Consider the following 72,089-nt stretch of genomic DNA (forward strand, 5'->3'; position numbering starts at 1 on the left):
AACATCATTACCATACCATTTTTAAACTAAAAAAAAATCCTAATAACTGTTGCTGTTTCTTGATGGTCATCTACTCAAATTATGACCTCACTGAATTATTGACCTACAATTACAGGGGATTGAATTTCTATTTATTATCTTATCTACTCACTGCTTTTATATCAGAAATAATAGTTTGTTTGCTTGTTTTTTTTTTTTTTTTTTTAAATGTTATAGAATGTAGATTTAATTTGAACTCAAAGTATATCCCCCTAAATTTTAATCACTCACTAATGTACAATTTAGCATTATATGAACAGTACAATAACATTATGAATATGCATAGATAAAACCTTACTTTGAAGGGGCAAAAGAACATAGACATCCAATCAATTTTAATCTGATCTAATTAAGTTAAACCCTAATTAATTTCCTAAATTAGGCAGATAAGGATATAGTATCAGATCATCATAGTCCATGGAGAAAATAATATAAGATTTTTATTCCCACGTATACATATAGATATAGATATATATATATATAGCACATAATTTATGTATATGTGAAATATATATACATATTTATATATATTTTTTTTTCTTAACTATGTTAATTTACACTTTTGTTTGTTGGGTTTTTGGTGTGGTGGTCATGTACACACGATAGAAGTAGAAGCTCTTAAGACACACACACACACACGCAAAGTACTCCTTAATGACATTTTGCTAAAATTAAACCAAAATTAATTAAAACAGACCTTCACTTTGAGCTTCTTCTAATGAAACACTAATTAAGTCATGATCATCATTATCATGAACACTAGCCAAAGCTGCATCATCAAACAACCACTTCTCTAGAAAAGTAAGAGGAACAGCTTCTTCTTGATTTGCTGATGAATTTGAAGAATAATTATTATTGAAGAAGCCATCCAAATTATTGCTGTTGGGGTGTTGATGATCTGGTGAGTTATTGTTGTAATTATTGGTTGCACTAATTTGTGATCCTTCACTTATACAAACTTGTGTTGTTGTTGTTGTTGTAATTTCTGATGATTTTGTTGGTGATTTCTTCATCCAACTCTCAAGCAATCTTGCAATATTTTCAGCACTTGATGCATAAGTAGTAGTAGTAGTTGGTGGTGGTGGTGGTGGTTGTGGTGGAGCTGGTTGTGCTTGGAAGATCATGAGATTATTGTTATAATCTTCAAGATTAGGCTTTTTATCAAGGGAAAGGGCTTCACAAAGAGCTCTTTTAGCTGTGTGAATATCTGTTTGAAGCCTTCGTTCCCACTGGCCTTTTGAAAGTGTATTACTTTGTGATTGCCCAACACCACTCTCACATCCTCCAGAAGATTGCATCTTTCTCAACTTCTTTTTCAAGTGAGTGTTCCAATAGTTCTTTATATCGTTATCCGTTCTCTGCGGAAGGTACGATGCTATAGCTGCCCATCTGTTTCCAACATTTTCCACATAATAACCATGAATTAGGTACGAATCGGAGCAAAGAAGGGAAATAAATTAGGGTATGAAAATCGATGAATAAAAGCGAATTGTATAGATAATTAATTAGAAAACCGTAAACAATAGAGAATAGAGAGAGAGAGGAATTTTGGAAAATACCTATTGCCTAGGAGAGCTTGGAGGTGGATTATCATTTTCTCTTCATGATCAGTGAAATTGCCACGCTTGATACCTGGACGGAGGTAATTAGTCCATCTCAATCTACAACTCTTGCTACATCTTAGCAAACCTGATTGAACAAAAACAAAAAGAAAGAACAAAAGTAACAAATTTTATATATTTAGAAGAAGAAAAAGTAAAAAAAGGGATTGAAGAGGGGTTGAGAAATTAAAAAGGGTAGGTACAAAAATTAAATGCAAAAACCAAAGAAATTTAGAGGAAGAAACTAAGTAATAAATTTTTTTACCAGTGTTAGTTGGAACGGATCTCCAATTGCCAGGGCCATGTTCTTGAATGTAAGAAACTAAGATGATATCTTCTTCGGGAGTCCAGGGCCCTTTCTTTACACCAATTTTGTCACAACAAGGTGGCCTTCCCATCATTTCACAACTGCTGCCTAATTTCTTCTTCTTCTTCTTCTTGATATATCTTCTACTTTTGTGTGTGTGTGTGTGTGTGTGTCAGAAAGAAATGAAATGGGAAAAAGGAAAAAAGGGAAATGGGAATTAGAGGATTTGAAATAAAGAGACAAATTGAGGGTTGTGTATATGTAGAGAGATTTTATATATACTTGGCTGACCTGACTGAATGAGATCATTACATGGGCTGTATCACTAAAAAGAGTCAAACATATACCCATCAGCATTTACTCTTTCATACCAAAAAGTCAACTCTTTTTTTAAAAAAAATATATATTATATATTTTGTTTGTTTGCTTATCTTCACCTTTGCACTCATGAGGTCTAATTGCATTCAATGTGGGTATTGTAGAGGCACATAAGAAACCAAAAAAAGGGGGAAAAAACCCTAATTCAAGTCAGAATTGACTAGGTTTATTTAGTGAGTTTGTTTTTTCCCTTTCGGACTTTACAATGTTGGGAAGTGACTTCCAAGAAGAAAAGATTAAACCTCGTTTGAACTTTGAAGAGAGGGTGGTGCGGTTTATTTGTTTCCAAAGTTTAGGCCTTTCAACTTCTCTCCTCGTATAAACCACAAATTCATGACCCCATTTTCCCTAGTTTCTATGTAATCATCATAATCTACTAATGAAAACTAGGGAATAAACACTTTTTCTTAATTTCTTCTTCTTCATTCTTCTCTTAAAAAATAAAAAGAGTTTCTATTAATTTAATTTAGGTTTAAATACTCTTTTCATCATTGTATTTTCAATTTTTTTTCATTTCGTCTCTATACTTTCAAAATATTAATTTTAATCCTTCTACTTTCAAAAGGTGACCATTTTGGTCCTTTCATTTCTATGTTTACTTCATCTTTAAAGAATCAAAAATATTGTTTTTTGAAAGTTCAATGACTAAAATAAACCGAAATTGAAAGTACAATTATCAAAATGAACATTTTGAAAGTACAAATGTCAAAGTAAATTAAAGTTAAAAATATAAGGACCAAAATGAACATTTTAAAAGTACAATGACCAAAACAAACAAAAGTAAAAAGTAGAGGGACAAAAATAGTAGTTAAACATTTAATTTAATTTAATTAATCCTACTACTACTCTAACTTAGCTAAGCTAAATCATTTCATCTAAAGGCAGTTGCAAATATAATAATCAAACCCAAAGTATTTGCAACTATAGCAAAATTTAGATCTAACTTCAAAGTCTCATATCGCTAATAAGAATTTATCATTTAATTATTAACTTTAAATGTGCTACCCATTGCTATTACTCTTTCATGTATATGATTAGATTTTATGGGAAAATTATATGGTTAGATCACCATTATACAATTGCTTCACTAAATTTAAATTTGAGATGTGAGATGTATATGTCTATATATTTAATAATGAAAAACTGTCAACTACATTATTACAGTCTTATTAAATAATTTATCATGGATTATATAAATTTGAGGTACTTACCTCTCAAACATCAAATTGTGAGCCGCATTGTGGTACCTTTATCAAATAATTTCTCCTTTTTTTCGTCCAAAATAGGTTTTGCTTTATTAAATAATTAACATTAGCATCTTAATTAGGGTCATCAAGAATTTGTATGATTTAGGGTTAAAACACACCTTTCACCTTGTATTTTAGGTTTCTCACCCGGTAGAAGTCAATTGTTTACTAAGTTTAAATTATATATAGATTAAGTTTAACATACTAAGAAAGAAATTAAAGACAAAAGGAATTGAGTGAAGAATAGAGTGTATCCATGGAGGATGGTCTTTAAACCACACAATTGAATATCGACATCTGTGGATATAAGAAACTAAATCGTGAGCAACAGAATTACATCGACAATGAACCCAATGGAACCCGAGAATAGATCCATTCGGATCAAAATTTCGAATAGCATCAACAAAAATTTGACTCTCATTTGCATATCTAGCATTCCTAACCAAGAGGTTTCAAAGAAATTTGGAATCAATTTCAACCTGAAAGCAGGGAAATGGTAGTCCTAAACACCCTGGAAATGACTCTTCATTGCAAGCAAATTTATAACTTACTAAAGTTATGTAGAGACTTTGATTCTATTAAATGAATGAGTATTAAGCGTATTTTATGTTAGAAAAAAAAATATCATATTACCAATAAATAAGAAAAAAAATATAGAATCAAAAAGAAAATAATGAAATTGGTAACACAAGAATTACCATAAAAAAGTCCCAATCAAATAAAAAATCACTGACAAAAAGATCTATTATGTGAAAATTTATTATAAGCACACATAAATCTCTCATCAACCCCAATTACAAAAACATTATTTACACAACTGAACTAGTATATCAAATTACGATGATTTAAAACCAAAAGCATAAATTACTTTAATTGTGAAGTCGTGATTTTAATTTTTTTTTTTAACCTTTCAAACGTAGGACAATTTTTTTTTTTTTTTTAAATATTGGGCCAAAATCCAATATCTTTCCGTCCAAGTTAAATGATCATTTATAGAAAATTAAAAAGATAATTATTGATACAAAATGCGAATGAAATTGACCATTAAATGAAGGGAGATGAAAATTGAAGCGGAAAATAAAAATGATGGATGTAGAAAGCTTGTTTGGTTCCAAGTTATCTTTTGATTTTTATGACACGTGGGGACGTGCGAGTAATGGTGATTTGGACTTCATTAGTTACGTGGTAAAATCTCCACCGTCCATAAGATTTGATCATCGAGAAATTTTGTGTGAACCGAAGGGAGACGTGGGGTTGCATTAGACCACTCTTCTCATATAATAATAATAAAACCCAAATCAGCGGAAATTAGGAAATTTATTTGTATATATACTTTCTTTTTCCTATTGTAAAAATCAAAAATAAAAAATCACAAGATTCGAGATTTAAATGCAACTTTATATTAATTGAATTGGTCATATTCCAATTTTTTTTCTTCATCTAACCTCTTTGTAGAATTTTGAGCGGTGAATTAGACCAAACAATTTATCATACGCCATATTGAAGATATATAAATATACTATTTCCTTCCAAGGGTGAATTTTCTCCTTTTTCCCCTCTCCATCAAAATTTACTAAAAGAATGAAATTATTTTTTATATAAATTATTAATTTATCAACTAACAATATCTTAAATATATTTAATTAGTAAATTAAGATTAATTAAATTTAGTTCATATAAAAAAAATTTCAATAATAATAATTTATTACTTTATTATTTTTTAATAATCAAGTAATTATTTATTGAGATTAAATTTAATTTGATCATTCATTATGAACATATAATTATTATTGGTTATTTATAATAAATTAATTATTTATTGTGATATTAAAATATATTTTATTTTAATCCATTCATTATTAGTGTATCATATTTACAAAATATTTTTTAATATTTTTTATTAATATATTATATTTTTACACTTTTTTAACTTTTATATAATATATTATTTATTAAATTATATTTTCTTATATTATTTAATTAAAATTAAAATTAATAATATTAAACTTGATTAATTATAACAATGATTAAGTATTAGATTATAATTAGTATAAAAGTTAGTTAAATGCATTAATTAGTTAATTTTAATTAAAATTATTCAATCTTCAAATATTTACAATTAAAATTATTATTGATTCATAATTAATTAATTGATTAATTACCGATATATTGAATGTTGTTTATTCTTTAATTTATTAATCTATTATAATTATAATAAGATTTTTATATTTAGTTTCATGAATTAAATGTAAATACAATTTTTGTTGCATTCTCATCATTTTTTATTTCCAAACCCTCTTAGACATTATTTATCCTCATATATTCTATAAAACTTTAAACTAAACGAGTCCTAATATATATTGTATACAAAATTTAAATAAATGATTATCATGATTTGATAGAATGAACTATCGTAAATTATTTGACATACATAATTAAGTTGGATTAAAATTAAAATGAATATTCGAGCGAGACAATTAAGATGAATTTTCAATTCAATAAATGTGTAGAGGTGATAGATCGAACACTTTCAAACCCGAGAACTAAGTAGAAACTGTTTGAAAATAGGATTAAAATGTAATGATGATTGATATGAGCCCTTTTATCAAATTTTGTAATATGTTTTATTGATTATTTAAATTTAACACCATCTCTCATTTTAATGTAATATGTTTCTGTTTTGTAAATTTTGCTCTTCGCTTGATCGTCGTGTTTTGACAGTTTACAATTTATCGTTTTGAGGGCCTACCGTTTCCAACATAATACTATTTAGCTATTTTTTTATAAAAAAGAATGAGGAATGGTTTATGAACTTTTCAAACTACAATGATATTATTTTGTAAGTATCCCCAAATGATCATTTTCATTTGCTGGTTAATTAATCAAAATAAAATGTTAGATCGACCACATGACATCTGAGGGGAATGTCAAACAATAGGTTAAATAAATTTTTAAAAAATCAAACCAAATTTAATTGTTTGTCTTTTAGAAGAGAAGTTGTTTATAATTATTAGGACTAATTTTGGACCAAAGGAAAAATTGAGATTGGAAGTGGTTAGAGACAACTGCATCAGAAAACAAATGAAACCCGAGCTCGAGTTTATTTCCAAGTATCTAATGGGTCTGAAAAAGAGGAAGATTTGGGTCTTCGCAAAAATAGGTAACAAACAAAGCTAGAAAGCTTTGAATAGAAATGAGCTTGAACTCAGGTAACCAAAGTTGAACAAGAATTTGGGTTATGTTCAGTCAAATCTTGAGTTTAAACGGATCAAACTACATTCCCATTTGTCCAAAGGTAAAGGGAAAAGTCGAAAACCTTAGGTCAAATTCATATAATACATCGTTACGACTTCATGGGAAATAAGTTCATTCTTATCCACAAACTCTTAAACTTGTTTTACTTTTTTTATTCCCTAACTTAAATATCTAAGTATGTGTGGCAAACATCAGAATAGTGCATAGACCTTACACTTTCGTAAGTCACATTTCTCTCCCCTCAAATAAATTTACTGTTATTGTCACGAAAGCCTTTCGTATTTAAATTTTGGCATAATAATAATCCTTTGTCATTTGTGTGCAGTTGACCATTCAAATAGAAATAGGTATGTGAAAGAAAATTTCCATATTTGCCCTGATAATTCACTGGAATTTCCAAATTTTCATGTAGAGTGATTTTGTGGGGCTAGGGGAGGATTTGATTTTTGAAAATCAGACAGTTTTATTAATGATGGTAATTAAGTAGCTGTTATAATTTGACATGAGCATTAGTTAATTAGGTAATTTTGAAATAGTTCTAAATATGAAAAAGTGGGACTTGTTTGAATTTTTCCCAATTTAGAAAATTTACCTTCAATAAAAATTATGTCCATAAACTATCCCCATCCAACATAATTAGACCACCATTTTCTTTTTATTACCCACATTTTCTAAAGTGTATAATCAAACCCAAATTTGATAGTTTTATACACCCATTTGATAAAGTATTTCGCTTTTAATCATATATTTTTTAAATTTTTGTTGTTTCCCCTCAATTTTTAAATAATAATTTTTATCTAGGTTAAAAGAAACATTTAAATTCCTAATCAAATTCTTAAAAAAATATATATAGTATTTAAAAATTGTTTTCCTTTTTCTTCCGAAATTGACTTGATCTTTTAAAAATATTAGAAGAAAGTGACTAACAATTAGGTAATTGTTTTAAATAACAACATTATTGAAGACATTTATAAATATAGCAAAATGTCACCGTCTATCATGATAGATAATGATAGATCCTGATATTTATTTTGCTATATTTATAATTAAGTTGACTAATTTTCTTAAAAACAATCCTAACAAATTATGGAGAGATGTAATGTTATTTCAACTAAACTTATCCAAAATATTGCTTTAGAATTAAAAATAACTTTCTGTGTGGTGTTTTTAAATGTCTATTAAGTCTACTTTACATTAATATGTAAAATAACAAAACATTCCACAATGTTTACGTATTAGCCAAAATGAATATATATAGTTCGACTGCTATAAAATATGTATTATCAACTTCATTGTTGGAGGTTAGAAATTTCACTATATATTATTAAAAAAATGAAAACTAATTTTGAATTTCTCCGAAGTAACCTTTTAAGACAGTGTTGCTCTTCATTCTTCTCTTAATGTAATTTTTGCATCATCATAATTCTTTTCATTTTATTTTCTCTAAATAAAACGTAAATACAATTATTTACATATTCTCATATACCATCATAACATTTTATCTCATATTAAACTACATCTAAATTCTATCTATCCATTCCTCTAAACACGATGGAAGCTATTTATTTTCTATGAAACAGAAAACAAAATAATTTCTCCTTTTCTTTTTTTAAAAAACGAATATTTTATAAGAACTTAGTAGTAGATAGAAAGAAATTTATTTGATGATATGATATTAAATTTGTCTTTACTCATCAGTTTAAATTTTCGAGTCAACTAATGATTTAAGATAATTTTAGAGTAGCTACATTCTTAGATCAATCGATAATTTAAGAAAAATATGATTGGAATGTAATAATATTCAGTATTGTAAGAATGAATAATGTGATGTTAGAAGAATATACATAGTAGAAAGACCTAGGTTGAGTGGCTACGTGGGCTTTGGGTTGAACAATTTGAACAAAAAGACTTTATTTATTATTATTATTATTATTTATTGGACGGAGAAAGTCGATGAGGACATGTTGAAAAATAAAAGCCACGTGGCATGTGACAATGTAATGTAATAATGTACATCCCACTCTAGGACAAAAAAACACGTACCAAAAAGCTTCGAAAATTGACTTAGCTTTCTACTTATTTTACATTAATATTTGTTGTCATTTCTAGAGAGAGAGAGATATGTACAATATAGACTGTTTCTACTAAACTATTACTCCCCCTTTCTCTAATAAATTCTTTGTCACATTCACATTACTTACTACAACGACTCAACATGATGTATGTATACAAACTTTGTATCAAACCTCTTACTAACCCTGGCCAATTCAAAATTTTTCATTTTTATAAACTTTACTTAAAATCCAATAAAAATAATTATAAGTAATCAACTGTCGTATCTAATCAAATTTGTTAATAAGTTCTTGCTTGATTAGATGTCTTACATATATATATAAAAGTTTCAATTTGGTCAAACATCTATTAAAAAAGTTCACGATTTGGTCATCTCTTGTTAGTAAATTAGGTTTCTTTTTTCCTATTATTAAAAAAAAATTCAAATTTTTCCTTTATATTTTGATATATTTTTTAATTATACTACTTTTTCTTGGTAAATTTTGTTAACATGTAATAATTTATAGTGTGTTAACAGATAAATTTATATGAAGAAAATTAGGTGGTCTTAGATGAGGAAGTTTCAAGTTCATCATCTAATTAAATTTTTAAAAAGCTAGCATAATAATAATAATACATATATTCTAGTTGAATAAATAAGATATTAATAAATATCATCTCAAATCTTTGAACCTTTTAATCTCTCATCTTTGTAATAGTTGAACAAAAAAAAAAAAAAAAGGTCTCAAATTAACTTTAAACGAAAAAATATACATAATATATAAAATTATACCAAAATTATATGTATTTTCCATCATGTTTGATTGTAAACTTCTTGAGAGAGAAAAAGTGTAAAATAGTCCAAAACATAGTCTGAAAATAAATTATTAAAAATGCAATGATATTGAAGTTTCTCAAATTAATTAAATCGGTTTCTCATATCAAAATCACTCCTCCCCCCATCATATTGCAATAAAATGAGGAAGCACACATTAGGGTTCTTATAATATGAATGTGGTTACATTTAAGTCAACAAAATTTGTGATTCTAACTACTTAGATGTGACCACTTGATCCTCCCCCATTTTGATTATGGCCACATCCTTTCTTTGACTATTTGCACCACCCTTCTTTTTCAATCCAAACTACTCCATTTCAACTCATAGCTTTATGATCATATCAATTTATCTATTACTTAGTTAAATGAAATTAAATATTTAATGTCTCTCATGGTTTATATTATATATATCAGTATTAAAATCAATCTAATCTCATTAAATTTTCTTTTTTTTTTTTTCCTTGAAGCGTGACATTTTTAAGATATCAATGAAACAACATGATGTTTAAATTTATGTTTAATATTTCTTAAACTTCTATATAATTAGTTTCATTTTGGTTTTTAAACTTTAAAAAAAATCTATTTTGTCTTCGACTTTTAAAATATCTATTTTAAAATCTATGAACTTTAAAAAAATTTATTTTTTTTTCTTATCATTTATGTTTTGTGTTTTGACAGACTAATGAAGTTGCTTTTGAGTATATGTGTATACCATCATGTTACTGTGAGAGTAATTTCAAGCTAAATATATTAGATAAGAGTATTAAGCAAGTGAAAATTAGATGAAAAAAATAATATAATGATAATAATTGTTTTTAAAAAGTCCAAAGCTAATGTAAAGTTTATGAAAATTTAGAATCCAAAATAAAATAAACATAAAATTTAAAACACTAGAATACGTTTTTTACAATTTAGAAAAACTACAATGAAACAAACTTATAATTTAATGGTCAAAATGATATTTTAAACTTAAATTGGATTAAGATTAAAATTTGTAATTAATCTAATTCAAGATACAATAACTTTATCCAATTTATTGATATGGGATAAATCATGAATTAATTAAATAGAATTTTTCATTAAAAAAAATAATAAATAGCATTTAAACAAGGCGCGAGGATGTGGGATTTTACACCTCACTGGAGGGTGCCACGTGTAATAATGAGCAGTAATTTCTTATCATATGTACTGAACAATGAATACTGATGGGTCTTTTCAAGTAAAGTATTAAAGAAGGTGCCACGTGTAATTAAAAATTATTTAGATAATCACGTACTTAAAATACTTTTTAAGTTTTTGCACACGATGCTCGAGGAGGCCACTTAAATGGTGCCACGTGTAATAAGAATTAATTATGGATAAATATAAATAGGGTACGTGATTAAAAGTAATGTGCGCCCATTTGTCATCGACTGTAAAGCTACCAAATGCCACGCAATCTTGATACTTGGCAGAAGGGACACGTGTATGGCTGACAGCGCTCTAGCTCGGAGTTTCGCATTTAAGGATGACTGAATTCGAAATGATGTACGAGACTCGGTCTCCATTTACTTAAATACACATTTCTAGATTTTCGCATACTACTATTTTCATCCCTAAAATTTTAATTTTGATAAATTACTAATTATAAAAAAAAAAACTTAAATTAGTAGATGAATTAACGTCACATTTACCAAATCATTATATTTCATTAACGGATGAATCATAATAAGTTAAACTGTCAATACGATAAGATTACTTCTGACCCCATTTACTTAGAATTATGAATCTATCACATTTATTATTATCGTTATTGTTTAATCATAATAGTAATGATAACAAAAAAGTAACAATAAATGTGACAAATTCATAATTTTCATACTGTTACAGTAAAATATATGTAAGGCAATGTTAACAATAATGGTAAAAGTTGTGGATCTTGTGCAATTTTCAATCACAATCATATTGAACACATTTTATTCTTTGATCAGATTATATGTTTTGATTACAAATTTCAAGATAAACTCTACATCTTATTACAATTATAGAAAACATGTAAACAACAATAAAAGTAATAAATTAGGGTCTACTTTTTACATTATCATTGATGGATTACATTTCAATCGATGTAAACGTGTCCTAAATATATTATAGGGAAAAATATATTTTTGGTCCTTAGGTTTTGAGTCTAGTTCCTATTTCATCTATAGGTTTCAAAATGTTACATATTTAGTTTTTAACTTTTGAGTTTGGTTTCAATTTAGTTTCTAAGTTTCAAAATATTACAATTTTACCATGGACATTTGAGTTTTGCTTCAATTTGGTCCCTATGTTTCAAGTTTTACACTTTAAATCTTGGTTATTCACTAAATATTCATTTTTCGTCTTTAATATTAATTTATGTTAATAAAATAAAAGTCATTAAAAGAATTATAATTAATTAAGTTTCACTATTTTTTATCACTGTTAAAATTAAATTCAAAATTTCACTTCATAATTAATATTAATTATTCAATAGAAATTGACTTCAATGATTGAAAGTGAGTACTTGATGAAAAATTAATTTTAAAAATGTAAAATATTGAAATCTAGGGACCAAATTGAAACAAAATTCAAATCTTAAAGGTAAAATTATAACATTTTGAAACTTAGGGATTAAATTGAAAAAAAAAACTCAAAATTTAAGGACCAAATATGTAACGTTTGAAAATCTAATGACCAAATAAAAACTACACCCAAAACTTATGACCAGAAAGATGGTTTTCTTATATTTTTGTTTTGATTTCGTTTTAGAAGAATGAGTATATAAGCTTTTCTTCTTAATGAAAAAGAGCATATTAGTTGTTTTGAATTACTATTTTACCATTTAGAAGCTACGAGAATGAGGGAAAGGGCATTTGTCCTCTTAACAATATTTAGATTGTAAATTTATTTTTAAAACCCAAGATTTTAAGATTAAAATTATATATATGTGAGAAGTTAGATGGTAACACTTTTGCCATCTTTAAAAATTGTTGGAGGATTATTTCTTAATCAACTTACTCACGTATTTATATTTCAAAATACATGTTATACATTTATATTGAGCCAAAATGAGCATAATTCAATTTACATGACTTATAATATTAATTTTGAGGTTAAAGATTCAATTACTCACACCATATATTGTTAAAAGAAAAATAAAACACGTATATGAAAGCATGTTATTTACATAATGATATGTTAAATAATTATCAATAAAGGTGAATGATTTTGCTTTTTATAAAACTATAAAGATCGATTGGTATTTCAAAAATGTATATGATAATGAAATAATTCAAAAAGGTCCGATTGAAACATAAAAACATAAATTTGCATCTTAATGTTGACATGTGCTATCAATAAAATTGCTGAAAAACTAAATAATTATTAAACAAGATTTAAATACGGCTATTTCATTATTTGAAAATGGAATAATGAGATTAGGAGGAGAATGGAAAATTGGCAAAAAGAATGGAAATAAGAAAGTGAAGGTTGACCCTACATTATCCTGTCATCAATTTCACCATTGTCTCACCTTTCTTCCTCTAATTATTGGGAATAAAAATGAGTAAATGAAAAAGTCTACTCCCATGAGTTCAGAGAAAAAGAAATATATATCTAGATCAATATTCTGTTGGAAATTTGATAAGGTAATTGTTATATAGAAGGGGGAAAAAAAGGAAAATTGGAAAGAGGACAAAATGTGTAAGGATGAAAGGTTGGGCCAGTTAGGTGAAGTTGGAGCCCACAAGAAAAGGGTGGGCCCAGATGAAGCCCATAAGTAAGGCAGCATGAGGTGTCAAAATCTTGATGTAATAGGAGTTTGGCTTTCTGGCACCTAAGTGGAAAGCTTTGAATTCTGATTGGTTGAAAGGGATAACACTACAGACTTGGGAGATTTGGAGTTCAACTTTACTTCTTATTTCATCTACAGAATTTTTGAGTCTATTAAAAATATATATATCAAATTTATGTTTTATAAACTCTTTATATTGTGACCTCTATGACTTTAAAACTCTTCAAATTTTATAATCTATGAAGTATATACACGAATATAGATACGATGAGATAAAACAATATGACAATTTCTAAAAATCTAAAATACTGGTACGTTGAAGATACATTTTTTTTCTTAAAAAAAAAAAGATCCAGAGTATTAAATAAATTTAGCATACAAGTTAATAACCATAGTAAAATATATAATACAAAAAACAAGATGTTGAATTAAAATAGTCAATAAAATGTAATAGAAAAGTAACTCATATCAATCAAAGAAAAAGAAGAATATTATAGGGAGAAGTATGAAGATAAAGGAAGAACTTCTTCGTTGAATTATTGTTGAAAATATTCAAGTAGGTTATATTTTGGTGGATTTTGTGGAGACTCAAATGTGAAAATGAAGATTAGATATTTCTAGGGTTTGGTCTTTTTTTTTTTTTTTTTTTTTAATTTAGTTTTAGACTCGAGTAGTGAACTATTTAAATAGGTTGTCTAGTTTTAGATTGGGAAAGATTATATGAGTTGTTTATCTTTTTTTCTTTAAAAAAATGTAAGATACGTATCTAAAAAGTATCTAAAAATATCGGTATCTGATACGTGTCTAATATGAATTTTTTGCCTTACATGAAGTACATGTGGTTCATAATTTACAATTCCTCTGCTTGTTCCAATCACCCCTTGAATTTTTTCAAACCTAATGAATGAAAACCTTTCTCATCATAATTTCTACAAAGTATGACTATTAATTCATTTTGACTGTCATTTATCGTTTAAACACAAAAAAGATTATTTATAAATGAAAAATTATACATGTGAAAATTTTTAGCTTTCATCTAGTATATATTCATTCTTTTAAAATTAGACATCTAAATAATTGATGTAATTATTTTAATTATAGAGAATTGCATTATTTTTAGATATAATTTTCTTAGTGGGGAAAAAAAAAAACTGAAATTAAGCTTCATTCCAACAACTCATGTGTCGCGACATTGCACTTAAGAGGAATAAGAAGATAGAACTTTATCGTTGCATTAATTGAATATCATTATTAAAACTAGTAACTTATTTACAAATTCATCTATGTTTTTTTGTTAAAGAGGTTTCGAAATAATCGAAGAGTCAACTTCTGGAGAAGAAATTTGATGTGGGTTTTGCATTATTATAAAATGTTATGGACATATGGAAAGTATAGCATGAAAAAATGGCTTCAAATAATAGTAGCCTAGCTTTAGCTAAAAGGGTTGTTATGTTTGATATTTGTTGGGATGTAGAATTTTGGTGTTGGTAGGGCCTTTTAATTCAATATGGGTTTGAAGTTTAGAAGAGGTGTGAGTTGTTGATCACATGCTTATGCCTTCAATTTGTATTCAGATTCTTCAAGATTTCTTCATTTAATCTCTCTTATACTTCCCCCCCCCCCCTTTTTTTTTTAATTCATATTGTTATATTTGGATATTGCTTAAAGAAATAGCATTATTCACCAATAAAATCCAATTTTATACCAATATCCAAATATATCAATTTGAGCAATGTTTTGAAGACTAAAAAAACAAACATGTATTTTGAAGCCAAGTTTTTATCATTACACTTTTGTTAATTATTCAAATATTTACTTATAAGATTAAAAAAAAAACATGGCAAAAATTTGGAAGAAAATAGTTACAAATTAAAAAAATTAAATAATTTTCACAATATGGTGGAAGTGGAACTCCCGCTGCAAAAAGTTTATAATATGGATTTTTTTTAATTAGATTTTGTCAAATAATGGAAATCGAGAATTACTGTATAACTTGACTAATGAAAGTAGAAAAAGAAAAAAGAAATAAAAATGGAAATATCTATGATATGTTATGACAAAAGAAAAGGGGGAAATGAGTTTAAGGGGTAATCTTCAATTAAATGTCATATCAATTATATTATATCAATATTAATTGGACTATAACATATAGAGTACTAGTCATAAGATAAGCTGATTAAATTAGGTGAAAAATTAAAAGAGATCTAAAAGAACTAAGAACCTATATCTAATATATTTGATAGGCTAGGGAACTTAAATATGAGATGATAATCTAACATCAACTTTTCCATCTATAGCAAAATAGACAAGACAACATGAATGACATGTTTAGATGACTCGTTCAACATTGCAAATCTTAGTACAACTTAAATTATTAAATTTATTTATATTTTTTGAATTCAAATAAATGACAAGTCAATATGAAATTCATAACCTTTTTTTTTTTTTTTTTTTTTTTTTTTTAACTATGAGTGCAATGTATATGCATATAAACATGTAAAAGAAAGCCTCAAAAGACCACGGACTATAAAAGAAAAAAGCATATTTAAACATAATCATACGTGGTAAAGGTATATATATTCATGAGTGATGATTTTATGTGTCGGTGGAATTTTCTAGAATGTTATATTATTTATTACATTAATTTGTATTTATCATTATGTTTAAATTATCCCTTAAAAAAATTCCAAAGAAAAGAAAATGATATGGTTAACAACCTTCCAAATGATTGATAAATATTGGCTATATATCAACCATCAATATCACGTTACAATCATAATTGAGAAAATAAATAGGAGTTAACTCAAGAAGGAAGGATTGATTTGATAGATATAGATGGATATAGGGAATTTGAGGTAAGTTGCTGATTTCTAATTATATTTTTGAGATACTAATGCCTTTTTGATTTAGATATATAACAAATTAGTTATAAGACGAGGCCTACATACAATAATTTTTGTCAATTTTTAGTATTTTAGGTTTTTTTTATTGTCTTTTGAGAAAGATTCGACAAAAATAGATTAGTAGGTACACTAGAACGAATATCAACTAAGTTGACAACTTTTCAAAATGTAATTGATATTTGGTGAAGATAAAGATACCACAATACTTATTTTATGTAGCGAGATTTGAAAATTTAAATAATTTAAATAGTATATATATAAAATTGTTGATTATTCAGATATAATGTGACTGAAAGTTTAAATCATTCAAATTTATTTTCCCTATCGTCTAAATTTAGTGCCATATAAGTTTTTTTTCATAGATTTTGAATGATAGGATATTTAGTTATACGATCATAGGGTTGATAGTTCAAGGTATTTGTGTGATTGCAAGTTTTTGTTTCCTAACCTGAAATTTCTTGATGATTTCCAATTTAATTCTATACAAGTTTGTTTAGTGTTGGTAAAATCTATCTTTGTACACTATGTTTTAAGATTTTTTTTTGTTTGTTTTTATAATATAATTTAGTTTTATTAGGAGTAAATCATTGTGTTTATTAATTTAGTAACTTTTTTATTTAACTACTTTTGCCGAACGAAAGTTAGCTATTTTTTTAAAAAGATAATTGTTTTAAATGAAAAAAACTATTGAAAATATTTTCAAGTATGGATAGACACTCATGAACGATGACATTTTGTTATATTTGTAAATAAATTGATTCATTTTTCTATATTTAAAAATAGCTCTTTTAAAAATAAGTAATTAAATTTAGTTATTTGTCAAGTTGCCCCTTTTGATATATATATAGTTTGATATTATGTCAACTCTTCATTGGTGTGCTCCTTTCTGAAGGTAATATTATTCTATGGTTTAGTTTTTAGAAAGATTTTTGTAAAAGAAAAATATTTAGATGCTAGTTAAACTTATTTATCTTTGTGTAGCTCATTCATTTATCTAATAAAAATTTGTCATGGTAAATATTTTCTTAAAAAGAAGTTGAATTATTTTTTTACTATGTAACAAAAAGAGCTCCATGAGCTATAGATGTAATCTAGGATACATCTAATTAGTGTTTTTATAAAGTAAACATTTTTGTTTTCCTATTTAGTGCTAATCTTAGTCATTAAATATAAAGTATTCGCATAAATTTGTGAAAACAAAATGATTATATCAAAACTCTAATCTCATTTATGGAATTATTTATTTATTTTATTTTCATAATATCAATATTTTATAATTGATTGCAAGTACGAGATTAGAAGTTCAAAATTCTTCCACTCACGTTGAAGTAAGAAATGAAAACAATTTTACTAAATTTTATCTCTTTCAGAAGATATTAAGTTTAACAAAACATTGGACTTCAACAATTATTCTTCTAGTTTTGTTTATTTATTCAAAATATAGTAAAACAAATAGGAGAAACATTATAGTATTTATATTATCATTTACCTTTAAGAATAACACAATTTAATTTTTTTTATGGAAATTATATTCCACATAATAAAATATTATTTTTTTTTTAAAAAAATAGTATTTGATAAGTCACTTGGAACAAGAATGAAATAATTACCATATGGACTACAAACTTTGTGATGATGAACTAATTAAAAAAAAGCTTATATTTCTAGATTGAATTTTTAAAAAGGTACTAATACAATATGCTTCGTCCAAATATAGCTTTAAGATTATTTTAAGTATCTTTAACTTCAATTAGAGTGTTGTTATTCTGCCCAATCCAGCACCCAGGTGACCAAAGTCCTTGAAAAATATCAATATATTCCATCTTGGTTGAGTGGAAAAACAACACAGTTGAAATCTCGGGAAGAAAGAATGATTCAAGTGTGTAGATAACACAAGCAATGACACAAATGTCTTCTATTGTACTATTTATTTTAAGGCCAATTCACAAAACTTGCCACTCTTAAGTCTTAACTAAACAGAAGAACAGAAGTGCTCCAGTGTATTGAAAGTAAGTTCCTTTAGCTATACCGACATTTTTCGACAACTTTTAAGGTACAAATACATTTTAATCTGCAGCTTCAAAATTCTCCTTCAAGAACTGATGGAGCTCCTCTGCAACTACTGTTGGATACTCTTCTTGTGGCAGGAGGGCTCCTGGCAACTCCACAAACTTGCTCACCCCTTTGGCTCCTCGTAGAGCTTCCATTTCTGCTTTTGACCTCTTTGGAGATTTTTCTGTTGATACAACCAAAACCGGTATCTTTCCATCCAACCCTGCAAACAATTCGACAAACTCTTCTCGGGATTTAACTGGATCGAGAAGACCAGTCAAGAAAGCTGCAGGCACGTAACGGGCACCGTCTCTTTTAGTCAGTGCATATCTGCTTTCAATGATTTCTCGAGTAACATTGTCAGGGTTGGCATAGACATGAGATTTATATTGTGATTCAATTGCATTTTCATTGCTGACGAGTATATTATACATCATCCAACCAACAGCAGGTGCTCTTAATGTGCCTCTAAGAAATCCATACCTGGTGATCAGGAAGTAACAAATTTAGATTAAATTCGTGGTAATAAGGCAGAAACCATAGCCTGCCCATCTTCCCAACCATATAAATGATTTTTCATTTTTAAAAAAGAAAATTTACCATATGAAAAACATCTTAAAAAATACTGATTAAATCATGAGGAAGCACAAAAGGAAAGTCCAAGGGGGAAAAAAAAAACTAAAATAAAAATGGTTTCTTGAGAGAGAGGCAGGGTATTAGAGTTTCATTGTTGTGTGGGGGTGCCTGGCGAGAGATAGAGGATAAGTGAGACGATGAGCTGGTCCAGTGACCTGAACGGTACAGTTTCATTTCTCTTAGCCAAGGAGGTGAGGCTTCTGAGTTTCAACGTCAGAAAGGATGTAGTGTTCCACCTCGGTTGACGTCACTGGTCCAAGGGAGTCAATTATACAGGGCTATCAAGTAGCAGTGAAGGGAGTTGTGGTGATGCACGTGGATACTGAGGTGAAAGTGGAAAAGGAGGAGGTGGTAGAACTATAGAAGAGAGACAAAGTGATGGTCGAACTAGGCCGAAAATGTAGATTTAATATAGTGGTAATAGTGGCTGAGGGGGTTGTGGTGGCGGTGGTGCTTTACTTTTAAGTATGGCAACAGGGAGGGCATATGAGAGATTGCAACTAGAATGGATCTCAAGGTGGCGGAGAAAGGTGTGGTGGCAATGGAGGGAAGAAGCCAACCAAGATCGACTTCAAGGGATCTTGCTTTGCAGAGCCTGGCAGCAGAAACTGTCATAGATACAATGATTCTAAAAACTTAAAAGTTTGAAACAATGGCTATTGATCTCGTAAATTGGTGAATGGCAGTTACTTTTCTTGTTTTGTGAGAGCATGTTGTTTGCTTTCCTTCTTCACCTCTTGACACAGTTTTGATCAACTGGGTCTGTAAGGTAGAATGGATTCAACTATCATAACTTATTAAGGACTTGAGTGATTGCTATACAAGGCAAAGTTTCCCTTGCACAAACCCTCTTTATGTGTAGGCCTCTTTATACGTAGGATGGATTCAACTGTCACACTAACCCTCTTTATACATAGGCCAGCTTACAGTAAGGACAAAGATAGCTTCAACAACTAGAACATTTCACAGAATTAATCGTGTAGCAACCTCAATTCCCAGTTCTAGAAAGCATTCAACAGAACCTTACATTTAATTAATGGAGGGAGTAACAGGTCCAGTACCTTGACTCCATGTTAGAATCTCGGCCAAATACAATAGGAAGTGGTCCAGCCCAAGTAGGTGCAACAGCAGCAACGCCCCTTGGCTTCACCAAACCCCTATTTGCTGCACGAATTGTTAGTGCAGCCGCGTGGCCACCTCCAAATACCACCAAGTCATCTTCTGCTTTGATAATAGAAAGAGTATTTGCAATAATATAAATAATGAACATAGTTCTAAATTGTAATAAAAAATAATGTTTTAGTGAAAAATTGGAAAGCCAAAGAATGGAAGGAAACACAATCGTTTTTCAATCAGCATTCAAACAACCAAACGAAAAATTATTTTGAGAGGATGTATATAGATCGATATAAGAAGCCAGGCACAGGCAGATTATAGAAGGTGTGTAATTACCACTAGAACTGACAAGAAGGTGAGAGGCTAGAAGATGAAAAAATATGGAGACAGAAAGATGCTGAAAAAAAAAAAAAAAAAGCAGAAATCTGAACAAAATCTATAATTAAAGTAGAAGCACATGGTTTCATTGCACGCATATAAGATGATGGAAATCTTGTTCTACATTCTTGAGATGAATGGGGTAAGGCTTAAGAGTAAGCCTTTTATAACATGAACACCATATAATTCTCTGCCCACAGCTGCTAGAACACTAGGTGTTCGAACACAACATTGCCCAACGGCCATTCAAATTAGTCTCCAGAGTATTTTTGTCCTTTGATAACTTTTTGATTGTCTATTGGCCAGTTAGCCGACAATAAAGCCTGTGAAATTCCCAACAGTTTGGAACAACTACATTGGAAGGCTCTTCAAAGATTATTATACATTCTTACAATTGCGTTATCATAAACTACATCCTGTGCAGTTGAACATTAACCTACGGCCTACAGAAGTCAATTGTGTTCTACTACCATAGATTAGAATTATTACATAGCCTACACTTCGGACAAAGGTAGCAAAAAGAGCAGTAAGAAAGAACAAAGAAATATAAGCAGCATTCAGTTAACAATATGTGAAGGAAAAAAACATCAACATGAGCATAACTCAATGGTTAAGGTAACCATTCCTTTCCTCAAGGTCGGAAGTTCAAGTCTCACCCCCACATTTAATGTAATAAAAAGGTATATGTGAAAAAGGCATCCCAATTTATAATCATAGAAGTTCATCAATATAAATGTGACTGGAGTACTAACTTGAACTGCTCAATGGACCATCAGGAGCATTGATCAAGTCCACTAAGAACTTCTCCATCACGTCGGCATTGTAATCCATCTTTGGCCTATCAGAGAAACCCAGACCAGGCCAATCAACGATAGTAGCACGCCAATTGACTTTATTATCCTTTTGTATAAGTTCTCTCGCCACTATTCTCCATTCCTCCACAGTGCTAACATCAGAAATCGTCGGTATCATGAGAATATCTTTAGGTGGATTAGCACTCTGGCTTTCATATTCCTCATAATAGATGTTTATCAGATTGTCTTTGAATTTCCACTGCCAGTTACTAGCCTGAGCTAGAATGAAGTGAATACTGTATAAGATTAAGATCAGAGGACCAAAAACACATACTAAATTCATACTTTCAAACTATTGGTTAGAAGGAGGAAATGGAAACAAAGAAATCAAAACAAATCAAGTCCCATAAGCAACAGGGTCTTATAGAATTGAACACCAAATACCACGCAACTGAATGGTTTTATACTCATTTCAACAGAGCCAGTGACATGGGGTTGATTATCGTTGCAAATTCCACTCTAACAATATTCCCAAAAGGAGTGAATATGGGAAAAAGGAAAGCATTTCAAAATTCTGATATAAATTTCAAACATAAAACCAATCCAATATCAGAATACATGGTCAGCCAAGTGTCGAGTACCTTTAGTGGGGTCGATGATGTCGCCTCTGAAGGGGGTTTGGAGTAATCTAGAGTGGTCGAAGCTCTAATTGTAAGGGGATTCAGAAAATAAGCGTTATGAGGAAAAAAGGGTCTGCGGGATTTGCAGGAAAAAACGAGGGATGGTCGTGAGACTGGATGCAATTTCGCAGAGAAGGCCATTGTTATGGTTAAAGAGGTCCAGAGATATGTAAACAAGAAGCTGAAAATTGGGTTATTTGAAATGGGGTTTTCTAAGGATTACACCGAAGTTGAGAATGGAATTGAGGATTGAAGATTCGCAAGCTTGGTTTGGTTGAGTGTAGAAAAATATCAGCAACCCCACGAAGCGCCAAGGTCAATAAAGGCAGCGACAGCATCTTCGACCACCTGTTCCAAAATATCAAGCGAACAGTGTTAATAAATGAATGCCTTAACCACCCAGTTAAATTGTAATATAGTTTGTGTACATAGGAAAATTGTCCAAAATAATCCAAAATCCAAAAACTTCTTTCGAATTGACCTATATTATAATTTAATTGGTTGTGGTTAAGGCAATTTTACTATGTACACTAATATAAAGCAATTTTCTATTTGTGGCTAAATCTTTTGGTTGATATTTGGTAATATATGGTTATATATTTGACATACTTGCTTTTGTTTTTTAAGGTCATTTCATGGTGATAAAAAGGCTCTTCCACTTGTCATCTATCGTGGTTTTTTTTTTTTTTTTTTTCCTAAAAAAATTTGGTATCTTTGGTATGAGCATAATGACATAATTTTGAGGGACATTTCTTTGTTCTATCATGACTTTATGAATTTGGTTTTGATCAATGCTTTATATTAAGTGTAAATGTCAACACCTTTTTAGTGACCATAGGCTCTCTTCTTTGTTCTCTCTAATTGAAGATTTATATATACATATATACTCTTTAATGATTGGGAGCTCTTTGCCTTAGCTTCATTTGGAAGTTATTTACTTGTAAATTATAAAATAACCAAAATCTTATTCCAGTGCCATCCCATTCCAATGATCAACATCCATAAGCCTACAACACAATATGATAAACTAAAGTTAACCAACCCTTCAAAAGTTAGAGGTGAGAATTTTAATTTAGTAATCATAGTTGTAAATTAAACGATGCCAACATGAATATGGTTCAAGTGTTCAAATATCAATACTCCATTTATACACTATAGATTTGAATTTCTTTGATTGTAACGTTCCATAAAAGAATAAATCACTCAACAATAGCTAACTTTTGCAAGGGCCACTAATCTCTTGCACTTCCACTGATCAAGGAGTGATCAATTTTCTAGTTCGATTCTAATATCAGCTCATTAGCAGGATTCTCCTTTTGACATGGGATGTGAATTTCAAGTGTAGTACTCTTGATTAGTTATCAGTAATCTCTGCATGAACAAAAACCATGTGTGAAGGAGTGGACGCGACTTCTATCTCTCACCATAATTTCTACTTCATAGACCTTAGAAATCAGTTTCATTACAGTGTGACAGTCCCTACAAATTCTTAAATTCTTCACCAGTCTTACGGCTCTTCCTCTCAGTAGTCTCGCTATCCCAAAAGCTACTGCTAGTTTTTCACTGTGCTGTGAAACAGGGTCTTCCTTCTCTTCCATTTCTATATCATGCAATACACTTCCAACTTCTGGTACATAACCCCCTTCTATCCTTAGTCTCGACATTATCTTCCTTAGCTTTTGATGTGCCTCTACTGCGGTGTCGTTTTGCTTTTCTCCTGCAACAAAACTATGCATGGTTCTATCGACTTCGATCATGCTCCAACCAGGAGTTTTCTTAAGTCTATGGTAAGTCATTGATCTTCTTAAATTGGCAACATCCTTCCATTTCCCTGCAATAACATAAATGTTTGACAAAAGAACATGATCTCTAGATTTTTTGGGGTCAAGTTTGGAGAGTCGTCTCTTTACTTGCCCTACCAGATCTAAGTTACCATGAATGCTACAAGCTCCAAGAAGAATCCTCCAGACAATATCATTGGGTGAAATTGGCATTTGACACACAAAGTCAAAAGCTTGCCGCAGCTTACCAGCACGACCATAAAGATCAACTATGCAACCATAATGTTCAATTACGGGTTCAATATTGTAAGTATTCACCATCCTAGAAAAATAAGAACATCCCAAACCAACTAATCTGGCATGGTTACAGACATACAAGATGGATATGATAGTAATACCGTCGGGCTTAATATTAGACTCTTCCATCTCATTAAATAATCTGATTGCTTCCTCCCCATAGCCATGCATTGCGAGCCTCGCAATCATGGCTGTCCAAGAGACGACACTCCTTTCCAGCATATTATCAAAGACCTAACGAGCCATATCCAAATTCCCACATTTAGAGTAAGTATCAATCAGTGCGTTATTCAATGAAATAATCTGCAGCAAGCCAAATTTTTCAACAAGCCCATGTAGGATTCTTCCAAACTCAGATGCCCCAGCTTGTGCACATGCTGAAAGCACACCTGTGAGACTTACCTCATTTGGTCTCATCCCTTCCCGGCGTAACTCCCTGAAAAATGCGAAAGCATTGTTAAAGTTGCCATTATTAGCGAACCCAACAATCATACTACTCCACGAAACGTCATCTTTCACGGGCATTTTCATAAACACCTCTATAGCTAACCAAAGCTCACCTGCTTTAGTGTACCTTGCAAGTGTGATTCCACGAGGTCAAGTTTCTAATGGGCATACAGTGGAAGATTTGCTCTGCATCCTTAACTTCCTCGCACCTGAAACACGCAACAACAATGGCATTTCAAGCAACAATATTCGGTTAAATCATTTCATCAAACACCTTCCGTGCAAACGCCAAACTTGCACATTCAGCATACATACGAAGCAACATTTTCCCAGCAAAAAGATGGGCATCCAGGCTATAACTAATAGTTTGGCAATGCAATTGTAACCCATTGGGCAGAGCCCTGCAATTAGCGGCAACTTTTAATAGAAAAGCAAAAGAGAAACTATTGGGTAGGGCCATGGATTTGCGATGCATTTCAACAAACATTGTATGGGCATTGGAGGGAGTGTCAGAATTGGAAAGGCCACGGAGGAGAGTGTTGTACATGAACACATCTGGGTTTCAAATGTCGAGGAAGAGGCGTCGAGCATAGTGAATAGAACCAGTAAGTGTGACTGCACAATGTAGAAGAAGAAGCTTTCCGGCGACTTATGGGTCAGAACTTAACCCCGTTTTGAATGTAAAGGTGTGGATTTGCTTCACGATTCTAAGGAGTCTTTCAGTTGGAGGATTTTTTGCAGGAAGATTTTTATCTGGAAATAAGTTAAGCATCTTCATTTCTATTCTCTTCCAAAATTATAGATTTTATCTTGTTTATTTTTTTTTTTATCAATTTTTCATTTTACATATAATTTAATTAATTAATATTAATTTAACAGAAATAATATAAATATTTATTTTAATAAATCAATAATGATCTATTAAAATATTTACTTAACTTATTTTTATAATAAAAGTTTATTAAATGAATGAAATTGTTTTTTTACATAAATTATTAATTTATTAGCTAACACTATCTTAAATGTATTTAATTAGTAAATTAGGATTAGTTAAATTTAGTTAGTATTAAACTTCATTTTTTCAATAATAATAATTTATTACTTTATTATTTTTTAATAATCAAGTAATTATTTATTAAGATTAATTTTAATTTAATCATTTATTATGAACATATAATCATCATTGATTATTTATAAGAAATTAATTATTTATTGTGATTAATTTTTATTACTCCATTCATTATTAACATGTCATATTTACAAAATACTTTTTAGTATTATTTATTAATATATCATATTTTTATCTCATTTTCTTCTCTTTTTATATAATATATTGTCCATTAAAATATATTTTCTTATATTATTTAATTAAAATTAAAATTACTAATATTGAACTTAATTAATAATAAAAATGATTAAGTATTAAATTATTTAGTATGACGTTCATTAAATGCATTAATTGGTTAATTTTAATTATAAATTACTCAGTCTTCAAATATTTATAACTAAAATATTATTGATTCGTAATTAACTTTTTATTGATATATTGAATATTGTTTAATCTTTAAATTAATAATCTATTATATTTATAATAAGATTTTGGGTAATTGCAAATGGTAGCATTTTTAGAAATAATAACCAAGTGTATAACATCATTTAAAAAAAACTCTTACTAGTAATATGGTTTATCTTATACACTCCTACCAATAATATGGTCTATCACTAATAGACTGTCTAATATCTATACTGTCCCTAAGATTTTCATGTTTAATTACATAATTAAACACAAACACAATTTTTGTTCATAAAATTCTAATAACATTCTTATGCACAACCAAATACAGTCATTTTTTTATTCCCAGACATCCTATTCTCAACATCTTATTCCTAGACATCCTTTATTCCCAGGCATTTATAAAACCTTAAACCAAACAACCTCTAAGAGATTTGCATTTGCTGAGTAATGCAAGGCAATGAAGTTCTCTACTATTCATTCTCAGCCCTTGCCAACATCATTCCTAAAGGAATCGAATCCGGAGCGAAAGCGTGTGAATTCCTTATATTTCATTTCTTGGTTTAAATGAAACAAAATCAACACAAAAAACAGAATCAAACAGAACCAAAAAAAAAAAAAAAAAAAAACCAAACAGGGGATAAACATGTAATAAACCAACATGCTAATTGAAGAGTAAAAGGGGAAAAAGAATATCATATACCTTAACCGATTCCCTAACTCTTTTGCAATTTCCTTGTAATCTTCTCCGGAATGATTCTCCAATGAACAACGGACACCACCCTAAGTGAGACCTCGTTATTCTCTTCAAGGGTGGAATAAGATTAGATAATATTGAGAAGAGAAATTTTTTTAGAAGAGATCAATTTAGAGCCTAGGGTTTCATTTCACCAAATGAATTCCCTGAACCTAATTTGGGCAAATAACAAATTTATATGGAGACCTTCTCCAGAGCTTTCCAAAATTACCTTAGGGTTAATTTAATTAAATAACCATTATTTAACTAATTAGGTCATTAATTAAATAACCATATTAAATCTAATTAAATATATATGTATATTTAATTAAATAATGAAAAATCATATGTTTATTTACCTCCATCTCTCAAAATTAATTAATTAATTCTTTATGAATCAAATTCATAAGAATTTAATACTTCAATCCTATTCAAATATTTCTCTCTTAATTAATAAATCAGGTCTATAATTAACCATATTAGATTAATCTCATTAATATGTCATTCCATCAATTGATTTGAAAAATTTAAACCATTTTCGTTTCCTTTAGTGAGCTAACAAGGGGACCTTATGGACATACAAATTAGAAGTGATATAAGATTAATTAATTAAACTTTTTAATTAAATTAATCGATATTCATTAATTATCTGATACTCCACTAAATACCGATAGTTGCACTCTTCACACTATAGATATATTTATGTGCCCACGGATATAACAAATAACAGCAAATTAGTCCTTTACGAGTGTTCGTAACACCAACTTGGTCAAATTATCATTTTATCATTGGGTTACCTTTGACTCCTTAAGTACCAGTGCTCTTCTAATGAACAACCTGCTTATAGTTTAACCAATAAACAGAAACCCCTATCGGGTCAATGAAAGGGTAGGGTCCTTTATTTAAGTCCTGGAGACATCACTTAAGGGAATACTCATATACTTACCCTGAAGTTGGGAAGAAGTGAATTCCATCTTGTATTATTATGTTTCCAATTCGGTCTTGTCCCCAAAATGGTAGGTTTATTGAGTCGGCGAACTAACCACTCTCACCCATACAAATCAAAGGACAATCCCTCATGAACATGAATTCATAATACATTCAGGATTAAGACTAAGTTGTCTAAGTCATCTAATTGAAATAGGAACCAAACTAGTCAACGACGTTACATCTAGTGGTTACTATTTCACAGTCTGGTCTTATGTAAACTCATTGCATAGGATACCTCCACTCGCGTGTCACTTACATGAACGCATTGAATCATTGCATTTGTATCAAATACAAAGTGAACTATTTTCATAGTGTCACCAAGATAAGGTACCCAACCTCATCCATATATTATAGATCCTAGGCTGTTTCTTGAACGTTGATCCCTATGTGTCTCCACATACAGTTCAAGACTCATAAGATAGTCATGGATATTAGTTTATTGGATTTAGAGTTATTAAGAAAAAATAGAATACAACACAATCAATAACATTTATTGAATCAATATCATTAACTCTTTATTGATGACGGTTAATTAATAACATTTACTATCTACAATTTCTATGGCATAAAACCCAACAATTCCAAGCTAGGAATTCATTCCTCCGCTGAGCAATAATTTCTCGCCTTTTTCCAGATATTTTGTTTTAATATTGTAATTTGAAAAAATAATTAGCAAAATATGGTGGTTTTGAAAATTTTAGAGATTTGTGGTCGTGTGGTAGGCTTTTTAGAAGGTCGAGAGTAAAAAAAAAATTAAAAAAAAAGTCGAGGGTTGGATACTCGACCAATATAGGTCGAGTGCTCAACTTTCGACATCCTATAACGACCTGCCATCATGACCAATCGAAGAAGCCTACCATCGCCGCTCGAATTGCCAAATCAAATAAGCCACCTACCATGCATGCCTGCCCATCTCGAGACTTGAAGTCTCAACCTGCACATCCCACTACCCATCTCGAAACTTGAAGTCTTCACCTGTACCTTTGACCAAATCCTCCATCGCGCCGTGTCATGTATATCTGGTCACATCCGCCTTTTGAAACTCTTGGGTCGAGTTTTGAACACTTAACCTATGTCTTTTTAAAACCCTCAATTTTTACTTCTCACATATCACTCTCAATTTCTACTTCTCACAAATCACTCACACTCAAAAATCACTCTCTTCCTCTCTTCTGATTTTTACTTCTCACAAACTCACATATTACTCTCTCCCCACAAGTTTTTCCCTCTTCTTCTTCCCAAAATCGTTACTAAATCCTCCTATTTCCCACATTCGTCCATCAAATTGTGAGGTTTTGTACATTTACTCTACTAAATTCCTATTTTTTGAAAATAATTACAAATTTTGTTTCTATTCTCATACTATTATATATATATTAATTATAGTTTTATTGCTCTCTGGGGAAAAAAAGAACAAAAAAGATGTATACTTTCACTCAACTAAATTCCTAATTTTTTAATTAAAAAATAAGTTATAGATCCATATTTTCATATTATTCTCTTTTTTTTTTTTTTTTTGTAGCTTTTGTTGTCGGATAATAAATAACAAAAAAAAAGGGATTGTTGTCACTTTGAGGAAAAAAAATAGGACCATTGTTGAATTTATGAGTTTATTTTTTTTATTTATTACTATTTTTTTTGTTTTTAATATTTTTTTATATTTATATTATGCTAGATATACCATTTTAGTTCCTTATCTATTGATGTTAGTAGTTGTTGAATATTAGTTATATATTGATGTTAGTAGATCTACCATGTTAATTTTTTTAATAGTCGTTGAATTCAAGAATATTTATATATTGATGTTAGTAGTTTATTCTCTATAATTTAATATTCTTATTTATATTATGCTAGATCTACCATGTTAATATTTTTTTATTTCATTTTAAATAATATTAAATTTTGTTAATACTAGAATTTTTCGTAGGGATAAAAAAAAAAAAAAAACAACTCAACCTACTGTAAAAATTCTAGGTTAAGCATACATTACAAATCAGAAATCTAATCCTATAAAGAAAAGAAATCCACTTACTCTCGTTGTTGGCTCGAATGAAAAAACTTCAATTTATTTTTGGATTTCACGAACACTACCAATTGGGAAACGTCTATATTCTCTGAGAATTTTGGTATTGGTTTTGTGGGAACCAATTTCTAAATGGGAGAGACAGGAAAGAATTTTTTTGAGAGATTTTGTTTTTCCACAAAACGCTTCTGTAAAGAGTATCACTACCTGCAAAACTTTATATCAACCAAAATGGGAGAGAGGAAACGTGAAACCTATCTCACATTTCAGATAACTCCCCTACGTGGGAGTTATTGGATTTAATAAAATCAAATATTTAATTAAATTAAATTAATAATTAAATAAATCTAATTTAATTAATAATTTCATTTAAATCATATTTAAATGAAACACCTCTCACATAACCTATAGTTTTAATTCAATTAATTAAATTAAATTAAATTAATATTGAACTAATTCTTCAATTAATTAATTACCAAATTAAATATCAAGCCTACATTTGAATCATATTCAATTATATTTCATAGCCTATAGTTTAATATGCATCTAATACTCATTAATTTTAACCTATAACTTTAATATGAATCCAATTTGTATTAAATTGATATTTGAACTCCTTCAAATATTTAATTCTCCCATAAATTAATTTTAGATCATACCTAAAATTAAATTTATATTATAAAGTTTAATTAAAACATAAATTTTATATTATATTGTATTATTATACATTATACTATTTTCCTAAGTGAATTTGAATATTTCAAACTTTATTCAAGACATATTTACCTCAATTCCCTTTACGAGCTTGGAATGAGACCTCATGGACTTATAGATCAAAAGCTCCAATAATATAAGATTAATTGGCTCAACTCATTAACCTCATTAATCAATATTCGTTAAATGTGGGTACAATCCACTAAAGACCCACAGTTGTACTCTTCTCACTATAGATATATTTTCATGTCCACGGATAAAATAATAATAGCAAGTTAGTCTTTCACAAGTGTTCGTAACAATAGTTAGGTCAAAATTATCGTTTTAACCCTAGGTTACTTCTTTATCCTTAAGTATCAGTGCTTCTCTAATGAACAACTTGTTTATGGTCCAACCATTAAACAGAAACCTCTCTTGAGCCAGTGAAAAGGTAAGACCTTTTGTTCAAGTTCGGGAGACACCATTTAAAGAAACACTCATCTACTTACCTTATAGTCGGAAAGGAGTGAAATCCACTCGATCTTGTCCCCAAAATGGTAGCCATATTGAATCAGCGAACTAACAACTCTCACTCATACAGATCAAAGAATAATCTCTCGTAAACAGGAGTTCATAATAGACTCAAGATTAAGACTAAGTTGCTTAAGTCACTATATTGAAGAAGAAACCTAACTAGTCAACAGAGTTACATCTAGTGGTTACTATTTCGCGGTTCGGTCTTATGCAAACTCATTTCATAGGATACCCCCACTCGCATGTCACATACACGAACGTATTAGATCATTACGTTTGTATCAAATATAAAGTGAATCGTATCCATAGTGTCATTAGGATAAGGTACCCAACCTTATACCTATATTATAAACCTTTTAGGTTGTATCTTGAACATTGATCCTATGTGTCTCCACATACAGTTCAAAACTTATAAGACAACCTAAGATATTAGCTTATTGGATTTAAGGTTATTAAGACAAAACGAATACAATACAATCAATTACATTTATTGAAATAACATTGATAACATGATAGTCAATTATTTACATTTACTATCTATGAGTTTTAGGGCATAAAACCCAAAAAACTCCCACTTGAACTAAAACTCTAGTTAGTGACATGTACAAAATATCAATAACCCATTATACATCTCCCACTTACTTAGATTATACAATGTACATGTCTCGCAAACCTAAACTCTCTAGATGACTCTTGAACACTTTAACCGAAAGAGAATTCACAATGGATTAGTATGTTGTGATCTGAAGCATCTTTATGATGATCACATCTCCTTGTTGCATAATCTCCCGTATCATGTAATACTTCCTCTCAATATATCTTCCTCATTTGTGGCTGTGAGGATTTTTGGAGTTGGCTATTGTCTCACTGTTGTCACAGTATAAGGTGACATGCAAGTCCATGTTTGGAATGACTTCCAAATCACTTAGAAACTTCTTGAGCCATACTGCTTCTTTTGCTGCTTCACACGCAACAACATATTCAGCCTCTATAGTGGAGTCTGCAATGCATCCTTGCTTGATGTTATACCTGAAGAAGCTCGTTTACAAGAGCTCCATGAGCTGAAGCAGATCGTCCAAATCCCATTTCGATTGAAAACTCAAGTTAACAGACAAACATATAGATTATGCATCTTAATAAAAAGTACAACATGCTTTTGAACAACAAAAGGGTTCAAGTAATTATACCTTTGAAGAACACTTCTTCTTGTACAACCCTCGAACAGTCACGAACTCCTCAAACAACAACAAGAACAAACCAAAAGGTGAAGACACTATCACTTGGTATCCTCGGTATTCTCAGGGTGAGAACCCAGGAGTGGTGGGCTCTGACAATTTTGGTTAGGAGGAAGTTTGTGAGATTGGAGGAAAAAGACGATTGAAGAAGAACACACTATCACATAGAGTTGCTTCAATCGTTTAGACAAAAGAGCCTATCGTATATGCTATATATGAATCGTGTAGTATTTTGTTTCGTATATCTTGGATATGAAAAAAATAAAATCTTACTTTTTATTTATTCCATTTTGCCATAAAAACCAACTAATCTCTTATTAAGGTGGTTAGAGAGAAAAAAGGGATTAATTATCCAAATAATTAATAATATAAGTAAATATAATAACCAACTTATCATATTGTATTTATAACCTATAGTTTTAATATTACATCATATACAATATAAATTATAGTTCTTTTTCTCTATTTTATGACATTTAATATAAATCATATTTATATTAAATTTAACAACTATGAATCTCATTCATAGAAAATATATTTGAATCACATTCAAATATTTATTCCTCCATTTAAACTATAATGTATCAAATACATTATGTCAATTATATCATATATAATTGAAGCAATTTAATTATACCATATATAATAAAATTCCCTCTTATTAATTTGAACAATTCAAATTAACCCAAAAACTGATTCTCAACTAAATCCTTTTGAGCTACCAAGGGGATCTTATGGACCTGTAGCTTGAAACTCCAACGGTACGTGAATAATTAATTAAAATTTTTAATCACATTATCTACCATCCGTTAACTGTCGGGCACTCCACTAAAGACCAACAGTTGCACTCTTCGCACTGACTTCTTAAGTACCACTGATCCCTCTAATGAATAATAGATCATAGTCCTACTATGACTAAATCCCTCTCGGGCTAGGAGAGAATGTGGTGCCACATTGTTCAATACCCGGAATCAGCCCTTAAAGGAGAAATTTATCTACTTACCCCTGCTTCGAATAAGGAGTGAATTCCATCTTGTGTAGCTGAGTTCCCAGCAATACCATACTATAGATCCTGACATGGATTTTTTAGAATCTTTGTTAGTTTGGAAATTAAAATCGGTGTACTCTACAAGGATTAAATCTTTAGCTCCACACACCAGCATGTAGCCCCTTGTGCTCCTAAGATACTTGAGAACGTTCTTAACCGCAGTCTAATGGCCTAATCCTGGATTGGACTGGTACCTACTGACTATTCCCACTGTATAACAAATGTCTGGCCTAGTGCAGAGCATAGCATATATTAAGCTACCTACAACTGAGGCCTAGAGAATACTTCTCATATCCTCAATTTTGTGAGGTGTCTTAGGATACTATTCTTTAGACAAGTGAACCCTGTTCCTGAAAGATAATAAAATCTTCTTAGAGTTCTACATCGAATATCGAGTCAATATTTTGTCAATATAAGTTGATTTAGATAGAGCAAGCATTCTGTTCTTGCGATCCCTAATAATTTGGATCCCAAGAACATATTGCGCCTCTCTCAAATCTTTCATTTGGAATTAGACTGCTAGTTATTTTTTAATATCAGTAAGGTACTCTACATCATTGCCAATGAGTGGAATATCGTCCACATAAAGTACCAATAAAGCTACTTTACCATTGATGATTTTCTTGTAAATACAAGGTTCATCAATGTTCTAATCAAAACCAAAAGATTTGACCACAATATCAAATCTAATGTTGTAAGATCTGGATGTCTGCTTCAACCCATAAATGGATCAATTCAACTTGCAACTTTTTGTTCATGATCTTGGGCTATGAACCCCTCAGATTGAGACATAAAGATGCTTTCTTCAAGATTGTCATTCATAAAATCAGTATTGACATCCATTTTTAATATCTCATAGTCATAATATGTGGCTATGGACAAGAGAATTCTTATAGATTTACGCATAACAACAGGGGAAAATGTTTCTTCATAGTCAACCCCTTCCCTCTGGGTATAACCTTTGTTACAAGTCTAGCTTTGAAGGTCTATACCTTTCCAGCTACATCTCTCTTTATTTTATAGATCCATTTACATCCTATGAGTTTAACCTGTTTAAGTAGATCTACGAGTTCCTATAATGCATTGAAGTATATAGACTCTATTTCAAGATCCATGGCTTTGACCCATTGGTCCTTGTCTACATCATTCATTGCCTGCTTATAGGACAACGGATCCTCAAAGCCATCATATGGTATGATAACTCGAGTTTCAGTTAAACCCAAGTAACAGTCAGGTTGTGATATAACCCTCTCACTACGTCGAGGCACTCTTAACGATTGAGAAGGACGAAATTGACCTGAAGTGTTAGCTTCTTCATTAACTCTTAATGAAGGACCAATTTCATCAACAACTCTTATTGACTTTTCAGTATCTTTAGTAATACTAATTTTATTTGTGGTTTATGATCTCTCATGTGGTCTTCCTAAAAAATTTAGCATTTGTTACTACAAACATCTTGTTTTCTTAAGGTTGTAGAACAGACCACCTCTTGTTTTCTTAGGGTAACCAAAAAATTAGCATAACCTTGAACAAGGTTCCAATTTCTTAGGATTTGTTACTAGCACATGTGCAGGACAATCTCAAGTTCTGAAGTAATGCAAGCTAGGTTTATGCCCCCTTTATAACTTGAAAAGTGTTTTAGAAACACTCTTCGAGGGAACATTATTCAAGATGTAAACTGCAGTCTCTACTGCATACCCCCAAAACGAGCTAGGCAATTGAGCATAACTCATTATAGAATGAACCATGTCTAACAAGGTTTTATTTCTCCTTTCTGATACACTGTTATGCTAAGGTGCACCAAGTGCTGAAAGTTGGTATTAGATTCCATGTTCTATCATATAGTCTTGGAATATTAAATCCATGTAATCTCCACCCTGATCAAATCGAAGTGTTTTAATCTTTTTATCTAACAGGTTTTCAATTTCAGCCTTATACTCCTTAAACTTTTCAAGGACTTCAGACTTTTGTTCCATTAGGTATAAGTAATCATACCTCGAGTGATCATCTATGAAAGAGATGAAGTATTTGTACCCTCCTCGAGCATTTACATTCATTGGACTGCAGAGATCTAAATGTATGAACTCTAAGGTCTCTTTGACTCTATAGTTTTTTTTCACTAAAAGGTCTTTTAGTCATTTTTCCTTCAAGACAGGATTCACATGAAGGTAATGAATCTTCTTCTAACTCGCTTAGAAGTACATTCTTTGCCAATCTCTGATCCTAACGAGATTTATGTGACCTAATCTCAAATACCAAAGATATGTATTATTGTTACTTGGAGCAATTCTTTGCCTTTTTGTTTGGGTATTAGCAGTTTTAAACAACTCATGATTTAAAAGTATTTTTGCTTTAATTGATCTTAACACATAGAAGTTATTTTTCAATTTAGCTGAATAAATAGTCACACCATTTTTCATAATGAACGCTTCATTAAAAGAAAAAGAAATTGAACACATATGTTCAATTAATTAAGCAAGAAACAGATACAAGGTTCCTTTTAATTTTAGGATCTGTATACAAGTTTTCTAAAAACAAGTATCTATTTCTAAAAAACAAATTTGTAGCTTCTACTACAAAGCTGAAATAGCATTTCTTGTTCCAACCCTGAGCGTCATTTCACCCTCCTCAAGCTACTGGAAGGAATTAATTCCCTATAAAGAATAACAAACATGATTAGTGGTTTCTGAATCAAATATCTAGACATTATGATCATTTTCTATTTTTAGAATCAATAAATCATATTTATCTTCCTTTTCATTTTCGTCTAGAGTAGCTCTAAGTCATCTGGTACATAATTAAATATTGTTTAATTATTTTTAATTTAAATCTATTTTGAATATTATGTAATTATTTTTAATTTAAATTTATTTTAAATATTGTCTAATTGTTCTAGAATTCACATTGATCGAGTAACAGTAGCCTTCATGATGTTGCAAATGATCAAACCTAGGTCCTTACTATATGCAATAATAACGAGAGCTACATGGAGAGGTACATTATATGTACGATATACCTACTGCTCCTCCACCAGTCCCTAGGCATAGGGCACGTGCTCGAGTAGAAGAAGACGAGTTTGATGAGGTCGACCAGATTGTGGAAGAATTGCCTTCTTTGACGCAGACATAGAGCCATGTTGGTTATGCTAGTTCGATGATGATGATGCCAACATTTGGTTCAGGATATTATCATTTAGAGGCTGGCCCATCGTCTTCATACATGCATGGATATGTGTGCAACTGTGGAGAGTATAACGAATATTTATACTATGAAGCGGCTATAGAAGTATCAGAACCACCAAAGGATTAAGAGAAACTAGAGCAACCTAGAGTTCAAAGTCGACAACGACAACTAGCTCAAAATTGATGACGTCAGCCTTATGGGACATATTGATTTTTTTCCTTATTTTTAAATGACTGAGAAACATTAAATTGTTGTATTGATATGGACATTTTAATTTACATTCTATTATTTTCAATTATAAACAACAACAATTTTTTTTTTATAAAGAAATACAATGGTAATTTTTTTATTATTAGGAAATATAACGATAAATTCTTATAGAGTACATTTTTCTATAAAAAAAAATGAAAACAAAAGAAAGAGTATAAAATAAAAAACGTGTTTTCAATTAAAATAAGAAAGGAAGACTATAAAATTAAAAAAAGAGAAAAAAAAAAAGGTAGAATTCGACCACTTGAGAAAAAAAAAAAGACCAGGTTGAATGTTGAGTGGCATCTTCTTGACAGGGTGATCAGACAATTTGATTTCTAAGAGGATGTCCCATCAGAGTGTAATGCTAGACCCCTACTACATGATATTGACCTGAGAACTGCAGATTGGTCTAAAAAAGTTGTACATTTGGTAGTGCGATGATACTATTGTGCAAGACTTATTACAATGGGGTTGTAATTGGGCAATTTGATAGGGATACAACTCAAGATTACATCCATTGGTATAACAATATTACAAGACGCTACATTACTCTCTAGAAGCAGTTGTGGGCCATCTGGTACATAATTAAATATTGTCTAATTATTTTGAATTTAAATTTATTTTAAATATTGTCTAATTGATTTATAATTCACAGAGATCAAGCAACAGTAGCCTTCATAATGTTACAAATGATCCAAACTAGGTTCTTGCTATATGTAGTAATAACGAGAGCTACACGAAGAGATACATTATATGATGATATACCTATTGCTCCTCTACCAGTCCCTAGGTGTAGGGGACGTGCTCGATTAAAAGAAGATGAGTTTGATGAGGTCATTCACAATGTGGAAGTATTGCCTCCTAAGATGTAGACACAGAGCCATATTGGTTATGCTAGTTCGATGATGATGATAACAACATTTGGTTCAGGAGTTTATGATTCAGAGGTCGGTCCATCATCTTCATACATGTATGGATATGTGCGTGACTGTGGAGAACATAATGAATATTTATACTATGAAGCGTCTGTAGAGGTATTAGAGCCACCAGAGGATCAAGAGGAACCAAAGCAACGTCAAGAGAAATCAGAGCAACCTAGAGTTCAAAGTCGACGAGACAACTAGCTCGAAATTAACGACGTCCACCTTGTGGGATACATTGATTTTTATATTATTATTTTAAATGAATGAGAAACATTAAATTGTTGTATTGATATTGACATTTTATTATTTTCATTTACGAACAACAGTAATTTTTTTTATTATTAAGAAATACAATGATAATTTTTTATTATTAAGAAATAGAATGATACATTTTTATAGAGTATGTTTTTTCTATTAAAAAAATGAAAAGAAAAGGAAGAGTATAAAATAAAGAATGTTTTTTCAATTAAAAAAAGAAAGGAAGACTATAAATTTTTTTTTAAAAAAAGGGAAAAAAAGGTTGAATATACACGACCATTTGAGAAGGGAAAAAAAAAGGAGAGGTCAGGCTGCTTGTTGAACACTCGATCACTTAAGAATAAAAAAAAAAGGTCGAATATTCAACACTCGATCACTTGAGTAATTTTAAAAAAAGAATACTCGACCACTTAAGAAATAAAAAAAATACAATATTTTTCTATTTATTTCCAAAACTGTAATATTTTGATAATTATTTTGAAAAGTTATCATATATATACATATACATATAATTTTACCCTTTTTTTTTTATAGGGAATGGGTAATGAGTAGTTTTTTGTTTTATAGATAAACATTTTAATCCACAAAATTAAATTGTAAAATTTTTCCCTTTGTGAGTTCAATTGTGAAATTCAAAAATTTGACAGTTTAATTGAGTTGTCAAAAAAAGAAAAAAAAAAAAAGAAAAAAGAGAAAAAAAAAAAGGAAAAAAACAGTTAAATTTCAAGAATTCAAATATCTCCCAAGTATTTCAAATGTACTTAATAAAACATAATTGGATATCATATATTACTTTTAATGTTTTGTAATAAACTTTAAATTTGGTCAATATAATTAGAAAAAAATCAATTTGATTTTTATAATTTAAGTCTAATTTTAATTTGGCTTTTTCTTAATTTTTTTTAGAATAACAAACAGTCAACAATCACATAGACAAACTGGGCAAATCAACCTCAACTAGACAAACACAACCAACTGAGAAAACGATCCTGCCAAACTTGAGATTGAGTCTTATCTGATGCTTTGAAACTATTATACACCTCTTGAGTGAACACCTCCTATCTGATGCCAAACTTGAGTGAACACCTCTTCCTCCTTGTTAACAAGCATACAACTATTATACAATGTGACTCCACCACTACAGGTAGTTCACCCTCGAATTCCCTCCCAAAGTCTTTCAATAGTCGTACTAACCTCCGCATACAGCACATCATAAGTTCCTTTCATAGCATTTGTACTAGCAACAATGGGGCCTTTGTAGTTGAAACATATAATTGATGACATAATATTGTAGGCTTTGAAACTAAATTTGTGTAGTTTTGTTCATACTGAGGTTATGTAATTGTATGGTTGATTGTTTGGCTAGAAAAGCTAGGTCGGTTGAGTCATTGCTCGTTTGAAAAATTTGTTTTCATTTTGGTTGGTTGTAATGGTGGATGAGTAGAAGTTGAGTAGTGTATTCCATGTGAATTGTATATGAAGTAAAAAGTTCGAGTCATCATACCTAGATAGATTATCGAAAAATTGAAGCTCACACCACACAAACTTCTTATATATATATATATATATCGAAGTTTTCAAACAAGCAGTCAAGTAGTAGGGGAGTGTAGAGCATTTTGCCTCATGAACTGAAGAAGCCCCACAATCTTTTCTCTAGGAGGAGCTATCTCCTTTGCAATTGGGTGTTGACTCAACCTAGTCAACCATGAGAATACAATTGGCATCTTTTCTTCTTTTACAAGCTTGATTCTCAAAAACTCTTCTTGAATCTAGTTGAATCTCATCACAGTAAACATTACCATCTCCCGAAATCCCAATTCATCTCCATTCACAAATGGATTAATCCCTTCCCACAACAAGCTTTGCAACCCATGTTCTTCAAACCATTTCAACATCTCTTTTACTTCTTTAATGAATATCTATTGTACTTCCCCTTCTATCTTTGTTACTATTAGTTGTAACAAATTTAATAATTCTATTATTTTCCCTTTTTATGTTAATTGGTTATTGGTGATATGTGTGTATATATATATATATATATATATATTAGAAGATCAATAAAGATATTAAGGTATTTTTTCTCTTACTTACTTTTAATATGGTTATCAAGTTGAATAAAAGAAAAATCTTATTTCATCCGTCGTGCGCGATAAAAATGGATTCTTCCAAAAAGAATCCTCAACCACCGATCACTCCGCCTCACTTTTTGGCCACCGATTCCTCATCTCTTCATGAGGATCACTCCAACAACACTTCCTATTCCAACAATTCCTATGTTTTTCATCACACTAATACTTCGAATCATGTTCTAGTTACTAAACCTCTCATTGATGAAAATTAACTCACATGGAGCGGCTCGATGATTCTTACTTTGTCAATTCAGAACAAGCTTGGATTTATCGACATATCAATCCCTCGGCCGACAGATGAACTTCTCCCTCTGTGGATACGCAACAACAATGTTGTCATTGCTTAGATCTTAAATTCTATCTCCAAAGGAATTTCATCCAGCATCCTCTTCCCTGAATCGACTTGAGCGATTTGGCTAGATCTTCAAGATCATTTTCAGAAACGAAATGGACCATGCATCTTTCATTTATAACAATAACAATTGTTCAAGATCTTCAAGATCTTCAAGATCGTTTTCAGAATCGACTTGAGCGGTTTGTCCAATTTAAAACAACAACAATTGTACTTCATCAAAATGAAGAGTCTCTAGGATGAATATATGTCATAGAAAATGTAGCTGTGGTGGTATAAAGTTCATAGAAGAATTTGTCCAATTTGAATATCTCCTTTGCTTCTTGATGGGATTAAATGATGAATTTAGTCATGCTCGATCTCAGATTTTTCTTTGGGATCTTTCTCTAACCATCAACAAAGCATTCTCACTTATTGTTCAACAAGAACAACACTAATCTATTGCGAATCTGCATCCTTCCCCAATTACACATGTCGTCCAAAAGCTTAAAAATCCTCCACAAAATTCATCACAACAGAGTACTCAACAATCTTCTTTCAAACACAACAAAAATCGACCTCTGTGTACCTATTGCAATATTCCAGGCCACACAATTGAAAAATGCCACAAGCTCCACGGATATCCCCCCGGTTACAAATAGAAAGGTCGTTCGAATCGAGTTCATAAAACCAACCCTACTCCAACCTTTCTAATAATGCCATAGAATCTACTCAAACAACCTTGATGCATTGTAAATGTGATGAAATAATGATGTATAATTGAGATGATGGTTTATGCGTTGCACATGCAAGTTTTCCTAGTAAAATCTAAGTATAAATCTTACTAGGTTTCTTGATAAGTCCAGGGTCGAACACAGAGACTATTGAGATACTATGCGTTGGTAAATTTTGACTCCTTTGCGGCAGCAAAAACAAATAAGTTTGGTTGGTATTTTGTCTAAGTATAAATTCTATGCGACAGAGTTGAGTAAAGAGTTGATGACAACAAAAGTTACAATGAGTATGCGGGGAACGGTTGAGAAGGGATTTAGCTAAATCTTTCTAAGATTGCGTTCAAGTTATGCGATCATGCTACACACACAATAGCGTGTCATCTCTCACTTGCTCGATCGCCTACACGATCGTTGTCTCTAGTCTCTTCCTAAAGCCAAGTTCATACAAAGTCCACAACTCTTGGGTTCTCACACCAAGAATACCAAGGTAACCATTATGGTGGTGTCCTCACTCAACTTGATTGGTTAGAGTTGTTGGCCGTTCGTTGTGGTGGTGCTATTGATCGTGCTGTGCACCGGTCGTTGTGTTTGAGCGTTGCTGGTCTTGGACACTTGGAGACTGATCGAGGGATTCTTGAAGATTGTTTCTTCAAATGTATGCATACTCTATCCCTTGATTCTATCATTTAACATGTTGTAATTTTCTGTTGTGCATGACCTGTTAATTTATGTTTTAGACTGTATTTGTTTATGTTCGATGCGAATGGAATTTGGAACGATCTTTTCCGCTACTCATGGAAATCCTTATGTTTGATTTCCTTCAACTGCGAGGTTGATAATTCTTTATGTAGTCTTCCTCTAGGAAAGTTGCATTTGTCGATACAAATACTTTGTCTTCTTGAGGATCGTAAAAGAAACCACCTTTTGTTTCTTTTGGGTAGCCTAAAAATAGGCATACTTTTGAATGACATTGCAATTTTTTAGGATTTTTCACCAACACATGTGCTGGGCGACCCCAAATTTTGAAGTGACGTAAGTTTCCTTTACATTATCTCTAGAGCTCGTAAGGTATTTCAAAAAAACTTTTTGAGGGAATCATATTCAAAATATATACTGTAGTCTGAACTGCATAACCCCAAAAAGAACTTGGTAACTGGGCATAACTCATCATGGAATGAATCATGTCCAACAAGGTTCTGTTTCTCCTTTCTGATTTTGCTGAGGTATGCCAGGGGCTGTGAGTTGAGACTAGACTCCATGTTCGATCAAATAGTTTTGAAATTCCAAGTCCACATACTCACCACATTGATCTAATCGAAGTGTTTTAACCTTTTTACTTAATTGGTTCTCAACCTCAGCCTTATACTCTTTGAACTTTTCAAATGTTTCAGACTTTTGATATATCAGGTAAATATGCCCATACCTAGAATAGTCATTAACGAAGCTGATGAAATATTCATACTCTCCTCTAGCTCTAACATTCATAGAACCACAAAGGTCTGAATGTATCAGCTCCAAGGGTTCTTTGGCTCTAGGACCTTTTCCATAAAAAGATCTTTTACTCATTCTACCTTCAAGACAGGATTCACATGGAGGTAATTAATTGTCTTCTAACTTATTTAGATGACCATTTTTAACCAATCTCTCAATCATGTTAAGATATATGTGACCTAGTCTCAAGTGCCAAAAATAGGCATTTTAAGAAACTTTCCTTTTCTTATTATAAGTTTCAGTTGTTTTAAATATCTCTATGTTTAAAACGATCTTTACCTTAGTCAGTTTTAACAAATACAAGTTATTTTCTAATTTTAATTTTGCAGAACAAATTTTGATATTCTTTGAAGTTATAAACTATTCATCATTTTCGAAAGAAACTTTATAATTTTGTTCCAGCAAACAAGAAACAGATATCAGATTCCTTTTCATAGAAGGAATGTAATAAACATTTTAAAGCAAAATATATCACTCCTATAAATAATTTCATATCTCCCACTGTTTTAGCTGAAACAACCTCCTTTGTCCCTACATTAAAGATTGTTTCACCTTCTATCAACTGTCTCCAAGAACTTGTTTCCTGTGAGAAAGTATAGACATGATTAGCGGCACCTGAATCAATTATCCAGGTTTTATCATTTTCCACTAAACACGCTTCAATAATAAGTAAATCGTATTTATCTTGTTGTTCGAATTTTGCATTTTCATCTATATTGTTCAAAACTTTAGATATGTTGGGAGATAGAGAACAATCCTCTGTTAAAACTCTTTTGAAGATATGAACTGCTAGTAATTTGTTTGTTGATTTTATTTTTCCGTTAACTAATTTGGAAGTGATTTTTCTAGAAGATTCGACATTCTAAAAAATTTAAACAAATTCTAATTAGCAGATTGCAACTAAATCTAAAATCAAGTTTTAGAAAACAAGTACTAATGTACCCATAACCATTATTTATTTGCAATGATACAATAGTGAGTCAGAATACATGCTACCGAGGGGCAGTCAGATACTCCTTCATTAAAGCAAAACAATTTTGACCAAACACTATCTCCAGAATAACTCTTATTCCTATAGTCATTTAGTTACCGTTTTCGGTAAGAAATTACTAACACTTAGTAATTCTGTAAGTGTAACCCTCCGTTTTCAGACGCCAAAGGTCGGCTCCAACTATGCTACTGAAATGGAGAGTTAAGGTTGGGAATGGACCTAAGAAATCCTATCCATTTTTGGAGTTTGAGTTGTTCCAAATCCTATGTTACAACCCTCCGTGGGGATAGCCGTTGTTTAAACAACTAGCAAGGGCCGCCTAAAGCAAACCCACAGGCACAACATAGGAAGCTCATGGTCCAAACTAATGGAAGAGACCCCAGGACATGTTGACATATATCCTTCATCCACTTACTATGAACTACTTCCCCATTCACCTTGCTGTTGACCCATACAAACACTTTTTGAATGAAGCAGTCAAGGTATAATCGACATGAAGCGTTGTATGGATCTCAAGGTGTGAATTTTGTAGGGACGTGAAAGTTGAATTCAATATATCATTTGTTTGATTTTATACTTGAACGACTTCCCCTTATTCACCTAAATCTTGATTCATGCAAATACTTTCCAAATGGAGCAGTCGAGGTATAATTAACACGAAGTATTACATGAATCTTGATTGTGAACTCTTAGGGACGTGAGAGCTAAAAATAATGTATCGTATATGTTATTAATCTCCTACCGAAATGTTCTACTAACTTTATCATATAAGTTATTAAACTCCCACTGAAATGTTCTACTATTTGAGTAAATTTATACGTTGGTTTATATCGGCTAATTTAAACAACCCTAAGTCTGTGGTTTATCCAATTATAACACTTATAAATGGATTTAAACCTACGATGTCTAGGTGATAAACCATTTCATTACCTCACAACACTCACATATGCTTATAAAATCGGTTAACAACGCTCAATTATTCGGCCACAATCCCTAGGTATGAGGTGTTTCATAGACCGTCAACTTAAGTACCTCCAACCTTAGACAAAATTATACATCGGTTGAGTTTGTAACCACGTCTTACAAGATGTCAACCTATTTTAATTTATTTAAAATGGGTGATTAGCTTACGTGAGCATGTAGCTTATCTTGTCATGGATTTTAATGTCTAATCTAATTTTATAACAATTTATAAAAACCTAGACATGCTTATACATCCACAACATGATCAAAGGCATTCAATTAACAATTATATTAAAAACAGAAACCCTAAACAGACATTCTATACATTATAACAATTTATAACATATACTCAATGCATGTAACATGCTTCTTATGGTGGGATTTTAAATCTAAATGACATACTATATGAACAAACATGTTTAAATTTAAACACAACATACATCACATGCATAATTATTTAAATAAACACTAATATGGTTCACCTTTGGCATCCTAAGCAAGCATAATAACTAAATTATTACAAAAATAGGTCCAAAACAACTTCAATTTGGTGTAGAACCGCCCGAACCGACCTGAAACAGACCTTCAAAGCATCAAAATATGTTAAACTGGTCCACATAGCGTTGAACCAGACTGAAATCGGTTGAACCATGAGTCTTCCGCGCGAATCGGCTTGAACCATGCATTGCACAGCTGGGGTGAACAATCGCAACGCTCATCCCAGAGTTGCAACGCTACGGTCTTCACCAAGAATAGTGTTGCAACGCTCAGACACAGCGTTGCAGTGCTACCTGAGCAGTGGTCACTTCTCTAGCAACTGCTTCACGACCTTGCTTGCTTCAATCTCCAGATTACAGCCTAATCCAAACTCTAATGACTCCAAATAAATTACAGACTCTAGAGCTTACAGTAAAACTCATCAATTAAGAGCCAATTACAAATTTAATTTGGAAATAAAAAAGGAATCTAATACCAAAGTTGATAAAACCAACCATATCAATCCAAATATATATTTTTCATAAATTCACCCACCAAAACTCAAATTAACATTAATTGAGTGCTTAAATCACGTTCTGATACCAATTGATGGAATACACAAGTATGCAACGGAAGCAAATAGAATCAATAAGCACTCTAATTACATTTAATTTGAGTTCTAAAGCATGCATATTCAAATGGGTTTCAAGTTACATACCTTTTGTGATGAAATCTTAAAATCCAAGCTACTCTTCACTCCAATTCAGCTCTAAATCAGTCCGTGAACCACCAAGAAGTCTTCTATATTATTTTTAGCCTTGAATTTGAGTGTGAAACTTAGATTTGAGTGAATTTGGTAAGTGAATTTGTGGGTTTTAAGAGGAAGAAGAAGATGATGCAGAAACTAGTTTTTCAGCCTTCAAAATCTCTATCTCCACTGCCTCAACTCAATAAATTGGAGGTCTTTTCTACGATCTCAGCATGCAATCAACATCTGAAGCTTCAAAAGTCAGCCGCTACTTGACAAAATCTAGTGGAATTGTGTGTAAATGCATGGGATATACCTCGTGCTAACGAAAAGTGGGAAAAACCCACTTTTCCAATTTTCTCAAATTTTCCAATTTGTTTTTCATTTAATTAGTTTTATAATTAATCAAATTTTGATTTAATTAATTCTTAATTAATCAAATCTAAAAATTCAATTTCTTAAATTGAATTTAAAATTGAAAATTTTATTTTAATTAATTAAACATATTTAATTTATTAATTTTAATTTAATATCAAATATTAAATTAATCACACACTAAATTTTCACCATGAATCTAATTCATGTAATTGATATTTAAATCAACATTTAAATATTATACGCTCTCCAATTTTGTATAATTTCAACAAATTAAACTTTAGTTATATTGAATATAATTATGCAAACCCTAATTTGAATTTGAACTAATTCAAACTAAAAAATCCTAATTTCAATTTGAACAATTCAAATTGATATCATTCCAAATTCACTCAATTTAATAATTCAAGGTGTTTATGTTTTACAAGCTAGTAGAGGGACCTTATGGACTTATAGGTCATGGGCTCCAACGATTAAGATTAATTAGCTAAACTCTTTAGATCGAATTAATCAGTATTCGTTAACTAACGAGTCACACCACTATAGCTTAATAGCTACACTCTCCTCACTATAGATATATTTGTGTCCACATGATTTAATCATAACCAATAAATCGACCGTTCACAGGTTGTTCGTAATACCGACTAGGCCAATGCGTTGTTTTACCCTCGATATTATGTCTTATTCCTTAAGTTCCAACTGATCCTCTAATGAACAAATTTTTTATGATCCAATCACTAAACCAAATCCCTCTCGAGTCAGTGAGAGGGTGGGGCCCCTTGTTCAAGACCTAGATTCAAGACCTAAGAGAACAACCTTTTTTCTATCCCTAAATCAAGTAGGCGTGAATTCTGTCTTACACCTTATGTTCCCAACTATCTACCCGGTCTTACCCCTGAAATGGAAGGCTTATTAAGCTAGCGCTGTTGAGCCAACCCTCACTTATGCAAATCTAAGGATAATTCCGAATAAATAGAAGTTCATAGTTAGCTCATGATTAAGATCGAGTTATCTAGGTCATCTAAGTGAAATAGTCATTCTTAAACAGTAAACTGTTGGGATTGGTGTCCTAATTCTCCCGGAGTCTCGTAGTTTGTAAACTGTACACATTTTTATGAACAAAATAAGAGTTATTTTATTTGGCATTTACTCATATCCAATAAACAAAGCTCCATGGTTATTGTATGTAAACTTAAGCATGTATATGAGATATACAAGTGGATCATGCCTTAAGTGATAACCTAAAAAGGTTTGTAGTATAAGGATTAAGGAGGGATACCTAATCCTGGTGATACTATGGAAACAGCCCATTTTGTAGAGGTTTGCAAGTCTTGTGAACTATTACAGATGGTCGATCCTGACCATTCATGTGGAGACATGCAAGCATGGATGTCCTATACAAGAGTTTGTATAAGACCGAATCACGAGATGATTCGTCTCTTTATATAACGTCGTTGATACTTGAGACTTACATTTCACGTAAACGACTATAGGTGACATGACCTTAATCCTGAGTGTTTTGGGAACTTCTGCCTTTGAGGGCGGTTCTTTGATTAGTATGGGTGAGAGTGGCCATGGCCAGAATGCCAACTCAACATGCCTACTTTTTAGGGATTTGTCTGATTTGGGAGGCTGGAACTCAGTTACACAAAATGGAATTCACTTCTTCCCCGAAGTAAGGGTAAGTAGATAGATTGCTCCCTTAAGGGCTGATTCTGGGTCTTAAACATAGTGGCCACAACTTCTCTTTGGAAGAGAGGACTTAGTCATAGTAGGACTATGACTTATGTTCATTAGAGGGATCAGTGGTACTTAAGAAGTTTGATGTAACTACAGAGGCATAACAGTAAATTGGCCCAGCTATACCTACGAGCGATTTGTGAAGGGTTGTCGCGTTGTTGAATGGTTGATATGGACACAAAATATATATGTAGTAAGGAGAGTGCAACTGTCGATCTTTAGTGGAGTGTCTGGCAATTAACGAATTGTGGATCCAGTGACTAAAGAGTTTAGTTAATTATTCACATACCGTTGGAGCTTTAAGCTATAGGTCCATAAGGTCCCCTTGATAGCTCAATGGATTCAAGTTGAGAATCAGTTCTTAGTGTTGATTTGAAATGTTCAAATTGACAAGAGGAGATTTGATTGTATATAATATCATCGGTGTGATGTATGAGATACATCAAGTGGAGGATTGATGTAAATGTGATTTACATTAAGTACCATAAAATAGAAAAAGAACTATGGTTTATATATTTCATGAGATGAAATATTAAAGCTATAGGTTATAAATATAATATGGTAAGTTGGTTATCATATATATTTATAATAATATTAATTATTGGATAATTATATCTTTTTCTCTAATAACCAACTGAGTGAGAGGTTATTGGTGGTTTTATGGTAACCGTGAGATAAAAGAAAAAATGTTTTCTAAAATTTAAGAGAGTTGCTTAATTCAGAAAGTACTCACGGAATGCTGTCAAGTGAAATGGTTTCACTAAACGATAGCTCATAATGAGACTAAACGATCGTTGAGTGTTACTATACGATAGTTCACTCGGCTGGTCATAGCTAAATGATCGCAGGGCATTTTCTATACGATAGGCTGCCTTTTTCTACACGATTGAGCATTCGTCTATACGATAGACACTTCTCATCTCCCACTTGCTCAATCATCTACACGATTGTTGTTCCTTCGATCTCTGCCTCTAATGAAGTCCATACAAAGCCCACACTGAGAATACCAAGGTAACCATTGTGGTGGTGTCTTCACTCAACTCGACTGAGTTCGAGGTTTTGGAGGTTGTTCGTTGTGTGTTCGGGGTGTTCGTGTGGTGGTTGTTGTTGATCGTGCTGTGTTATGATCGTTGTGTTTGAGCGTTCGTGTATTGCTGTCTTAGAGATTGAACGAGCATTTGTGATCGAGGGAGTTTAAAGAATGAGTCTTCAAAGGTATGTATTTGTTATCTCTTGTTTATCTAAAGCATATTGTAATTTCGTATTGTGCATGATTTGTTAGTTTCCGTTTCTTGTACTGTAATTGTGGATGTTCAATATCGAATGGAATTTGGAACGATCATTCTGCTATTCATGGAAATCCTCATGTCTAATTTCCTTTAATTGGTATCAGAGCCTGGTTGTTTTGATATTCCAAATTTCATTTTGTTTTGAACTTTTTTTACAGTCGTGATGAGTTTTCTGCATTTGCGTTTAAATGTCGAATGCATTTGTGGATGGGTTGATGAATATTTACTTGTTAATTGCCTCTGTTTAAAACTTTCTTTTGATTACAAGGTGTTAATTTGTAAGGGCCCCTGCATTTGTCGGCATAATTAACATGCAATCAAGTCTGTAATTCAAAGTGTTTGAATATTTTAAGTCGTTCATGATGAAGTTTTGAAGCATGGAAATGCGGTTCTCAGCAAAGAAGAAGACCAAGAGTTGCTCGTATTGTGTAGCCCAGGTAAACGGTCGTTGGGATTTGGCTAAATGATCATGTAGATTTTTCTATGCAATAGTGTAGTATTTACTAAACGACCGTTTAACTAATGCTAAACGATGGGGTAAAGTATTTGCTCTATCGCATAGTGTTGGTTGCCCGATCGCGTGGATGCTAGAGGTAAACGATCGAGTGGGAGCATTTGGTGCTCATCATTTAATAAAAGGCACGCGCACTAAATGATCGTGTAGTTAGCATGCCTCATCGCATAGTTATTGACTACACGATCACATGGTATATGATACTTGGGTGCTCGCTCAGTGATCGTTTCGACGATATTGCTTCATCGCATCGTTGTCATTTAAACGATCATTTAAGATTTGTGTTTTGCATTGCATGCTGCACGTTCGCGTACCTCATGCTTCATCACATGGTAAAAGGTACACGATCATTGCTAAACGATCATTTAGCTCTGGAAGCATTGGTAAATGATTAAGTAAAGCGTTTACTCTTTCATGTAGGCGATCACTTGGAGTTTGGTACACGATCAGTGAAGACGCGGACTTCGATCGAACGATTCAAGACTCAATTCACCTGTGTGAACTAGAGACTCTTTGCTTTTGTATAGTTAGCTTTTAGTTTTGAGGATTTGAGGCAAATTATCCTAGTTCATCAACTTTTTTTTGATATACATGAGATGTATGTAGTTTATATGGCATAGTGTATGACATATAGATTTGAAACCCGTCTGAGGTCGTACAATTATTCATGCATCATGTATTATAAGTGTTATAATATGGCATGATGAAATTACAAGAGAGCATGCACATGCATCATGAAATATAAGAGTTATATTTATGCATGGATTAAGCATATTCATGCATCATCTTTATATTATAAGCGTTACAGTATAAGGGTGAATGGAAGCATGTGTGCTTGGTTCATTGTTCATTTGTATAAGTGTTATATAAAAATAGCAATGAATGAACAATGCATGGAGCATGATACTTAGACTATTTGTAATTTTTATGAATGCCTTGTATGTGTTTACTTCGCGTTATGGATGGTTTTAGTTGTTTCTGGTTATAAGTGTTATAATAGAAATTAGAACTAAAATCGATAAGAAAGAGTTGCATGTGAACTTAGGCGAACTCATGTTTTAAAAGGGTTTTAAAATTGGATTGAAATAGACCTAAGTTCAAGGTTCTAATGGGATTAGCAAAAGTTTAATCTTTTTAAATCGGTTTAATAGGATTAAATTGATTGGCATAAAAGATTAAAATTGTGTTAAATCTATCTATAAGGGACCTTTTGTCTAAGACGAGTTCTGTCTAGGCTGGAGTACTTAAGCTGATGGAAACGGAACACCACTGTCTGGGAACCTACCTGGAAAGGTGAATTAGATAGATTTTCTGCAAGCATGCGACAATTGGTCAAAAACTCCGTTAAAGAGTTTAATGGATGATGATCAAAAGTTGTTCAACTATCCAAGGTAAATGTTAGTCTTGGACAAACCTAAAAAGTCACTTAGTTAAAATTCTTAGCCGTGTTTTTTCTAAGTAAACTAAACCCTTGAATCTACCAACACTAACGTGGACAACACATCCTCTTCTTCTCCATCTCAAATATTTCCTTCCCAAGAGCCATCATTCTCCTTTTCGATATCTAATCCTCTAACTTAAAACATCATCCCTAATATTTCACCAAACATATCCCCAGCCTCTCATCCTTCATCTTTATCCCAACAACTTTCTGTTATACCTTTACTAACTCAAAGAACATTAAGAACTATGACCTCCTTGTTACTTACAAGATTATCATTGTAGCATAGCCATTAACTCCCCTCTTCCAACTTCATCCACACGATATCCTCTTCACTCAACCCTTTTTTATGACCACATTTCATCCACCTTTCACACCTTTTCCATCACTATTTCATCCCACTATGAACCTTAATTTTACCATCAAGCCATACCTTATGACCATTGGAGGGAACCAATGCAGCTTAAACTTCAAGCCATGGAAGATAACAACACTTGGGATGTTGTTCCTTTGCCTTCACCAAAGCATAATATTGGAAGCAAATGTGTTAAGATCAAACGCCATGTGGATGGATCTATTAAAAGGTATAAGGCTCGATTAGTCGCTAAGGGGTATACTCAACAGGAGGGTTGAGTTTCATAAATACTTTTTCTCCTGTGGCAAAGTTAGTAATTGGACGTATTCTTTTTGCATTAGCTGTCACATACAATTGGCCTTCATTTCAACTTGATGTGAATAATGTCTGCCTCTATGGAAACTTATTTGAAGAGGTATACATGGATTTTTCACCTGGTTACAAACCTTTAAACATTACTTCTCAGAATGGAAAACTTATGTGTCGATTGAAGAAATCTATTTATGGACTTAAGGAGTGTCTCGCCAATGGTTTGCTAAGTTCTTTGATGTCTTAGTTTTTCTTGGTTTTAGACAATCTAAGGCTGATTATTCATTGTTTATTCAAGGTTCAGTTAACGTTGCTTTTCTGGTGTATGTTTATGATATTGTAATAATAGGAGCTAATGTGTAGCTTATTGAAGAGCTTAAACAGTTGCTAAATGACAAATTTAAGTTAAAAGATCTTGGCCAATTGAAATATTTCTTGGGACTTGAGTTAGCTCACTTATCCAAAGGCATTTCCATTTCACAACGACATTACACTCTTTAGATCTTAGAAGATGCTAGCATCCTTGGTGCAAAACCCATTAATGCTCCCATGGATCCCATTATCAAACTAAAGAATTCGGACCAAGATTTACTTGAAGATCTGTCATCTTACAGAAGATTAATTGGGAGATTCTTATATCATCAATGACGTTATGATATCTAACCTCAATCGTCCATTTCGATTCGAAGGAGCAAACTTCAAGCGGTGGAAGCAAAAGATGTTGTTCTTTCTCACCGTCAAGAAAGTTGCCGAAACTTGTACCAGAGCTAAGCCGATCGTCCCTTTAGAAGAACCAACTGAATAATAGATAAAAGAAGCTATTGACTGGGAGGGGAAAGACTTTCTTTGTAAGAATTTTATTTTAAATGGTTTGATTGATGATTTGTATGACTACTACAGTACAATGAAGACAGAGAATGTGGTCTGGGATTCCCTGCAAAAAAAGTATTGACACCAAGGAGGCCAAGTCAAAGAAATATGTTATTAGCCATTATCTCAAGTTCCAGATGACGGATGAAAAATTCGTGGAGGCCCAATCCCATGAACTCTAGAAGATAGCCCATGAGATTACTGAAGGTATGCCTCTAGACGAACAATTCCAAGTTGCTGTTATTATTGCTAAACTGCCCCTTTTGTGGAAAGAGTTTAAGAACACTTTGAGGCATAAAACCAAGAAGTTCTCCTTGGAAAGTCTTATTACCCAGCTAAGGATCGAGGAAGAAGCTCAGAAGCAGGAGCAGAGGGAGGAGGTGAACGCAGTACCTAAGAAACCCGCCTTTCTATGGTAAAACCTGAACAAAAATATAAGAGGACAAAGAGGAAAGGTCAGAACCGTGGCTCCAGCAACCAGAACCAACAGAAAAAAAAAAAAAAAAAAAAAAACAGAAGCCCCTTTCAGGAGAAACGATACAGTTCCTCTGCTTTAATTGTAATAACCTGGGCACATGGCTAGGAACTATAGGAACATGCGTCGTTCTGTTGGTCAGGCGAACCTGACAAAAGAACCGATAGTCGCCATGAGTACAGAAGTAAATGTGATCAGTGGTTGTCAAGGGTGGTGGATAGACACTGGTGCTACGCGCCATGTCTATCACAACCTTAGTCTATTTAAAACTTATACTGAAACTAAGGATAAGAATATTTTGTTGGGAGATCACCACTCCACGAAAGTTGCTGGAACCAGCGAGGTTGAACTGAAGTTTACCTCTGGGAAAACCCTCACGTTGAAGAACGTTCTGCACACTTTGGAGATAAGAAAGAATTTGGTTTCGGGTTATCTCCTCTACAAAGACGTTACTCAAACTATAGGGGCAAAGCTATATACCCTTACCAAAAATAATGTATTTGTAGGGAAAGGGTATACAACTGAGTTAATATTCAAATTAAATTTAGACATTAATAAAATGAAATCTTTTGTGTATATGCTGTGTTCTATGAATATTTGGCAGGCTAGACTCTGTCATGTGAATAAGAATTTAATTAGTAACATGATTAGGCTGGAAATGATACCTAAGTTATCCACTAATGATTTTGATAAATGCGAGTATTGTAGTCAGGCTAAAATTACTAAAACTCCGCATAAATATGTACTTAGGAATTCTGAGCCTTTAGATTTGATTCATTTTGATGTTTGTGAATTTGATGGCATCTTGACTAGGAACAGTAAAAGATATTTCATTACCTTTATTACGACTGCTCTGATTTTACTTTTATATACTTACTGAAAAACAAAAGTGATGCTTTTGTTGCTTTCAAACTTTTTATTTCTGAAATAGAGAATCAGTTTAATAGAAAGGTTAAAAGACTTCATAGTGATAGGAGAACCGAGTACGACTCGGACAGTTTTAATGAGTTCTTTAACTCACATGGAATAATACACGAAAAGACCGCAACTTATTCTTCTAAAATGAACAGAAAAGCCGAAATGAAAAATAGAATTTCAGGTGAGCTAGTAATTGCTATTTTACTTAGTTCAGGAGCCGCGTCTTATTGGTGGGATGGAATCATCCTTATCGTATGTTATGTTCTAAATAGAATCCCCAAAATCTAAAAACAAAACTTCACCTTACGAAATTCTCAAGAATAAGAAACCAAACTTGTCCTACTTTAGAACATGGCGTTGTCTAGCCTTTGTAAGGATTCCAGACCCAAAAAGGAGAAAGTTGGCTAGTAGAGCTTACGAGTGTGTCTTTATAGGTTTTTCCTTAAATAGTAAAGCCTACAGGTTCTATGATTTAGTGAACCAAGTGATCATTGAGTCAAATGATGCCGACTTCTTTGAAGATAGATTTCCTTTTAAATCAAGTAATAGTGGGGGCTCTAGATCAAGTTGTATAACCCTAGTTAGAAATCCTAACCCTAGAGAGGAAACTGAATCAGAACCTAGAAGAAGCAAAAGAGCTAGAATCGCCAAAGATTTCATAAATGACTTCCTGACCTACAATGTAGAAGAAGACCCTAAAGATCTGAGAGCTGCCCTGTCCTCAGTAGATGCCAACCTATGGCAAGAAGTTATAAATGATGAGATGGACTCACTTGAGTCAAATAAGTCTTGGCACTTATTAGATCTACCCCCAAGCTGTAAGGAAATATGGTGCAAATGGATCTTAAGGTGGAAACTTAGACCTGATAGGACTGTCGATAAATTTAAAGCCAGGTTAGTAGGAAAGGGCTTTAGACGAAGAGAAAACGTAGATTTCTTTGATACCTTCTCCCCTGTCACTAGAATTACCTCAATCCGTGTCTTATTCTCTCTCATGCCCTTTATAACCTTTAGTACATCAGATGAATTTAAAGAATGCTTTCCTAAATGGTGAATTTGAAGAAGAGATTTACATGGAACAACCTGAAGGTTTTGTTGTCCATGGTCAAGAAAGTAAGGTGTGTAAATTAGACAAATCTCTCTATGGACTAAAACAAGCTCCTAAGCAATGGCATGAAAAATTTGACAACCTTATCCTATCTAAAGGCTTCAAGGTCAATGAAAGTGACAAATCAACTATAAGTTTGATAATAACCTCTGCACTATCTTGTGTCTATATGAAGATGATTTATTGATCTTTGGGTCGAGCTTGCACGTCATAAATGATGTAAAATCAATATTGAGTGCAAACTTTGACATGAAAGACTTAGGAGAAGCTAGTGTAATCTTAGGCATAAAAGTAAATAGGTCTGAAAAGGAAATTTTTTTGGATCAGTCTCACTATATAGAAAAAATTCTAAAGAAATATAATTACTTTGAGTGTAAACCAGCCTGTACTTCTTATGACCCTAGTGTCAAGTTGTTCAAGAACACTGGTGACAATGTCAATCAATCTGAGTATGCGAGCATCATAGGCAGTCTTAGATACGCTACTGACTGCACTAGGCCTAACATAGCTTATGCTGTAGGATTACTTTGCAGGTTTACAAACAGACCTAGTAAAGAGCATTGGAATGCTTAGAAAGAGTAATGAGATACTTGAAGAAAACCCAAAACCTAAGATTACATTATCAAAAATTTCCCGCTATCCTAGAAAGGTTCAGCAATGCTGATTGGAACTCTCTTTCGAATGATTCAAAGGCTACAAGTGGCTATATCTTCAATATAGGTGGCAGAGTTGTCTCTTGGAAGTCCAAGAAACAGACTATTGTAGCCCAATCTACAATGGAGTCAGAAATGATAGCACTAGCGACAGCTAGTGAAGAAGCAAGCTGGCTTAGATATCTGCTATAAGAGATTCCTTTATGGGAAAAGCCAGTACCAGCTATATTGATCCATTGCGATAGTACTACAACAATCATAAAAGTTTAGAATCGTTACTACAACAGAAAGAGACGTCAAATACGTCGTACATACAGAACCATTGAGAGTATCTCATTACTGGTGTAGTTAGAGTGAATCACATACAGACTGATGAAAATTTGGCAGATCCTTTGACGAAAGGATTGGCCAGAGAAAAGGTTTTCAGAACCTCTGAAAGGATAGGACTCATGCCTATAGAAAGTTGAATCACAGTGAGGAAACCCCAACCTATAGGCTGAAGATCCCAAGAAACAGGTTCAATGGGTAATAACTAATCACGAGTGATATATAGTGAATCATGCTAAGCCAAACACAAAGTTCCATTCCTATGACTTAAAGTCTGAGCATGATATCTTGAAGCGTAAGAAAGGTTGAACTCAGTTCTTAATGAGATCTATACTTGATGACAAGTGGGGTACCTAGCTACAGGAGTACTCTTGATAGACTCATCTATGTGAATGTGGAAATGAGGGCCGCTTCCTATGGAGTTTTTAGGTAAACTCTCTAGAGCATTCACTAAACCGGGATACACATGCTAGGCCTTAAAGCACGGGCTTTCGTACTACACCCTAATGACACTCTGTGTGAGATGCTGTTAGAGATAGAGTTCAAAACCAAGGGTTACTCTAGTATATTCTGAATCATCTACACTATGTAAAGGTTTAAGTCGTAAGACACCTTTGCTTATGCACAGTGTTGTATAGACTGAAACTGCTCGATGAAAAACTTTTCTCTCCTCCTTTTTTTGTTTAAATTTCCAAGTGGGGGATTGTTGGGTGAAAATTTAACTTTCAAAATAAGAAGGAACCAACCTTTTGGTTGGAGAATCCCACATTGGAAAATTTGGGATTGGAAGCCTCCCCTATGTACTCCAATCTTCAGCTATGGGTTTGGGCCCCAAGAGGTACCCATGTTTTGGAGGGAGTAAGGAGATAGACAAATATGGGTTTGGTGGACGTCCCACACGCATGCCGCTGCCGCCTCCGTCAAGTCGGGCGAGGCGCGTGTGTGATTATTAATTTTTAATAAAAATATTATTATTTTTATTTATTTTTTTATTACTTTATTTTTTTCTTTTAACCGAGAAAGAAAGAAAAAAAAGGAAAAGGTCCTCCTGTTCGCACTTTGTCCACTCCGTTTGCTTTCTTCAGCTTCGTCCGTACACAAGCGTTTCATCCGCGCACGTTTTGAGGCTCACCGCATTTTTCTCTCCCTATCATTTCACGCTGAAGGCCTATAAAAGGCGTGGCCTTCAGTAGTTCGAAAATACAATTCATTCTTTAGTTCATTTCATTTTCCTCTCCTCTTCCATTTTAGTTTTTCGAGCAATGTGTGTGTTCCGATTGGTAACCGTGCATTTCCGATCGGGTTTCTTTTGGCGGTTTTATCCTAGAGACGACGTGAAAATTTTCAGACCTACTTACACACTTTGGCAGAGCCGCGAAACGTCTTAAAGAGAGCGAGCTTCGCGACTCAGCCTATAACAAGTTTCTGTTTTGTAGGTTTTGCTCTTTGTGTAATCGTTTACTGTTTTTTTTCAGGGTCCTGCCATTTCCAACAGCCCACATTCCATGAAGCACCACTCTGTTTTCCTCTGCCATTGATAATGCTTGTCTTTTTTGGCTCTTGAGTTGAAATTATAGTTATTCTTGTCTGTGGGGCCTTTCATCCAAATTTCCAAAGGCTCGATGTGGATGTGCTTTGAAAATTAGTTTTAAAAGTTAGACCCATTCTACAAGCAACATCCCCAGTCAAAGATGGAGTACTACTTCTCTATCATTTTAAAATTTTCATACTCATCACTATATTTTAACTCTTATACCATTTAAGTCAATTTTTTTTTCTTCATTTTTATGATTAAGTAGAATGATGAGTCATGACCTATATATTGGATAATAATAGTAAAATTTAGGATGTCAGAAAGTATAGTTGTTATTGTTATAATATGAAAATTATGAATTTATCACACTTATTGTTATCATTACGGTTATCATTACCATTTACCCCTAAATAGTAATAGTGACAGTAATAGTAAATGTAACATATTCATAATTCTAAATAAACGTGATAAAAAATAATCAAATTACCTTTGTAATTATGATCCATTATGATTGATCTATGAATAGAATTTCAATACAATTACACAGATTAGTAAACGTAACTTTAAATCATTCGTAGAACTTTCCTTTTGTAGGCCACCTAATTCATCATCTAAATTGATCATCTGTGGATCAATTTTAATATGTCCAAGAAAAACAGTAAAAGCTCATTAAAGGGGAAAAAAAAAATAACAATACAATCAATCTTATCATTGAAGATCATATAGTGAAACACAGATACAATTAACTGAGACAAAATTTAGGTTTATAATTTATCTTGTATTCATGTGAAGGCAAAGATGGGACTGTAGCATTAAGCAGAAGCAGGGGAGTGTAGAAATCTTTGCCTGATGATGTGAAGAAGCCCCAAAACCTTTTCTTTGGGAGGAGCTCCCTCTGCAATAGGATGCTCTATTAATCTATTCAACCATGAGAACAAAATTGGGATCTCTTCTTCTTCCACAATTTTCATTCCAAAAAACTCTTGGTAAATCATGTACCTTCCAAGCACTGCCAACATCCCTATGTCTAAATATCCAAGTTCGTCTCCATTCACAAATGGACTTTCCTCTGCTAGCAAACTCTTCAACCCCTGTTCTTCAACAACTTTCAGCTTCTCTTTCACGTCTTTAATGGCTTTCTCTTGTGCTTCCCCGTCTGTCTTCATTGCTAAAAGTAGACCATCAAACAACTGCACCAAGTCTTTTAGAATTTTTCGTAACAATATAACTCAAACTAGCAATTACATAAAATATATATGTACCTGATTCTGAACGAAATCAGCCCAGAATCGAATCTGGGCTCGTTTGTAGGGATGTTGAGGTAGAAGGGAAGGGCCATTATTCTTCCAAACTTCCTCTATGTACTCAAAAATTACAGCTGATTCACAAATGGGTCTTCCATTGTGGACGAGTACAGGAACTTTCTTGTAAACAGAATTGAATTTGAGAAGGTCCGGACTTTTGTTCTGGAGATCTTCTTCGACATATTCAAAAGGGATGCCTTTGATTTTGAGGGCGAGTTCGACCCTCTTCACAAAAGGACTAGCCCACAATCCATAAAGTACCACTCTGTTTTCCTCAGTCATATCTTAATCTTCTCTCTAGTTGAATGAAATAGATGAAGAATGTTTAAGGTTGTTAATGTTGTGTTATGGAGGTGGCTTTAAGAATTCTTCGAAATTTTAGATGGTGTCTCCTTGTTTCGTATTCCGCACGGCAGCTCCTCCAAAGTCAAGGAAAGTAGAGCCATTTCGCTAGAAATGGAGGTTTTCTTCCCATCTTAATTAAAATATCTCATTTTAATCCACTACTTAAATCACGACTATATGTTAGATTATATAAGATTAAATTTATTTTTATGCTTAACTTTTTTTATCAATCGATAATTTAAGATAATATTAATATACATGGATTGAAGAAGTCCTATGTTCAAGTTCTAAGGTAGTAAAGTTCTCTTATGTTCATTCTCAATTCTGGCCAACATTATTCCAAGTTGGGAATTGATTCAAATTAAAATGAAAAGTTTTTTTTTTCTTCTTATTCTTTTGAGTCCAACTATGAAATTTGAAATTTTGAATATCTCCTAAAGTATTTGAAATTTATTTAATATTCTTTTTCCTCTGAAATGGAAACTGAACTTTTTTTAAAAAAAATTTACTGGATATCTTATTATTAACTTTAGGAACCGTTACAAATATAGCAATTGGGCTTATAAAATTAATAAATATAACATAATGTAAAAAAATTACAAGCATGACAAAATTTAGATAGTCTATCAACAATAAACCAACTGGTAGACTATATTATTGGTAAAAGTCTATCGCTGATAGGCTTTGTTATATGTGTTATATACACTTGAACTATTATCCTAAAAATGTCACCAATTGTAATTACTCTTAATTTTAAATATTTTATATATTTTAATTTTTGTCTCAATAATAAAAAAAGAGAAGAAAAGAAAATCTGTTTAATTCCTCTAATTTAGGTTTAGTTTCAATTTTTTGGAACAACAATTGCGAGAATGAGAATCAAACCTCCAACTAAGGAGGAATGTCATGTCAATTATCGTTGAGATTTTAGTCTTAATAGTTTTGAGAAATTAAAACATATACTTAATGATATAAGGTTGTATGCCTTGAAATTGGATTTGTGTAAAGTTTGTTCATGCTTGGAGGTTATGTAATTATACTGTTGATTGTTTGGCCAAGAAAACTGGTTGGTTGAGTCGTTCTTGGTTTGAAAAGATGAGTGAGTTTAGGTTTTGGTTGGTTATAATTTTCAAATATTCATATTCATCTCTCTATTTTAACTCAGACCATTTAAGAGAATGTTTTTCATTTTTATAATCAACTAGTAGTATCATGGACCTATTTTAACTCTTATATAGAAAGTTTAAGAAAATAAACTTATTCAAAAGTTTAAATGATTCATAGAACTTTCTTTTGTAGGCCACCTAGTTCATCATCTTGTTGATCATCCATCAATCAGTTTTAATATTTCTAACAAAAAAAAAAATGTAAAAGCTCATTAAACAAAAGACAACAGTACAATCAAAACATACTAAATCTTATTACTGAAAACCATAGGGTGAAATACAAATACAATTAAAATTAGAGACAAAATTTAACTTGGGTTTATTTAAGTTGTATTTAATTCATTAAGCAGCAGCTTGAGAGTGTAATAACTTTTGCCTAATGAAGTGAAGAAACCCCAAAACCTTCTCTTTGGGAGGACCTACCTCCTTTGCAATAGGATGGTCTATCAATCTATTCAACCATGAGAACACAGTTGGGATCTTCTCTTCTTCCACAATTTTAACCCCAGAAAACTCTTCATGAGTCTTGTACATTCCAAGCACTGTCAACATCACTATGTCCAAATATCCAAGTTCATCCCCATTCACAAATGGACTACTTTCCTCTCCCAACAAACTCTTCAACCCCTGTTCTTCAAGAACTCTCAACTTCTCCTTCACTTCTTTAATGCCTTTCTCTTGTGCTTCCCCTTCCGTCTTCATCAATAAAAACATGCCCTCAAACAACTGCACCAACACAAAACAATTACAAACTTATATTTACAAATAATCTTCCTAAAATTGTGTGATATGATGTGATATTACAAAACTCAGATTAGCAATTGCATAAAACATGTACCTGTTTCTGAACGAAATCAGCCCAGAATCGAACTTGGGCTCGTTTGTAGGGATCTTGAGGTAGAAGGGAAGGGCCACTGTTGGTCCAAACTTCCTCTATATACTCAAAAATTACAGATGATTCACAAATGGGTCTTCCATTGTGGACGAGTACAGGAACTTTTTTGTAAACAGGATTGAATTTGAGAAGCTCTGGGCTTTTGTTTTGGAGATCTTCTTCAACGTATTCAAAAGGGATGCCTTTGATTTTGAGGGCGAGTTCGATCCTCTTGGCAAAAGGGCTAGCCCACATTCCGTAAAGCACTACTCTGTTTTCCTCCGCCATATCTTAATCTTCTCTTTAGCTGAGTGCGATGAATGTTTAAGGTTTTGTGATGGGTTCACTCATTTCCATGGAGTTGCTATAAATAAGGGGGTTGATGTTGCGTTATGGAGGTGTTCTTAAGAATACTCTGGAATTTTACAACGGTCTTCTCCTTTCGTATTCCACAAGACAGCTCCTCCAAAGTCAAGGAAGGGAAGGGACAATTTCCCAGAACGGGAGGATTTGTTCACATGTTAATTAAGTATCTAATTTTTTTATCAAATAATTAAATTACTAATCAGATTCTAACCATCTTGTTTTTTTTTAAATTAATTGATCCATTAAATATCTAAATTTATGTTTAATTAAATTTTATATTTAAATTTTGTGTATAATAAATTGGTAAATTTGTAATTTGTAATTTAAAGAAATTCAACAAATTTCAAATTAAAGAGAAAATTGAAATTTAAGTTTTGAATATGAATTTTGAGAGTTTGGACGGTTCGAACCCATATTATACCAAAAATTTCCAACGGTCATTACTTCCCAACATTGTTTGTATTTTAATCTTTATAGTTTTTTTAAAAGACTATTTAATCTTTATACTAATTCTTTCTTAAAAAGCTCTTCATACTCAAAGAATGAAAAAAAAAAAAAAAAAGAAAACCAAATGATTTAAATAGGTCAAATGTTAAACTACGGAAGTTGAAACGAATATTTTTACCAATAATTTTAGACTTAAAATTGAAATTTATGGACATAATAGAATTAAATTGATATAGTTTAAAAGTTTGGCCCGTTGAAACTTCTGAATTCTTTATTAAATACTTCGATTATTATTAAAGAAAGGATTTTGGAGATGATGTATGCAGTGACGTTGATAAGTACAAACCAGAAAAAAAAAAAAGGAAAAATAACAACTTTTTGTCATTACCATTTGGCTCTAATTTTTATTTGTCCTTAGGTTTCAAATTACTACAATTTTACCTTTTAACATTTGAATTTTGTTTCAATTTGGTCTCTATGTTTCAAGATTTACACTTTTAATCGGTATTTTTCACCAAATACTCAATTTCCGTCGTTAGAGTTAATTTATGTTAATAGATTAAAAATCGTTAAAAGAATTATAATTGATTAAGTTTCACTATTTTTATCATGTAAACCCCTAAACCTATTTTACTAATTAATTGTGTTTAAGTTTCTATGATTATGAGTTAATGGTGTTTATGTAGTTGAATGTATGTAAAGTATGTTATAATTGTGTATAAAGTTGAAAAGAAGAAATTTTCCCAAGTGTTAGGAAGGTATGCTCCCAGGTCGTAAAGGGCAGTCAATACTTAGAAAACTTGAGAGCTTAAAGCAATGGAAGATAGGCGTGTGGCAAAGTTGGAAGAGGGCAGAAAATTTTCTAAGTATGAGTAGTTGAGCTCTCAGGTGAGATAAGAGAACTAACACTTAGATGGAAATCAGAGGACTAGATGCGATGAAGGCATGTGTTATTATGCGGTTAATGGTCCAAGGGCTATACGATGGTAAAAAGCGGTGAAGGCACGTGTAAAGGTTAGTGAAGGCATTGATGTATGGGAGGCCTAAGCACGAGCACCTAAGGCAAGCAAGTATATGCCTGGGCTAGTGATGTGGTGACCGAGGTAATGTAGCGCTGTTTGAGTATGCGTTGGCTAGAAGGGAGACCTGCATGGATGTAAGCCCATGCGATGAAGTTAAGCTGGAGAGTCCAAGTTACTCAACTAGTAAGTGGGTTAGGTGGCAGCCTTAGAAATGTTAATTGAGGATTAGTATGCCAGGTGACATTTAATTAAGTTAGATGGTTCATACAAGCTCACATATAAATAACAGTTGAAAAGAAGGGGATTGTTTTGCCAAAATTTTTCCATGCCTAAGAGAAAGTATTGTTGTCATCTAAAGCTCAGAAGGTGTTGAAGAACCGTAGGGCAAGTTTGAGAAAGAGTTGAGGATTTCCAATCGATCAAAAGGAAGTTGATGCTCAAATTCTAAGGTAAAAGAGTTAAGATGGCTATGAGCAAATCCATTAAAGGAACATTTAGATGAAATTTAACCGGATTGAAATCTGAAATAATAATATGGATGAATAAGCAGGCAGTTGCATCCAAAGGATAAGCAAGAAGCTGCCCAGACAAAGTATGTGATGAAGCGCATAGGCAATTTGCAAAGATTTACGCGACCTTAGGCAGCGCACATTCATCGCATAGGCATAAAGGCGTGTCTTCGTGACTTCCTAGGCACCCATGAGCAAGGGTTGCCATCATTCAACCAGGTTATAGGTAAAATGACTAGGTGTAGATGGTGCGATAAGATGGGTTAAAATGCAATGAACTTAGTTATGGTGCGATGAAACTACTAGTATGTGATGAAATCAAGTTTACGTGCTAAACTCAAAAGGGAACTAATTATACAGACCAAGAACTTTTCTTATTTCAGCGGACGGAAATAGGAGAGGCTTACAGACCCTTGAAAAAGTAGCTTAAGACAATGAGTGACAAGTTTTGATAAATGTTTCCTAATGATTAGTTTTGCGTATGATTTTCAACACATAACCAATTCAACATGCTATTTTAAAACCATGATTTCTAAAACGCATGCTTTATTCATATGTTGGTCGCATGACCCATGTTTTCAAATAAATGAGATTCCTTATGAGAATTTAGCATGCAATATTAGTTTGTTTATGCTTATGATTTATACTTAATGTTTACAAGGCACTATGCCATGATATGGAATTCATAAAGTATGATTAACTCATATAAGTGCTCTGTTAATATACTTGTAATATGTTTTTTTAATGTTTTGTGCCTTGTATAAGCCATTCTTCAATGTTGGTACTGAATGTATGGTAAGGTACCCATATTTCAGTTATTTAAGGGATCCTTGACACCGAAGGTATGGTAAGGTGGTCAGGACCCAATCTAGTTCTACGTGCACATATGACTCATGCTATCGACGTTGATGAAATCGAGCAAAAAGGTCCTCTCTCAACTAGGTTATTAGGGATTGAGTAAAAGGGCTCTCCCACATGTTCAAGCAAAGGAGTAGAGATGTTTTGCATAAATGATAATGAGTTTTATGTCAGGTTTTTAATTATGATACGATTTCATTCTTCAAGTTTTATTTCCCAACCCTGGAAATGATCATGTAAATATTTTATGAAAAGCATGGTTATGTTATTTATGTATGGAAGCCTGTTTTAATTTAAATAGTCACTCACATGGAATTTTAAGCTCATTCTTTTAAAGGTTTTCTCTCATCAGGTAGTGGTCGACGTTCCGAAGCCGAGTAGATATGCCAGTTAGTCAATATCATAATTCTCTAGTAACTTGGAGTTTAGGTGGTCCATTTATCATGTTTTAAACTCTAATTTTGTCTGTACCTGTTTTGGGATTCAAGGTAGAATTTTGGAGTCAAAAGCTCTAAATATAAATGTTTGTTATCTGAATGATTGTAATGTAAATGGATGTAAATATTCTAAACAGTAGCACATGTATAGTCAAGTGGTAGATGAGATTATGTATGTATTTGCTATAAGATTTTTAACTACTATTAGATCAATAGGTGCTAAGGCATACAAGTTCAAAGGAATAGGTTGGACAATAATTGTCATAAGAGGGTTGACAACTGTTGTCTTCACATCCCTTCTCGGGTTAAAAGGGTAATCTAGGAGAGGGTGTGACATATCACCTTTAAAATTAAATTTAAAATTTTATTTCGTAGTTTTTTTAATTAATAAATAAAAATTAGTATTTAATGAAAATTTGAGGTTAAAAATGTCAAATCTTGAAACCTAAGGACCACATTGAAACAAAACTCAAATCTCAAGAGTAAAATTGTAACATTTTGAAACTTATGAACTGAAACAAAACTCACAACTTAAGGGTTACATGCGTAACATTTTAAAACCAAGGGACCAAATAGAAACTAAAGCCAAAACCTAGGGATAAAAAAGGTATTATTCCTTAAAATATATTTTTAAAAAAGAAAAAAAGAAAAAAACTCAGGTACTACGAATATTGATAAAGCTTTATTTCCTACAAGTTTTCCTAAATTAAGCCTAAGTATAAACTTAAGGTAGGTGTATTGGTGAGAACCAAGGTCGACCACAGGGACTTTATACTGAAAATAAATGTTGAATTTAAAAATCAAAATGGGCAAGACATAGGTTGACCTAATGTATGCGTTAATAGGTGTTTGTATAATGATGAATTAATTACAAGTTATGGTGAGAATGGATATAGGTGAATGGTGAAAGTGGTAGTGGAGATATGATGCATTGAATGTGAGTGTATGATGGTGATGCATTGAGTGAAGGAAAGGGTGGTGGTGGTGACAAAAATATAACACAAATGAAGTAGCATGCATTAAACGGGATTGAAAATCAATTGATGAAGTAGAGTTGAAAACGTTCACTAACATTCCCTTAAGTGATGTATAAGTATTCGTTCATGTCTTTAACTTATAAAATGACAAACTCACCACTCGGTATTTCAAGCCACATTTATCCTATCTCTAAGACGCATGCTTAAATTAATTTTGATAAAAGAGAGTTAAGTTTATCTCTAAAGCTATTTTTTTTCTTACTTAATGAGTTCCATAGCCACTTACTCTCTCGAGTAGTTAGCTATTTCTACTTAAACTGATTTGTCAGATAGATTGAAGCAATAGATTAAGCACACATCAAACAAGATGAAGTTCAACTTATACAAAACTTATAAGAATGCTAGTTCATTCTTCTCAACCCATTAAGAAATTAGTTGCTCATGATGGAGAGAAATGAAAGCATGGATGGATGAGAAATGAAGTAAATCATGCTTATATTAGGAATAAAAAGCTTCTCAATCTCAAGATTTCAATACAAGTTCAAAGTAAAAAGAAAACAGAGTAAAATTTAGAAATGGAATACTTAATTTAATTATCGAATGCTTAATTTACAGTAAACATACAAATAGATATGCATTTATATTAAACTACAACATGCTTTTACAAGTAAAATGGTTCAAGAATTTCAACTTTGAAGAACCTTTCTTCACAAAACCTCCCTCGAACAGTCACAAACCTTGAGCGAAATCAGCAACTTCTTGAAGACCTTCTTCAAGATATTCTCGAACCAAAACCCGGACACAACCATAAAGAGTCCTTGGTATTCTTGAATGAGAACCCAATAGTGGTGAGCTCTGACTATTTTGGTTAGAGGGAAAGTTTGGGTGGAGGAGGTAGATTGAGAATTCTCTCACAAGAACTCACAAAACTTTTCTGCAAAGACTCTCAATCATACAACAGCAATAGCAAAAAAATCGTCGAGAAAAAAGAAAAAAACTTTTCTTTTTTTTTCTCTTGCCACAAAATTAATAACCACACACTAAAGTGGTTGGAGAGAAAAGATGGGGAAGTTACTATTCAAATAGTAATAAAATAATATAAATAAATATCATAACTAACTTATCATATTATATTATTTATATTAAATTATATGTTATATCAAATATAACATATAACCTATAGTTTTAATATTGTATCACATACAATATAAACTATAGTTTATTTCTCAATTTTATGGCATGTAATATAAATCATATTTATATTAAATTTAACAACTATGAATCACATTCATAGAAAATATATTTGAATCTCATTCAAATATTTGTTTTCTCTCATTAAACTATAACGTATCAAATACATTATGAAAATTATATTATACATAATTAAATCCCTCTATTAATTTGAATTATTCAAATTAACCAAAAAATTCATTCTCAACTAAATTCTTTTGAGCTACCAAGGGGACCTTATGGACTTATAGCTTGAAGCTCCAACGGTAAGTGAATAATTAATTAAAATCTTTAATTACATTATTCACCATCTGTTAACTATTGGGCACTCCACTTAAGACTAACAACTGCACTCTTCGCACTAATGATATATTCCCATGTTCATTGGATATATCCAATCAACAGTACGATGACCATTCACAAATTGTTCGTAAGTACAGCTAGGCCAAATTACCATTTTGTCCCTATAGTTACATCTAACTCCTCAAGTACCACTAATTCCTCTAATGAATAATAGATCATAGTCCTACTATGACTAAACCCCTCTCGGGCTAGAAGAGGGTGTGCCACCATATTGTTCAAGATACGGAATCAACCATTAAAGAAGCAATTGAGAATGTGTTCTCGTGCATTCGGCCTTTGAAAATGAACTTTAAAGTGTCGTACTTGATCTATGAGGACGGTTGCCCAAACATCTATTGCAATGAATCCATAATCTCGCATGTAGTTGAAGGATCTCATATTTAAGAGTTCCATGAACGCGTTCAGATCGCTCCGATCTCACCGTGACCGAAATACATACAATATACATTCGACATACAGTTATGCAAACAAATCTTAATTAACGGCATGCTACGAACAAGATAAACAACAAGGGAGAGAATTCCATACTAGTTGAAGACAGTCTTCACTCTTCGAAACTCCAACGCAGCGGAAAACCTCCACTAGATCTACCAACGCCCAGCGGAAACATCGACTGCAACAACACGGACAACGCGAACTCATGACCGAAATGGCGACGACACCACCACTAAAGAGCCACGTGTATTCTCGGAGTGGGAGAAAATACAAATCGTGTAGACGATAAGCAAGTGGGAGGAAAAAAGACCGCTATTGCATAGCAGATTGCTTATCGTTTAGGAGGAACTACACGAGGATTTACTGAACGATCGTTTAGGATAAGGTACATGATCGTTTAGTAAAACTGGCACACTATATGATCATTTAGAGAAGCTATCCGATCGTGTAGGAAATAGCGTGCAATCGTTTAGCGTGAGGTGGACAATTGTTTAGGCGGAAAAGAGCTATCGTATAGTCTCTCGAAATGCTTAAGCGATTGTTTTGATCAACACCAGCGCGCTCTCATTTTTTTCTTTTGAGCGATTGATGGAGGACGGGGTTTCAAAATGAAAACATTTTTCATTTTAACTCATCGGTTATAATAACCGACGTTCCCCACTAACCCACGTCCAAACGTCCAAATGAAAACATTTTCCTCCAAAATAATGTATCTCATACATTTAGCCAATTATATCATATATAATTAACCAATCCAATTATATCATATATAATCGAACTTCCTCTTGTCAATTTGAACATTTCAAATTAACCCAAAAACTAGTTTTCGACTTTATCCAAGCTACCCAAGGGACCTAATGGACCTGTGGCTTGAAGCTCCAATGGTCCGTGAATAGCTTACTAAACTCTTTAGCCACGAGATCCACCATCCGTTAACTATCAGGCATTCCACTAAAGACCAACAGTTGAACTCTTCTTACTACAGATATATTTATGTGTCCATCGGATATAACCAATCCTGGGTACGTGACCCTTCACAGATGCTCGTAAGTACAATTGGGCCAAATTACCATTATGCCCCTGTAGTTACATCTCACTCCTTAAGTACCACTGATTCCTCTAATGAACAATACAACATAGTCCAACTATGTGTGAACTCCTCGGGGGCCAAGAGAAAGTATGTTGCGCCACATCGTTCAAGCCCCAGAATCAGCCCTTAAGGGAGCTATCTATCTACTTATCCCTGCCTCAAGGAAATAGTGAATTGCATCTTGTGTAGCTGAGTATCCAGCTCCTAAATCAAATGAATCCAAAAAATGGTAGGTTTGAATCGGCGACCTGGCCACTCGCACCCATACAAATCAAAGGACCGCCCTCAATGGAAGGAGTTCCCAACTCACTTAAGATTGAGGTCATGTTACCTATGGTCATCCTAGTGAAGTATAGTCTCTGTCATGAACAGTGTTATAGAACGAGACGTTAACACTTCGTGGTCAGGTCTTATATAAACTCTTTGTATAAGGCGTCCCCCGCTCGCATGTCCCTAACATGAATGATCAGGATTAGACCATCTGTGACAAGTCACACTTGTGACCATTCCACAAAGTGGGCCGCATCCGTAGCATTACCCGGATAAGGTTTCCCTCCTATATCCATATACTACAGACCATTTTGGTTATCACTCAAGACATGATCCACTTGTATGTCACCACATACATGTTTGAGTCACATACAGATACCCAGAGATTTTATGTTTATTGGTTTGTGGTAAAGCAAATAAAAAAAGCAACTTAGCAAAAAAACAAGATGTGAAGTAAATATCATATATTAACAACACAAAGGTTCGTACAAACTGTTTACAAGTTACAAGACACGAGACTTTAGGGCATCAACCCCAACAGTAGTGACCATGGATTCATGTTTCTTTGTTAATACTTCAGTTAAGCTGGCAAGAATATTGGCCTTTTCATTTTCCTTCACCCATCTCTCAAATGAATCCTAAACATTTCGAGGTGCATTTGGAGCGGGAACCTGAGATATTCCTCAAGTAGGACAAATCTTAGGTCATCAATGATGAGTGGATCATATATATAAATTGCATTCATAGATTCCTAAATCCAATAAACTAACGAGCCCATGGCTATAACATGAATACTTAAATTTTATGTAGAGACATAAACGAGGATCAAGTTTGAGTATATAACCAAAATAGTCTATAAGTATATGGATATGGTTGGGTATCTTATCTTGGAGACATTATGTGTTGGGATTGATATCTAATTCTCCCGGTGGTCTCATAGTTTGTAAACTTTTTATACATATTGTTATTAATAAAATAAATGTTATTTTATTTGTATTTACTCAAATCCAATAAACTAAGATCCGTGGTTATTTTATGTAACTTAAGCATGTATGTGAGATATACAAGTGGATCATGCCTTAAGTAATAACCTAAATGGTCTGTAGTAGATGGATAAAGGAGCAATACCTTATCCTGGTGATGCTACGGATATGACCCACTTTGTAGATGTTACAAGTGTTGTAAAGTACTACAAATGGTCTGATCCTGACCATTCATGTGGAGACATGCAAGCGGGGGTGTCATATACAAAGAGTTTGTATAAGACTGGACCATGAGATGATTAGTCTCTTTATATAACGTCGCTGATAATTGAAACTTACATTTCACTAAAATGACCATAGGTGACATGATCTTAATCCTGAGTGAGTTGGGAACTTCTACCTTTGAGAGCGGTCCTTTGATTAGTATGAGATTTCTAGTGAGACTACTAAGAGTTCAACAAAAGTTGTTGATCAAACTGATAGATCAACAAGAGTTGTTGATGTCGGTTCATCTAGTCAACCATCTCAAGAGTTTATACTGCCTCGACATAGTGGGAGGGTTGTGAACCCACCAGAATGCTACATGGATTTGACTAAAGCCCAAAAGATCATGTCTGATGATGGAGGTGAGGATCCATTGTCTTACAAGCAAGCAATGGAGGATGTTGACAAAGATGAGTGGATTAAAGCCATGAATCGAGAAATGGAGTCTATGTACTTCAATTCTGTCTGGGAACTTGTGGATTAGCCTAATGGGGTAAAACCTATAGGGTGTAAGTGGATCTAATGAGGTGTAGATGGAAAGGTACAGATCTTTAAGACTAGACTCGTGGCAAAGGGTTATACCCAAGTCGAAGGAGTGGACTATGACGAAACTTGCTCACCTGTTGTCATGTTGAAGCCTATCAGGATTCTTCTATCCATAGCCACTTTTCATGATTATGAGATATGGAAAATGGACGTCAAGACTACCTTTTTGAATGGTAATCAAAAGCAAAAAGTTTGCAAGCTTAATAAGTTCATTTATGGGCTGAAACAAGCATCTAGATCGTGGAACATTAGATTTGATAATGTGATCAAATAATTTGTCTTTGATCAAAATGTTAATGAGTTTTGTGTTCACAAGAAAATAATCAACAGCTCAGTAGCTTTCCCAGTGTTGTATGTGGATGATATCTTACTAATTGGGAATGATGTAGGTTTTCTAACTGACATTAAAATGCGCATGTTTCCTTACTAAAATTAATATAATTAGAGTATTTAAGATCCTCTTCTGCATGTTGAATGCCTCAAGCTACGATAGATGGTCTACAACTTTGTTTTCTAATCCCTTGCGATCAATGATTTCAATATCAAATTCTTGCAATAGCAATACCCATCTGATCAGGCGCACTTCGCGTCCTTCTTGGTTAAGATACTTGATTATTGAGTGGTCTGTGTGAATATTCACCTTCGATTCTAACAAATATGATATGAACTTCTCAACAGTGAATACCACTAAAAGCAACTCTTTTTCTGTTTTCTTATAATTCTCCCATGCACTGTCGAGGGTTTTGCTAGCATATGCGATTAGATGAAGAACTTTGTCTTTGCTTTGTGCCAAGGTTGCACTCATCGCATAATCACTCGTATCGCACATTAATTCGAATAACTTCGA

The 72,089-nt window shown here is 32.4% G+C and overlaps 5 protein-coding genes and 1 pseudogene across 6 annotated transcripts; all 6 read right to left on the reverse strand.

Moving 5' to 3' along the window:
• Positions 1 to 457: 457 nt before the first annotated feature.
• Positions 458 to 2,202, reverse strand: LOC120082641 (myb-related protein 306-like). Its single transcript, XM_039037893.2, has 3 exons — positions 1,906 to 2,202; positions 1,599 to 1,728; positions 458 to 1,428 (listed from the first exon to the last, which is right to left on the reverse strand). The coding sequence occupies exons 1-3, from the start codon at positions 2,039 to 2,041 to the stop codon at positions 726 to 728; spliced, it is 969 nt and encodes a 322-aa protein (XP_038893821.1). The 5' UTR covers positions 2,042 to 2,202; the 3' UTR covers positions 458 to 725.
• Positions 2,203 to 18,315: 16,113 nt separating this feature from the next.
• LOC120082901 (alpha/beta-Hydrolases superfamily protein) lies at positions 18,316 to 22,459 on the reverse strand. Its single transcript, XM_039038301.2, has 4 exons — positions 22,033 to 22,459; positions 21,350 to 21,665; positions 20,165 to 20,324; positions 18,316 to 18,950 (listed from the first exon to the last, which is right to left on the reverse strand). The coding sequence occupies exons 1-4, from the start codon at positions 22,210 to 22,212 to the stop codon at positions 18,482 to 18,484; spliced, it is 1,125 nt and encodes a 374-aa protein (XP_038894229.1). The 5' UTR covers positions 22,213 to 22,459; the 3' UTR covers positions 18,316 to 18,481.
• A 664-nt stretch (positions 22,460 to 23,123) lies between these two features.
• Positions 23,124 to 24,861, reverse strand: LOC120082902 (pentatricopeptide repeat-containing protein At1g74630-like). Of its 2 annotated transcripts, none has more exons than XM_090316069.1 (3): positions 24,724 to 24,861; positions 24,552 to 24,585; positions 23,124 to 24,383 (listed from the first exon to the last, which is right to left on the reverse strand). In XM_090316069.1, the coding sequence occupies exons 2-3, from the start codon at positions 24,564 to 24,566 to the stop codon at positions 23,433 to 23,435; spliced, it is 966 nt and encodes a 321-aa protein (XP_090172195.1). In that variant the 5' UTR covers positions 24,567 to 24,585; positions 24,724 to 24,861; the 3' UTR covers positions 23,124 to 23,432. The 2 variants fall into 2 exon arrangements, with proteins under 2 accessions (XP_090172195.1, XP_090172194.1); XM_090316068.1 differs by having other exon boundaries at positions 24,710 to 24,851.
• Positions 24,638 to 25,398, reverse strand: LOC120084034 (pentatricopeptide repeat-containing protein At1g74630 pseudogene; annotated as a pseudogene).
• A 33,046-nt stretch (positions 25,399 to 58,444) lies between these two features.
• Positions 58,445 to 59,542, reverse strand: LOC120084205 (glutathione S-transferase U9-like). Its single transcript, XM_039040100.2, has 2 exons — positions 59,019 to 59,542; positions 58,445 to 58,946 (listed from the first exon to the last, which is right to left on the reverse strand). Exons 1-2 carry the CDS (start codon positions 59,340 to 59,342, stop codon positions 58,569 to 58,571), a joined length of 702 nt encoding a protein of 233 aa, XP_038896028.1. The 5' UTR covers positions 59,343 to 59,542; the 3' UTR covers positions 58,445 to 58,568.
• A 1,259-nt stretch (positions 59,543 to 60,801) lies between these two features.
• LOC120084204 (glutathione S-transferase U9-like) lies at positions 60,802 to 61,945 on the reverse strand. Its single transcript, XM_039040098.2, has 2 exons — positions 61,410 to 61,945; positions 60,802 to 61,297 (listed from the first exon to the last, which is right to left on the reverse strand). Exons 1-2 carry the CDS (start codon positions 61,731 to 61,733, stop codon positions 60,914 to 60,916), a joined length of 708 nt encoding a protein of 235 aa, XP_038896026.1. The 5' UTR covers positions 61,734 to 61,945; the 3' UTR covers positions 60,802 to 60,913.
• Positions 61,946 to 72,089: the final 10,144 nt, after the last annotated feature.

This window comes from Benincasa hispida, chromosome 8 (genome assembly GCF_027475165.1).
Source record: "Benincasa hispida cultivar pf3 chromosome 8, pf3_genome.v1.1, whole genome shotgun sequence".
Taxonomy (NCBI): domain Eukaryota; kingdom Viridiplantae; phylum Streptophyta; class Magnoliopsida; order Cucurbitales; family Cucurbitaceae; genus Benincasa; species Benincasa hispida.

Excerpts from the sequence above, each read along its gene's own strand:
- LOC120082641 (XM_039037893.2), bottom strand. The coding sequence starts at position 2,041 with ATGATGGGAAGGCCACCTTGTTGTGACAAAATTGGTGTAAAGAAAGGG. Across the intron at positions 1,729-1,905 it reads ATCCGTTCCAACTAACACTG|GTTTGCTAAGATGTAGCAAG; the intron begins GTAAAAAAATTT and ends TTGTTCAATCAG. Across the intron at positions 1,429-1,598 it reads CAAGCTCTCCTAGGCAATAG|ATGGGCAGCTATAGCATCGT; the intron begins GTATTTTCCAAA and ends TGTTGGAAACAG.
- LOC120082901 (XM_039038301.2), bottom strand. The coding sequence starts at position 22,212 with ATGGCCTTCTCTGCGAAATTGCATCCAGTCTCACGACCATCCCTCGTT. Across the intron at positions 20,325-21,349 it reads TGGTCCATTGAGCAGTTCAA|AAGATGACTTGGTGGTATTT; the intron begins GTTAGTACTCCA and ends TTATCAAAGCAG. Across the intron at positions 18,951-20,164 it reads GATTCTAACATGGAGTCAAG|GTATGGATTTCTTAGAGGCA; the intron begins GTACTGGACCTG and ends CCTGATCACCAG.
- LOC120084205 (XM_039040100.2), bottom strand. The coding sequence starts at position 59,342 with ATGACTGAGGAAAACAGAGTGGTACTTTATGGATTGTGGGCTAGTCCT. Across the intron at positions 58,947-59,018 it reads CTGATTTCGTTCAGAATCAG|TTGTTTGATGGTCTACTTTT; the intron begins GTACATATATAT and ends GACTTGGTGCAG.
- LOC120084204 (XM_039040098.2), bottom strand. The coding sequence starts at position 61,733 with ATGGCGGAGGAAAACAGAGTAGTGCTTTACGGAATGTGGGCTAGCCCT. Across the intron at positions 61,298-61,409 it reads CTGATTTCGTTCAGAAACAG|TTGTTTGAGGGCATGTTTTT; the intron begins GTACATGTTTTA and ends GTGTTGGTGCAG.